General features: G+C 33.4%; 4 protein-coding genes and 1 long non-coding RNA gene across 7 annotated transcripts; all 5 read left to right on the forward strand.

Annotated features, from left to right (window-relative positions):
* On the forward strand, positions 12,563 to 21,843 carry LOC109717366 (chromatin modification-related protein eaf-1-like). Its single transcript, XM_020243115.1, has 3 exons — positions 12,563 to 12,837; positions 15,365 to 15,640; positions 20,456 to 21,843. Exons 1-3 carry the CDS (start codon positions 12,697 to 12,699, stop codon positions 21,542 to 21,544), a joined length of 1,506 nt encoding a protein of 501 aa, XP_020098704.1. The 5' UTR covers positions 12,563 to 12,696; the 3' UTR covers positions 21,545 to 21,843.
* Positions 22,967 to 29,185, forward strand: LOC109717792 (cytochrome P450 71A1-like). 2 transcript variants are annotated; one of them, XM_020243713.1, is made up of 4 exons: positions 22,967 to 23,117; positions 24,763 to 25,184; positions 26,228 to 26,740; positions 28,493 to 29,185. In XM_020243713.1, the coding sequence occupies exons 1-4, from the start codon at positions 23,105 to 23,107 to the stop codon at positions 29,102 to 29,104; spliced, it is 1,560 nt and encodes a 519-aa protein (XP_020099302.1). In that variant the 5' UTR covers positions 22,967 to 23,104; the 3' UTR covers positions 29,105 to 29,185. The 2 variants fall into 2 exon arrangements, with proteins under 2 accessions (XP_020099302.1, XP_020099303.1); XM_020243714.1 differs by lacking the exon at positions 22,967 to 23,117 and having other exon boundaries at positions 24,735 to 25,184.
* LOC109717329 (cytochrome P450 71A1-like) lies at positions 33,183 to 39,999 on the forward strand. The gene is made up of 3 exons (XM_020243058.1): positions 33,183 to 33,699; positions 37,929 to 38,444; positions 39,013 to 39,999. Exons 1-3 carry the CDS (start codon positions 33,265 to 33,267, stop codon positions 39,538 to 39,540), a joined length of 1,479 nt encoding a protein of 492 aa, XP_020098647.1. The 5' UTR covers positions 33,183 to 33,264; the 3' UTR covers positions 39,541 to 39,999.
* LOC109717331 lies at positions 40,972 to 43,532 on the forward strand. Of its 2 annotated transcripts, XR_002218162.1 has the most exons (3): positions 40,972 to 42,206; positions 42,291 to 42,385; positions 43,306 to 43,532. It is a non-coding gene; the product is annotated as an uncharacterized LOC109717331 (long non-coding RNA). The 2 variants fall into 2 exon arrangements; XR_002218161.1 differs by having other exon boundaries at positions 40,972 to 42,385.
* On the forward strand, positions 48,307 to 50,397 carry LOC109717330 (cytochrome P450 71A1-like). The gene is made up of 3 exons (XM_020243059.1): positions 48,307 to 48,492; positions 48,699 to 49,205; positions 49,776 to 50,397. Exons 2-3 carry the CDS (start codon positions 49,065 to 49,067, stop codon positions 50,385 to 50,387), a joined length of 753 nt encoding a protein of 250 aa, XP_020098648.1. The 5' UTR covers positions 48,307 to 48,492; positions 48,699 to 49,064; the 3' UTR covers positions 50,388 to 50,397.

Here is a 72,089-nt window from a genome sequence, read left to right on the forward strand (position 1 = left end):
TTAGTTTTTTAGCCTTTGGATTGAGAAATGTGTGGTTAGGATGATGTGTGCCCCCTAGCGTTGAGTGGGTGGTTGGTTGAATAGTATAATCTAACGGATAAAAATAATAAAAGGGTTAAATCTAACGGTAGAAAACTCGATAGCACCAAACCTTTAGTGCTATCGATAGTATTCCAACCGGACTCTATATATATATATATATGAGTAATGTTTCTATACTTGTTATTTTTCGATACCGTTCATTCATTTTTATTCAACAGCTCAGATTTAATTTTTTAAAAATTGTGACCCGCAATAGTAGGTCATTTTGAGAAAGGTACCGATTACCAGGTACCCCAAAAAAAAAATATTTTGATCTTTTAATACATGAATAATTTAGTAATTAATTTTACCTTCATTATAAAATATAACATGAAACATTTATATATATTATATATAACGTAAAATAAATTCAGGTCCCAGTCGTTTCAGGTTCGGATCAAATACAATCAATATTCATACCCGAATTTAAATCCATCGGATTTTTATTTTTGATATCCATATTCAAAACTATATCCATGTAGCATAGGTAAATCCATTGCATTTGCTTTCAAGTTTGGATTTGGATTCAAATAAAATTATAGGTATCTGTATCCATTGACATTCGCAATCCACAGATAATTTGTTATTTCATATCCGTAATTCACAGATATTTCATTAAAACATATTACAACATATTAAAATACATTGAATTTAAATTTCTTTTACCTACATTCAAAATTTTTTAAAGTTTGTGATAAAAAATTAATATCTAAACTAGAGGAATTTAAAAGTTTCTTAAATAAATTAAATATGTTTTGTTTCATTTTAATTATACTTTGACATACTGCAACATTATCTTTCTTATGATCAGTAATCTGATACTAATTAATCATTTTTTAATCCAATATTTATCATCTGTTTTGATTCATTTGTATAGAGTTGTTTAAAATTTTCCTTTGTTTTCTCTAAATTTTTATGCGTTTGCTAAAGGTGCACAACGCGGGCACATTTGCTACTCTACCAATAAATGCGTGCTTTTTTTTAGTGAAGATAAGAAATGCAGGAAACCAGATATTTATGCATCCAACACTACAACATAATTAAGTTATAAGGATATATATTTGGGACATTTTTGTGTGTCCTATTTATGTCAAAACTTTTTAAAAAAATCTATTAAGGCCTAAATATAAACCTCAATCAAACCAAAAGTAAGAGGTTACTCTACTCAACCCACCCTACCCAGCCCATTTAGCCCAATTGCAAACAGAAAAGAAAAAAAAAAAATCGATCACCATCTCCCCCTTCTCCTCTTACTCAATTCACTGAAACCTTAGACGAAGAGCTCTTCGCTTTCCTTCTCTTTCGCCATCGCAGCCAACGAGTTAGAGTTCCGACGGCTGCTAAATGCTTAAATAAGTGTTGGTAAATTAACAACATTCTTTTTAGATTATACCGACACTCTTAAACTGTCACTATATACCTAGCGACCCCACATATAACAACACTTTTTAAAAGTATCAGTAATTTAGCCAGCAGTACTTTTTTGACCTGTACCGATATTTAAAAGTGTCGCTATATATCGTTTTTGTTGTAGTGCAAAGAAGATCTTAAGTCCGTGACAGAACAGGGGGATCGTCAACCTAGCTCAAGATGGAATGGCAACATAAATAGTACTCGTAGCTCGCAATTGCTTGTACAAATTAATGTATACATGCACGTGATCTCTATAGCTAATGACCCTTTTTAGGCTAATATTGTATCTAAATCTTTGCTTAACTGGATTTCAACTGTATGAAAAAAAAAAAAAACAAACAAAATGGCAACAAGTTAATTATAATTGCATCCTTAGGCTTGGTTGTTCATTGACAAAATATAATTAAGAACCAAATTAGCCTAGAAGAGCTAGCTAGAGAAGTAAACAAGTGAAGAGCATGCACTATGGATAATGATGGAATAATAGCTTGACGTGCACTTTGCTTAATATGGCGCCGCAGTGAGACATGGCATGCAGGAAAAGGAAATGAAGATTAAGGGATACATTAGTGGCCACTAGGATGGAGATTCTTTGGAGCAATTATTGATCCATTGCACTTAGGCATGTTTGGTTCGTCCATTTTTCATGCTTGAAATCGGAATCGGAATAGACGAATCCGTTTGTCCGTATTTGGTATGCAAGATTTCATTCCGATTTCGATTTCCGGGTGATCCGGGTGAATGAGAATCTCCTAATTACCCTTTTTTTCAATCCAGCTTAGAAGATCATATTGAAAATTGAATTCGAGCGGAATGATTTGTTCGAATTAAATTTAACTTTTTTAAGCTTATTTTTTAAACATAAGTTTAAGTTTATAAATTATATTTATAAATTTTAGTTTTAATTTGAATTTAAATTAAAAATTAAAATTCAATCAAATATTTCGAACCTAATTCATAAATTTAAATTTAATTTAAAATCTAAAGTTTTAATTAAATTTTATTTAAAATTTAAATTTAAAAAAATTATGGATTCAAATTGAATTTTAAATTATAATTTTAAGTTTGGATTTGAATAAATCGAAATTTACTTTTATATTTTGAATTATCCTTTCAATTGCAAATTTTAATTTTTTTTAGAAAATATATTTAAAATTTTGACATCATCTTAAAATTTTAACGTAAATTTTTAATATTTAATTTTCAGTTTGAATTTAAACTAATATATTATAAGGATAAAATTGACATATTAATTTGATTACGTTTCTGATATCTATCTGAACCAAACACCGACAATGAAAAGATTCATTTCGATTCCAATTCAGGTGGTGAACCAAACAGAATGAGGTAATAAATTATTCCGATTCTAATTTCAGTTTATTCTTATTTTGATTTCGATACCGATTTCAATTTCGAACCAAACACACTAAGTAATCTTATACATCGCAGCTACAAAACCCTATGATAGAGTCCTCAAAATAAGCATTTAATTTGTTGGTTCTATTCTATAATATTCAGAGGACCTGGATATCAAGTGTTATAAATTTGGATACATTTTTTTTTTTGCAAATCAAATAATGTCACAGGAGTAGTTTGGAATTATAATGTCTAAACAGATATATTTTCATGTTTTCAATGGCCCCACAAATTTGAAACATAAAGATTTTTTCTCCAATACTATAAAACGACGACAATGAAAATCATGCCATCATTATTTCCTAGCACTGGAGAGGAAAGCCCAAAAAATGCTTTCAATCTTCTTTTAGCTTTACAAACTATGCAAATTAGTGCTTTTGGTAAAAAAAAAAAAAAAAAAAAAAAAACATTTTGTCAATACAGTCACTCACGCGCATTTTTGGTCATCAAACTATAAAGGCACATGATGCTATAATCCTCAAACTTTAAAGAGTTATTTGATTGCATATAGTTGCAGCTGTACTGTAGCTATAACTGCATATAAGTACAAATTCGGTATTTAGTTTGATATATTTAACTTCAACTATTACAGTAAAAATTACGCCCAAATTGACTACAGTTCCAACTGTAACAGTTGAAGAAAGTAACTTTAAGCAAAAAGTAAGCTTTCCTTCTTAAATATTCTTTCAATAAAAAATAAAAAAAATTCTACTTTGGAGGCAATATTACCACCATATATATAAAATGATAAAATTTTAAAATTCATTTCTCAACTGCATACAACCAAACAAATTATTTATAGTTGCAGCGCTTTCTATTACATCATATCAAATATGATACATGTAGTTGCAACTGCTGCAGTACCAACTGCATGCATTTTCAAGTACACTGCATTTGTAATTACATTTAATCAAACTGTCCCTAAATCATTGTGATTTTTAACTCAAACTATGAAGCACGTATTTTAGTCCTTAAACTTTAATTAGTTGTAATTTTTTATTCAAATTATGAGTTACATGATTTTTTTAGTTCTCAAACTTTCTAAATTGTGACAACATCCTCCTTGATGATGTAATAATAATTAAAATACAAATTTATTTAGATATTAGTAATTCGTTAATATTTATTTTAAAAAAATTGAAAAATTCCAGAACTAATATGTCACATATTCTTTAGTTTGAGTAAAAAATTGTAACTAATTAAAGTTTAATAAGAGCTACAGTGTCACACAGCTCATAATTCAAGTCAGAAATTACAACGAATTAAAGTTTGAAAACTAAATTGTCATACGTGGGAACACTGAGTGTAGCCCACTTAAAAGGCTAGGTCTCTATAAATACAGATAGAAGTGTGATACTCTCAAGTACACACATATTCACCTGCTCAAATAGCACAGCAACTATGGCGATTCGCGTCGAATTGCTGCTCATTTTGACGATCGTAACATTCGAGCTCGTCGCGACGGAAGCCCGCGTAAGAGCCCGTGAAATGGCGTCCTGCGAACATTCGACCGACGGAGCGGGCGGCGGCGGCAGAGTCCAGGCACTGCAGGCCCGGCTACGGACGGATGAACGGCGAGGGAGGAGGAATCTGATGAATTATGACAGTAAGAGGGAAGTCCCAGGTGGGCCTGACCCTGGACATCATCGTTAGTTCACAGCATGTATGTAAGATTTAGAGGTTAAGGGGCTGTTTGGTCTCTCGAAAAAGTATGAAAAAAATTTAAAAAAAAAATTATGTTTCATCTTAAAAAAAAAAAAAAAAAAGTTTTTGTCCTTTTGGTTTAGGAAAAACAACTTTTTTGAAAATTTTCTTTTCAGATTTTATGAAAAACTAATATTTTTATTTTTCTAAAAAAAATGAAAAATATTAATTTGCCGAGCAATTTGGAAAACAAATTTTCGAAAAAACTAATTTTTTTGAAACCAAAAGGATGGAAAAATAAAAAAGAGATTTTTCATGGTAATGCTTTTCTCGAAAAAAAAAAATTCCATACTTTTCCGACAAACCAGACACCCCCTTAAGTATTGTGTGATTTTGATTAATTATATGAGACTTACCTGCACTGCACTTTGTATTATTTGTACTTTTTAGATAACTTCTGAAATATAGGTCTTTTTGATTTAGATATCCAACCTTTCAAATTTTAATTTTATTATCTGACCTTTTAATTTATTTGATTTGAGTAAATCAATGGCACTTTGAATTCAAATTTTGAATGGGTTGATTATCCTCACAGGATTAGTTAGTACACTCCATGCGATTCTCACAACTATAAATTCTGTAAAATAAATAATGAACTTAAATTTTGAAGTCAAAGAATCGTTGTAATAACTCAAATCAAACAAATTGAAAGATTGGACAGCAAAACTAAAATTTTAAAAGTTCGGATAGCTGATTCAAAATTGTCTATAAGTCAGATAAGTTTTGTAAGTTCTTACTTTTTGAAAAATTTTTTAAAAAAAAGAAAGCAACTAAATTTTCTTTTGGTTACACGCCTTGCATCTTTTGCCTTGGGTTTTAAATGACAAATTGATGGTTTATTATGCATGAGCATTTACTATGTACCCTGAAAATCAGTACACCTTAGCTAGTTAACTGGGGCATGAATCTTTATAACGAAACAGAAGTGGTGATGATGTTTGAGATTAGCTTTATAAATTTCAGATGACCTATCTACAACAGGCATATAAGGTAGTCAGGGTCTTGTACAATTAGTTCTCATTTTTCTTCAAAAAGATAGTTATTTTTGTGATTAATTGGTCGTGCCTATTAAATATAAAAATATTTAAACACCGTTCTCTAACAGCTTAAGCTTTTAGAGTACAAGAGTACAACGGTTGTTTCACATGGTATCAGAGCAGGAGGTCCTGAGTTCGAGTTACGCCAGACTCCTAACATATTAATTTTCCTTCCATTTAATTCAAGCCCACGTCATGGGCCGATTAAAAAGTCTCGAAACACCGTTCTCTAACAGCTTAAGCTTTTATAGTAGGTTGTTTCACAGTGCCACACCTATGTTATGATCGTTAGACACATCACTGCAGGAGCATGTTATTTATTTAGGTTTAAAGCAGAATATAAGTTAAAAAATTTGAGGTCATGTGGTTTTCGAGTAGGATTGTCATTAATCAGACTGAGAAGTGTAAATGGGCTAAACCATGTTGTTTACTTGAACTCAGTTGAAAAAAAAAGAAAAAAAGAAAAGATAGATATTTCATGACAGATTTTGTCAGGCTTGGTCCGGCCCGGTCTAGTCTGGCCTGTAAAAAAACTGGGCCGATCAAGCTGGCCAATTTGGATAAATAGGATAAATTATTGTCTACATTCTATGTATGGAGTTGAGCTCATGTATTTTTAAAATCACGGAACTATTTATGCTTGTGACTTTTTAGTTATTGGATCTTAACGGTGTGTCCCATTAAATTTTCTTTACTAATGCAGTATGAATTTTAAAGCGATTTGATAGCTAAAAAATTATAGGTACGTTGAACTTCTATGCTTTTAATAGTGAAGGAGCTCAACTCCCTGGGCGTGTTTGGTTCGAAATCCGAATCGGAATCAGAATCAGAATCGAAATAAGCTGAAATCGGAATCGGAATAACTCATAATCTAATTCTATTTGGTTCATCACCTGAATCGGAATCGGAATAAATCATTACTATTATTGGTGTTTGGTTCAAGTAGATATTAAAAATATAATTAAATTAATATACTAACTTTATCTTTATAATATATTAATTTAAATTCAAATTGAAAATTAAATATTAAAAATTTACATCAAAATTTTGAAATAATGTCAAAATTTTAAATTTATTTTTTTTAAAAAAATTAAACTTTGAAGTTGAGTGGATAGTTCAAAATATAAAACTAAATTTCGATTTATTCAAATTTAAACTTAAAATTATAATTTTAATTTTAATTTGAATCCATAAATTTAATTTAAGTTTTAAATAAAATTTGAATAAAACTTTATATAAATTAAAATGTAATTTAAAGTCAAATTCATATGTTAGATTCGAAATACTTGATTAAATTTTAATTTTTAATTCAAGTTCAAATTAAAATTAAAATTTATAAATTTAATTTATAAATTTAAACTCATGTTTTAATTAAAAAAAGTTGAAAAAATAAATCTAATCCGAATAAATATCCATTCCGTTCGGATTCAACTTCCAATCTGGTCTCCTTGGCCGGATTGGAAAAAGAGGTGATTGAGGGATTCCCATTCCACTCAGAAATCGGAATCGGAATGGAACTCCCGCTTACCAAACACCCACAAACAGATTCGCTCATTCCGATTCTGATTCTAGGGTAAAACAGAAACGAACCAAACATGCCCCATATGTATGCATTACATACACTGCACCTCTAAAACCCTATGATGAGTAACTCTCATTATATGTATATTTTATAGCATTTAGAAGACCTGGATATCAAAAATAATAATTTAGGCATCGATTTTATATTGATATGTTGATTATTGGGAGTACTTTACAGGAATTTTTTATAAAATTATTTTGTGAAAATTTAAAATTTGCAAAATGACCCTGTCAAAATTTTATTTAGAAAACTAAACCTCCTTTCGCCACGTCAGAGCCATAGCAGAATTTCTTTTAAAGACGGTAAATCGTTCCCCGCTTTCTCCTATTTCTTTTAAAGGTGGTGAATCGTTCCCCGCTTTCCGCTTTCTTTTTTTTTTTAAAGACAGTAAATCGTTCGCCGCATTCATTAAAATTGTGCGTGGATTATATAAGAAATAGATAAAAGTGAGATTGTTAGGATTATATGCGAATCATTAGAATTTTTATTTGATTATTAGGATTATATGGATAGATTATTAAGATTTTCAGGCTGTTAAGATTATATGAAATTATATGGATAAATTATTATGATTTAAAGGTTGTTAAGATTATATGTGATTTGTTAAAATTTTTATGTGGTTGTTAGAATTATATATGGGATATAGAAAGAAACAGTAAGTGAAAGGCGGTGAATCACCGCCTTTAAAAGAAATGGGAGAAAGCAGGAAACGATTCGCCGCCTTTAAAAGAAATGGAAGAAAGCGGGGAACGATTTACTGCCTTTAAAAGAAATTCTGACATGGCACCGACGTGGCGAAAGGAGAATTAGTTTTCCAAATAAAATTTTGAGAGGGTTATTTCGTAAATTTTAAAATTCTAGAGGGTTGTTTTATAAAAAAGTCCTACTTTACATGTTGAAAAAAAAACTAGAAGAAATTGCATAGATAATTCTACGGCGTAGTGATGTTGCATATTAATTAACACCCTTTAAATGATGCATGAATGTTTTGTTTGGTGTATCCTTATAATTCATTTAAAAAGTTTGAAAATTTAGTAGATAAGTAGTGAGATCAAATATTTAGAATTGGATATTATATTCAGCTATTTAAGTTATTTTTTCAGAAACGATAAGTCATCTCGTAAATGATATATAACTATCTTATCAAATTCTGAATATCAAAATTTTTGAAGAAGCAAAAATCAAACTTTTTTTACAATCATATTAGAAAATTCTTATGCTGAATGAATCATCTTATGATAACTTATCCAAACTACCAAACAGTACCTAAGTACATGTTTGGTATTCACAATTGGATTGGAAGAATAACACACAAGGATTGAATAGGATTGGGAGTAGGATTGGATTGAACAAATGATAATCCAATCTAATACTTGATGCGTTTGGAATAGCATATAAATTGGATTATTTAATAAAAATTCAAATTTATAACTAAAATCGAATTCGTAATTTAATTTTTAATTTGAATTGAGATACTTAAATTCAAAATCAAAATTTTCGTAGAAGTTAAAAAGTCAAAATCTGAAATTAAACTTGAATTCAAATAATTTTAATTTTGTTTGATTTATCACTCTATTTGGAGTGGGTTGGGACGAGAGCGAATATTTTGCAGATCGGGATAGATCATACGAAGGAAATAGCATATCAGCAAAAATTCAAGATAAATATTTTTTTTATTTGTAGTTCTCACTTATCATCTCACTCGGAATGGATCGGAATGAAAAGCACTAGCAATCCAAAACCATTTGCATCCCTATCTACTAAGAATGTCAATAGGTACAAATACCAAAATTTTATTCGAACCCGAATCAAACCGGGACAAGTTTATTTGATACTAAATGGATATGATTTTAGAGAGACGGATATAAAGAACGAAAACCAGACGGATTTGGATCAAATATGGATTTTGTCCCTACCGGACCCAAACTCAAGCCCAAATTGATTTTACATTATTATAGAGTGGAGTCCAGCTATTATACTATCGATAGCACCAAGCGCCCGTGCTATCGAGTTTTTCGTTGTTAGATCTATCTCTTTGACCATTTTCACCCGTTAGATCATACTATTCAATCAACCGCTTACTCAATCCTATGAGATCACTATCATTCTAATCGCACATTCCTTCATTTAAAGGCCGAAAATCTAATAGCACGAATGACTTCGTCCTATTAATACTATAGCGTATATGAATGTTCAATGTTATAATTTTACTTTGTATTTTAAACTTTGAAATTTTAATATAACATGTTCTGAAGTATAATAAAGATAAAAAATTATTTCAATTCAAATTTTTAGGTTTAGATTCTGATTTCGAATTATTGATCAGATTTGAGTTTGGCTATAAATTTTTAAAACCTACCCGAATTTAAATTGGGATTCGGATTTCGGATTCTGATTATGAAAAATCCGCAATCGGATCCATCGACATCCCTACTACCTGCACCTACCTAGAAAGTAAAGAAAAAGCTTCTGTACTCTCGGTCGATCTTATCCCCCACCGACCCACGAGAGAAATAAAGAAAGTCTCCGAAGATCTGCGAACTCAAACTCCCTACAACCACCAATGTCTATTTTTTCTCCAACCCGGTCTCGTGTCACTTCTTCATTGGCTAATCATAAAATTTTCAACCCACTCAAAATACGCCACGTAACCAAAGTTGGCACGTCGTACAAACCGACGTGCATAATATCCGACCACTTTTCTGTCCCACGTTATCATCGCTTTCAACTGTTCCTCTGCACGGCTTTACATCAACAGTAACTGCTGTTGAAATTTAGTGAATTTACTATTTTACCCTCCCAACAACTAGAATTTCTGCACGAGTATGATGACGTCATATGTCTATTTCCATAAATTCGTACGAAGCCACAATTTATTGGGACGAACCCGCGAGCCGTTGGACCGAGGTTTGGTTTCGTGACTTTGCCTCGGAGTCGTCACGTTTTTTCTTATTGTGCTAAATTCATTGGATAGTCCCTGTACTATTCTCATATTGCTGAACAGCCGTTGCAAACAAATATTTTTAAAATTACACTTTTTTACGATTTAAGTTTATAATTATTTATAAAATTTTAAATTCTAATTATTTATAAATATTTTTTTCTAAATAAAAATTGAATAATATTATATGGCCATTGGCCATTGGCCCGAGATTTTGTTTCATCAGTTTGCCTCCAAGTCATCAAGCTTTTTATTAGTGTGAAAAATGCATTAGATAGTCCTTTTACTATGCACGTATTGCGGCGCAGTTTTTTTTTTTTTATTCATATTTTTATTGTGTGAATTGCATTAGATAGCCCTTCTATTATTGAATTGCGCACGAGTATCTTAACAATTTTATTTTAAAAAAAATAAAAAAACTTTTAAAAAATATTATTCTAATTATAAATATTTATAGAAAAAATTTTGCAGGTCATCCGTATATCTACCCATCTATTTCTGGGTGTGTATGGATAAAAATGTGGGCTCTCGAAAAATTTATAGATAAATTTTATCCGTGCTCCGCATGATCCTCAGGTATAATGACCGGTTCGCGAGTTGCGCGACCCGCCTGCTGATCGCGCATCTTGCTCATTTATTAGGTCTAAATGTTTTTTTTTTTAATTTCATTTTCATAATAGTTTAAATTTTAATTATAAATAATATAATAATTATTTTAAATAAAGATTATAACATGCCAACAATTGGACTTCCCATTTAGAAAAAAAAAAACAAGTTGTGATTTCAACTTTCATATATTATTATATAAATAGATAAAGATTAAAAAGCCTATTTTTTTATATATATTACATTTTAGTTCTTGAGGATCAAAAAATAAACTACTTTTACCTTACAAAATAACCAGTTTATCTCTTGTTAGTGCAACTCATTTATTTCGGTTCATAATTATTACTTCACATACGGTAAAATATTATTTTTTTATTCGTAATAAAAATTAAGAGCATCTAAATTGTGAAATATGAAAAAAATATTATTATTATTAAAATATTAAAGTAAATAATATAGAGACGCGGCAATTGCGCAGCAGTTTGGTAGTGTCCATAGATTTTACTCTTTTCCTTAGGCAAAACTAGGGGTGGCTAATCAGCTCGCTGTTCGGAGCCAGCTCCGTGTTCGGTGGCTTGATATGAGCTTGAGATCGAATCGTTTGTTTAGTAAACGAGCCGAACATGAGCCGAATTTTTCGCTCGTTTATTAAACGAGCCGAACACAAGCTGGGGTCAGCTCACTCGTTATTTAGCTCGATAACAGCTCGAATACATATATTTTATATTTATATAATTTATTTAATATATATTTATATATAAATAAATAATTATATATATAATATATATATTTATTATTTAATTTTTAGCAAAATAAAAATATAAGGAGCTTAATTATATAAAAAAACATTTATATATAAAGTTTCAACTAGTAGATCAAAATTTAATGGATAAGATTTTATAAATTTATTTTTTATATATATTCAATCTAATCTTTTTAACTTATTATTCGTTGGCCAGGTCGTGAGCCAACTCGTGTTCGGCTCGTTTATTAACGAACCGAACACGAACTGAATTTTTTGGCTCGATACTTTAACGAATCAGCTCGTGTTCGGCTCATTTATTAAACGAGCGAACACGAGCCGACCCTAGTTCGCTCGTGTTCGGCTTGTTTACACCCTTAGCAAAACTGTATAAAAGTTGCATCAAGGCCCACTTTTTACTATTTATGAAATAGGCCCTCTTATAATTTTTTCATTTGAGAAACTTAGTTTGTACAATAAAAATTTTGGTAAATTCAAAAGCTAATTTATTTTTTAATAATTAACTATTCAATTCTATAAAGTAATCTAGACTTTTGATAAGATTATTGATTAATTTGATCAAAATTTTTTTATTTTTTGCTAAAATTTTAATTTTTGTTTAGAAAAAATAAAGTTGTGCTCATGTTTAAATTTATTTGACCAAAATTACTTAGTTTTTATTTAAATTTGAAAGTTTAGGCGGTCACAATCCAAAAAGTTAAAAAGTTAATTTAATTTCTTATTTCTAAAGAGTTAACAACTACTGTTGCACCGAGTTTATTTGCTTTTTTGGGGATTAAAAGAAAACTTTTTTAGAAGTACTAGGACTATTAATGTTGGAATTAATTAAAAGTACGAGAACCAGAATAAAACGTGGCTGAGTTCAGGGACTAATGGTTCAATTTACCAAGGAAAATAGTTTGTGGGAATTTCTGAACGTGCTATAGTTGAGGGGCTACACAGACATTTTGTTCGTTTTTATTTTATAATAATAATATAATAATATAATAATATAATAATAATAATGTATGATGTCCAGCATCCGAAGTAACTTTCGGTCTCCTCCTCATCTTCTTCCTCCGGCCAACGAGAAAGTGAAAAAGGGGGAAAAAAAAGAAAAGAAGCGAAAAGGAGAGATCAAAACCCTAACCCTAGTTCTCCGATCGATTTCGCCATGGCGTCGAGTGGATCCTCAGGGCGAGCCCCATCGGGCTCCCGATCCTTCGACTTCGGCTCCGACGACGTGCTCGGCGCCTACGACGACTACGCGAGCAACGATCCCTCCAACGGGAAGCGATTGGATCCCTCGGGAAAGGTATCGCCTCCTCTCTCTCCTCTTCGATCCTTTTGATTCGTTTGTTTACTGAGTTTACTGCCGGTTTAAATTCGATCCTTTGTGCCAGGTTGGGGTTTAGATCGCTTGAGATGATTGTTCTGATCTCAGATTAGGGATTTGGTCGGTTTTTTGATGAATTTGGGATTCGTCATGTCCGTACTAGTCGTAATTGGATTTTTTTTTCAGAATTAGCAATAATGATCTCATTTAATGCATAGTACATCTAGGATTCATTGTATCTTTAGCGGAAAAAGAAAATTTACGATGGGGAAATTGTGATTTGGAAAAGATTTTTGCACTTTTGGCGCTCTGGGAATGATATTTCAGTATTAGAGTGTCATTAGTCTTCAACATGCTTTAAGGCTCTGTATTCAGTTTTACTGATTTCCGTTTGAACGTATTGCATGCCATGGTCAGCTATCGTTCTTTGAGATACTTTTGGTACCACACTATTATTTAATTTGGTGTTTCATCTACCATTCGGTGAAGGAACCATTTATGACCTAAAGTGTTTATATTAGCTTCCTTTTGCGTAAGTATATATATATATATATATATATATATATATATATATATGTCGCAAATCTTTAACATTTTCATTTAGGAAATGGATATTGTTAGATTATACTACAAAGTTGAGAATTCAATTTATGGGAAGACATGAAATACCTCCATGAAAATCGGTAAAAAATCATTTATTTCCTCATTCTTTAAGCCTCAATCACTCCCTTAGATTTCCCAGAGGATTACTCGAATTAATTGCAAAAGTACCTTTTTACCTCTTTGTGATCTAACTCCAAATTGCTTTTTAGCCATCAACACCGAATCCTCCAGTAGAATAGCCGGACCCCACCAGAAACTCTCTCCTCTTCTATTTTTGTGCCTTTGCTTTCTTTGGTTCACATTTTGGGTGCAAATGAGTAACAATTAGAGAGATGAAGAGAGAAAGAAGAAATGAAGGGTGTAAATGTTTTATATTCTTAATGGAATATTGACAAAAGGGACAAAAGGGACCTAAAAAAAGTGATTATTGTTCAATATTCAAGCAGCTATTTTTTTGTTTTCTTAAAAACTCAAAGGTGCAGTGCTATTCAACCAATTTGTTTGGAAATACGATGCATTTAAGCCTTTTTTGGGTGGCTAGAAAATGTTTTGACTTCTTACCAGGAAATACCTTTGTTTCTAGGCTAAAATTAGGCAAACCTCATGCAGTGTGAGTTTCAAGTTTAAATTTAGACAATCCCTTTGTCTCGGTTCCTCATATTGCTTGCCCATCCAGGCACTTTATGATAAGATGCTTCCAAATCAATTGGACAGTGGATACATAAAACAATAGAACTTAACACATTATGCAAATTGTAATGCCATGCTCTGAGTTGAGGTTTTCTTTTTTCCTTCCTTTGAGGTTCAGAGAATATGTCCAAGTTCAGCCAGAACTATATATATATCTGCAAACCCTTGCTTGGTAAACCAAACAAAAGCCCGAGTTTCATTTATGCCTGATAATCTTACCAAACCATGACATATCCTTCTTGTTGTTTTTAACAAATGGATTTTCACAATTAACTAAATCGTTACTTCTTAAATCTTTTAAGAAACTTTTAAAAACTATTTAAATGTTATGTTTATGCTTGCAGGACCTTTTATGCATATAAATGGCAGAATGTGCATGCTCCTGCCTGTTTTGTGGGCCAATGTACCCCTTTTTTTCAATAATATGCTGCGGGTGCATGCATATTTTGTTCTCTAGGTTTTATAGATATGCATTTTACACTCTAGTTTGTGTACTTGCTCTATCTTGTGTGTATACTGTTTATGTTGTCACTTGTCAGACAGTTTGCACTATATGGGATTAAAATATATTTGGCTTTTTTGCTTTAACTATGAATTAGATGCATAAGAAAAATCCCCAAATCTTAGATTATTTTTACATCTGAAAGATTATTTTTACGTCTGAAAGACCTTTTTCTATGGGCTGCTGTGGGTAACATGAGCACAATTTGCAATGGATAAGGTAGACTATCTACTAACTAGCCTTGTGACTTTTATGCAAGTTTGTGGCAAGGTTTACAGTTGATTGCAAAAACTTTACCAACTTCTATGGTATCTTCTTATCTGTGAGTTTCGCTTGAGCATATTGTTAAGAAAAGAACAATACTTGGATGATCTTGATGATACGAGATGTTGCTCTAAATAGGCTCGAAGCCAGGGCAGTGGTGGCATTGATCTGATAATGGACTGCATAAGAACTGAATTTTCAAACTGTGCCTGTCCTTGAACATTAAAACAAGGCTTGGCCAAAGCCAGTTCAAACTTGTCTTGCTTAATTTGATTACAGCTGCAATCTCTCTCCCATATTTTTCTTTCTTTTCTAATTTTTTTTATTTTTTATATTTATTTTAATTTATGTTAATTATCTTGAATTAAATCATGCACTAAACAAGTGGTTAATCTCACATATGCTTGAGTATATGTTTAGCTCAGCCTTGTTTCAATTCTTCTGCAGGATCTCCATGATAGCAGAATGGGGAGACCATTGGTAAATATATACGAACATGAAAATTACTCCAAGGAGGAGATAATATCTGCTGTTGAGAAGTGCATGAAGAAGTATGCTGATAATCTGCTCCGATCTCTTGAGGGAATTGGAGGGCGCCTGTCGCAGCTGGAGATTCACTGCTATAAGCTTGAGAGATCAATAGGTGAACTTCGAAATGATTTTAGTAGGGATCAGAGTGAAACAGATCTGAAGTACAAGTCTCTAGAGAAGCATCTTCAAGAAGTAAGTTTATTCCTGATTTAATAGTAACATAGTTATCATTCTTTTGAATGCTAGAGGATCCTTGTTAAAAAAAATTTTCCTGCATGACAAAAGAAATGTGCATTTTGTTACTTTTCTTTGTTTCTTGTGAACTTCTTGAATTCTTTTGAATTTAAAATGGGCCTATGAAACATCTCTATCAGAAGATTAACCTTTTAGGATAATTTACTTGTTCTTTTATTCAGATAAAGACATCAGGATTGTCAGTAAGAAGCATTCCCAGTGTTATGATGATGGAAAACATTGTATTAGTTAAGAGTTAAAGATATTCGTTAATGCAAAAACTAATTTCTGCCGATATTTAGTGCATATATTTTCTCACATTGTAACCCTATCTTTTATGTGTTATTTGGTCAAGAATTTGTTCTATTTGTCATGTTAGAGTTCTTCATGCGATTTGGAAAAAATAAATGAATAAATAAATAAATAAAAGAACGTTTAGACTGTATGCTATTGTATGAAAAAGTAAAAGGTTAAATGTTTGAAGCATGTGCACTTTACGAGTATGAAACAAATCAGATTCTATGTAAGTTCTCCTCTGGGGTAGCTGATGTATTTAGTTTTGAAGTGTGCCGGTATTTGACAAGGTATCCGTTGGCATGTTGGATGTTCATTCTCCTTCTGGTCAATAGCTGTGAAGGATATCTTGTTATTTTTGTATATTTCTCTTACGCTGTGCTTGCTTTGGAGATACATTCTGCATGCTGGCTTATTTTATCATTCAACTCTAGATTATGACTTGATGAAGTTTTGAAAGGATAATATTTGTGAGGAATCCTAGCTAATAAGAATTCTATTTAATTAAAACTGGTGGTCCGGAGCTGTTTATATATGACATTCCCCACAAAATGGATTTTAAGGGCTGATCCATAGGATTTACTTCAGTGAAAAACAATAAATAGCGTCCCTTATCTTGGTTGCAAGACATCTCTTTTCTTCTATCCTTCTTCCAACTTCTTTAATTATCTTCGAAATTACATCTTGTCTCTTTATTTTTCTTCCATTATGCTGGAAATTGTAACTTTCAGCAGAATTTCCTACAGTGAAACTACAATCTGCAAACTTTCTTCATTCATTTTGGCAGTGCTATATTAATGCAGAAAATGTACTTTCTGCTATTCAATATCCTTTTAGACCCGCTTCACATGATGACATTGTGATATAATATGTACAGCAAGGACCGATAGAAAAAGTGATTCAAAGTGTAAATGGCTTTGGAGTAGGCCCTTTCTGTGTAAGAAAATAGTCTGTTTTTCAGATGATATGCAAAGTTTGTAGATTAAATCAGTTTGCCAGTCTTTTTCTCGATTTTTGGTTTCATCTGATTTCTTGTTTTGGGTCCTTTCAGCACTATTGGCTTATTGGCAATTCACTATACTAACAGCGAGCTAAACCTATTTGTTTGAATAAGAATTAACAATGTCAAGTTTTCATTCTTTAGGGAGAGAATAGGGTACTATCCTATCACATGTCTATTTTTTAGTTTTTTCCATGTGCTATCAGTTTAGTTAGGTTTGGACTCTTGCTGATACGGTTGTATCATTTACACATGAATTCTAGTAGTCTTCTATGAAGCTCTGTTCTTTCGTGCAGATTTCTATGCAGAAAATAGACTTATTTTATATGATTATACAGTGCATTTGTCAACTCAACATCACTCTATTTCTTAATGTCTTTGATATCTTTCCTCTACTGAATATATTTTAGTGGTAGATCATGGTAAATACAATCTTGAATGTCCCCTTCTCTATCTTGATCGTCTCCTCCTTTTAACTTCAAGTGATGTTTTGTATGCCATGAAATAATCGTGTAGTTACTTATCACTGTTTTCGAATAACATCTTGTTTGCAATTGTTGATCCTGATTTGGATAAAGAATTAAAGATCAGCAGACATATTACAGCGTGCATAGGAATCCCTGCACATTTTGGTCGTTATGCAGATAACCTTTGCTCTGTTTGCTCTGGTAGTACATTTACATCATGGTGGGTTTGCATATCTTATCAAGTGAAAAACATTGCTAGTATTATTGGTTGGCTGTAGCATTTAAAGGAGCTAATGGAGAACCAGCAAATTTCACTCGGATTATATTATTGAAAATATATATATCGAGATCAATAACTCTGATCTTAAATTGGAGAACCCGATGTTCTATTTTAGGAGATCTTTCGACTTTGACCGTTTATTGTATACTCACTTGCTGGACTATATATTTTAAAAAATTGCAAAATTCAGTTTCTAGGTATTTCAAATGTGTTAGATCATGTTTAAGCATATAGATCATCGATTTAGACGCTTTATCATCGAAACAACTTCTGAGTACGAAAGCTTTCCGTACTTTAGCATTACTCTCTCTCTCCGGTCTCTTCTGCTCTGCTCTCTCTCTCTGGTAATATATAGTATATATATATATATAAGCGTGAGATATGTTTAAAATGCACGAAACATTCGTGGCGTATTATAAGTTTTTAGCCTTTGGATCGACTCTTTTGGTCATTGTTGTGATTATTTGTAGGGCCCACCATTGTGCATGATTCAGTGGCTGCTAGGGTTTATCAATGGCCAAAATGAGGCTATAGCACCAATACCTTGGTGCTTCTAAGAGCACTCCAGCTGGACTATATATTTGTATTTATACATGTGTGTGTGTGTGTGTGTGTGTTTGTGTGTGTGTAGGCTAGAGCTACTATCCTCTTATGAGTATAAGCCTCTTTGTACTCATGAGTTTTCGGCCATTGGATGAAGATATGTGCGGTTAGAATGATAGTGATCCCCGGTTAGGATGATGGTGGTCTCTTAGGGTTGAGTTAGTTGGTTGAATAGTATAATCTAATGTGTGGAAATAATCAAATGAGTAGATCTAACGGCCAAAAACTTACAAGTACAAAGAGGCTTGTACTCATAAAAGTATAGTAGCTGGTCTCTCTCTCTCTCTCTCTCTCTCTCTATATATATATATATATATATATATAATTCACAGGGATTGAACACTTGATTGCAGCCGATACAAGCTGAAGATAGTACGATAACTATGTTATGACTCTGGGCTTTTAGTATATTGTTTTTCTGCTAATCATTTTGTACAAGTATAAATGCATTGAACTATTAAAAGCTTTTCGCTTTGTTGTTGTAAAATAATCATATTCTGTGTGCTTGTGTAACTAAAAGAACTTCCAGCTATGTCTTTCATTGAAGGTTTCCTTCCTTGGTATGCTTGTAAAGGCCAATAGCCTTATTAGTTCCAGTATCAAGATTTATAGGCCTACAAGCCAAAAATTATACTTAGACGAAAATTATGAGCTTGATCTAGTTCTTTAGAAATTACTAATTTATGTTCTGTAAAGAAGTTTGTGTCATCTTTACTGACTAAACTTTTCTTTCCCTCATTTAGATTTTTAAGGGATGTGAATTAACATCTCTTGATTCTATACCTTTGGATACCAGGTTCACAGGTCCATCCAGATCCTGAGGGACAAGCAAGAAATTGCTGAAACCCAGAAGGAACTAGCCAAACTCCAACTCGCACACAAGGAATCTGCTCAAAAGACTGAAGAGGCCATTGCACCACCATCAGCATCTGAGCCGAAGAAGCAGCATGACGACAAGCCAGAAGCATCAAACCAACATCTAGCCCTCGTGCTATCTCGCCAGGCAACTGTACCCCACTCACTCCCACCGAGAGCTTCCGATCCAATCCAACCCTACAAGGAACCGACTTTACAGCAGACCATACCCGCTCATTTGGGCCCGCAACAGGATCGTTATATTCTCAACCAAGCGAGTGCTTACTACCCGCAGAGCCAACCGATGCAACCTGAGCTACAATACATTCAAACCAGGCCGCCACAAACTCAAGATATTCCGGTCCCACTGCCACCTCAGCAGCCTTCCCAAGTAATTAGTCAGGCTCAAACACAGACTTTCCCTCAATATCACCAGCAGCAATGGCCTCAGCCGCCCTCTCAGCAATTTCCCCCGCAGGTGATGCAGCCTCAACAACCTAACCCTAATCAGTTACCCCCACAGGTGGTACAGCAGCACCAATCTGCACCACAGACTNACAACTTTAAATTTTAAATTTTATATATAAATTTTAAATTTTAAATTTTAAATCTAATTTATATATATCTAATTTTATTTATAAATCTATATTTATTTACTATATATAATTTTTATATTTAATTTTTTAATGCTTAAAATTTTAAATTAGATTTAAAAATTAAAATATTAAAAATATTATTTAAAATATGTTAAAAATTACGTAAATTTTCCGCCGCGAAGCGCGGGCCTACACTAGTATATATAATTCACAGGGATTGAAAACTTGATTGCAGCCGATACAAGCTGAAGATAGTACGATAACTATGTTATGACTCTGGGCTTTTAGTATATTGTTTTTCTGCTAATCATTTTGTACAAGTATAAATGCATTGAACTATTAAAAGCTTTTCGCTTTGTTGTTGTAAAATAATCATATTCTGTGTGCTTGTGTAACTAAAAGAACTTCCAGCTATGTCTTTCATTGAAGGTTTCCTTCCGTGGTATGCTTGTAAAGGCCAATAGCCTTATTAGTTCCAGTATCAAGATTTATAGGCCTACAAGCCAAAAACTATACTTAGACGAAAATTATGAGCTTGATCTAGTTCTTTAGAAATTACTAATTTATGTTCTGTAAAGAAGTTTGTGTCATCTTTACTGACTAAACTTTTCTTTCCCTCATTTAGATTTTTAAGGGATGTGAATTAACATCTCTTGATTCTATACCTTTGGATACCAGGTTCACAGGTCCATCCAGATCCTGAGGGACAAGCAAGAAATTGCTGAAACCCAGAAGGAACTAGCCAAACTCCAACTCGCACACAAGGAATCTGCTCAAAAGACTGAAGAGGCCATTGCACCACCATCAGCATCTGAGCCAAAGAAGCAGCATGACGACAAGCCAGAAGCATCAAACCAACATCTAGCCCTCGTGCTATCTCGCCAGGCAACTGTACCCCACTCACTCCCACCGAGAGCTTCCGATCCAATCCAACCCTACAAGGAACCGACTTTACAGCAGACCATACCCGCTCATTTGGGCCCGCAACAGGATCGTTATATTCTCAACCAAGCGAGTGCTTACTACCCGCAGAGCCAACCGATGCAACCTGAGCTACAATACATTCAAACCAGGCCGCCACAAACTCAAGATATTCCGGTCCCACTGCCACCTCAGCAGCCTTCCCAAGTAATTAGTCAGGCTCAAACACAGACTTTCCCTCAATATCACCAGCAGCAATGGCCTCAGCCGCCCTCTCAGCAATTTCCCCCGCAGGTGATGCAGCCTCAACAACCTAACCCTAATCAGTTACCCCCACAGGTGGTACAGCAGCACCAATCTGCACCACAGACTCAAATCAGACCTCAAACTCCGCCATCCTATCCACCTTACCAGACTCACCAACCGGCAAACCCTAATCCAGAGACTTTCTCTGGAAGTATGGCTATGCCTGTTTCGTACGCCGCAATCCCACAGCAACGGCCACAGCCCCCTCCATCGAGCCAGGGCTCCTTTGGACCACCTATGAGCAAAACTGGTTACATGGGTCCCGCACCTTACACACCTCAGGTGAGTGCACAAGGTTTTAACTCTGCATATAGTTATTCCGCGAACAATGTTCCAGCTGTGCAGACTCAGCAGTTAATGCGAAACCACCCATACGGAGAGTTTATTGAGAAAGCTGTGGTTATGGGGTATTCAAGAGAGCAGGTGGCGAGCGTGGTGCAGAGGATGGCAGACAGTGGGCAGCCGATAGACTTCAATGCCGTGCTCGATAGGCTCAATGGAGGAGGTGGTGCAGCCTCCCAGCGAGTCTGGTCGGGTTAATACAGGGCTTCGTGGTGATTTTGTTCCCTTATGAAGTTCAAGCTCTCATTTATCCATGCTTTTTTTATCAGCTGATGAATGTTTTCGAATAATTAAGTGGGTTTGTGGTTGTAAGTAATTTACTTTGTTTATAGAACTGAAGGTCCTCACTATGCGATCACATGAACTTTTGTTTTCTGGTAAGTTCATGATGAATGTGACTCTATGAGGTATAATTGTATTCTGCATCCCGTTTGCCTGCTATTTTATTTCAGTGGATGCTTGTATTATCGAGCAGTGATGTTGACAAAGTTATATTACTACTATTGGCGGAGAGAGATATATAGGCTTTGTTGGAGGTCAGAGTACGTTATTCAATGGTAACTTATTTCGTATAAAAATTTTCTTGTCTGATTAAGAGTTAGTTTGATTTTTTACTTTTTAAAAAGTTTTAGTATATATGATTTGGTAGGATAATATAGTTTATCTTAGAAGTGATTTATTGTACCGTAAAAATGATTTGAAGGTCCAGGTTTACTAGGCAAATCAAGAGGATATAGGATATATCAAATAAGATGTTTTTGTGTCTAATAAGGCTATAGTGAAATTTACTTACTGTTTAGTGATTGAACCAGTATGGGACGGCGCCTTGCAACGTGTAAACAATATTTTAGTCAATTAAAATATATAATTATTAAATTAAATTTTATTATAAATACTAGTGAAGGATCCGTGAGTTGCGGCAGGACTATTCCGTAAAAGCAAATAAATAGATAAAATAAAATAAAAAATAATGAAAAAAAGTCAAGAAATTAAAAAAAAATTATGATTTATTATTTTTACAGTTTTGTCTCTATTCTTCTTTTATCTATCTTATAATTTTATTTTTAATTTTTCTTTGTTTTGTTGTTTAATTTCTTTCCTTATGTTTTATATATTTTTAATAATTTATTTATTCAGCTTAATTAAAATTTATATTTAATACAAATAATCTAAACTATTTAAAAATTATTTACATATTTTAAATTTTTTAAAATAAATAAAAAATTAGATTGAATTTAAAAAACTTATAAATTTTCTTCTTTCATATAAAAGAGAACAAAATTTAAGAGAAGAGAGTAAAAAAAAAAAGAAATCCCCCTCCTCTCTCCCCCGGCTGGGCCCCACCCACGCGCGCCACGCCGCGCCCCGCACGCCCCACTCCTGCCCGCGCCCGTCCCCGCCTGCACTTCTGCCTCCGCCCTCACTGCCACCTGTATAGTAATTCGCTGTCACCTGTATAACAACTGAGGATTCATATATTTATATATCACTGCCACGTGTATAGCAATCGGAAATTCATATATTTATATATATGGATATAAATATGATTAATGTTAAATTTTGATATTTATATTAACATTCTATCAAGTCCAGTGTCAACATTCGATATGGCTCTCGCCCTACGGTTATTGTTGCTGCACATATAATATCTCCTCTTCCACAATTTGTATCCACAAATCACAAGTGATAGTGTATATTAATCTCCCCTCCTTCGCCTGCAACTGCGTACACAAGCAAAAGCCGTAGACGAAAGTAATCATGCCTCCACTAACTCAGCTCTTNCGCACCCACGCCCGCCCGAGCCCGCTCGCGCCGCTAGCTCGCACCCGCGCCCGCGCCGTCCGCTCACGACCGCCCTCGCGCCCCTCTCGCCCGCCGACAAGTGTTGTGCCAGGAATTCTTCGGTTCTCAATTCATAAGTTTATAAATTTCAATTTAAAGTTTTTTTATTTGAATATTAACCCTGTATTGAATGGTGGATTTATAGGAGTCCAACAAGGTTGAATGAGGAGCTTCTCTTTTTTTTCCGTACGTATTTTTTCCCTATGTATCAAGGGTCGGTGCTTGCTGCAAATACACTATAATCAGATATATGATAAATGTTAAAAAGAGTGAAGTGATATTCATTTTTTTTATTTGGTTTGCTATAAATTAACTTGATGATAACAAAATCAATTATATATAAAAAAATTAAAAATTAATAAAAAAATACACGTGTAATTTTTTTTTTCAAACTTTTGTATGGTAATGTAAATATTTTCAGTCAAACAAATGGAAAAATGAAAAAACTTCGGCTCTGAAGTCATTAACTTTTCATGAAATAAATAATAGTAAAAAATATCGTGAATTTTAGTTTAATAAAAGAATTAAAGATATCAAAAGTAATATTTATCTAAACTGTAGTTCAACTGCATGCTATTTTGAAAATAATTTACAAACGAGGGGTGAAGCTAGTTTCATGTATTTCTTAGACCGGTTTCACGCGTAATCTTCTGGACCGGGTTTACCTCTTTTTAAACGAGGTTTCCGAGGAGGACCAAGCTGTTTTTAACTTTTCTTTATGTACTTCTAGACCGGTTCCACGGGCCATTCCCTCGACTGGGCTTAGCTTCTTTTTCGTGTCGAGTTTAATTTGATTGGCTCAGTCTATTGGACCTGGTCTAGGAATAGTTTGCTCTTTTGAGTAAAATATAAAAATTTAGAAAAAAACACAGTGACAAAATAAAGAATACGCTAAACTACAGAAGAGCAAAATGCAACTTTTTTGAACCACGGATGCCAATGTGAAAATAAGCTAAACTGCAAGAGAATAAAGTAATTTTTTTTGAATTAGGGAATTAAAAAGTGAAAATCAGCTAAACATAGTGGGCAATTTTAAGTTAACTCTTTTTAAATTAATGAGCAATGCTTAAGAATTGTAATCTGACCGCCCCTTTCATTCAAGAGCCTTTTTGTTTCCTGTACTCATCATATTATTTTTTATTTTACAATCCAAAAGGGATTAGCAGATATTACAACCCTTTTGGGCTTTGGGTAGTGTGGGCTTAGCGCGCATTTCTCTAAATTAACAGGGTGCCACAGGATTTTCTCTAATAGTGATAATAAATTTTTTTTTTCCTTTGATTTTTATAGTAGTTTTTCTTTTTAAAGATTTTTATTCTTTTTAATAGCACTTTATAGATCTTGAACAATTGTTAGTATATTTAATTATGGAGAAAAATGAATGGACAAAGATTGTTTACCTAACGCTTTTGAATAATTAGTTACCTAACGCTTTTGAACAATTATATTAGCATCCTATCGAGCCCACAGTTAGTGTCCACAAATCACAAGCGGTAGTGTAGATTAATATCCCCTCATTCACCTACAACTCCACAAGCTAAAGCCGCAAACGTAAATAATCATGCCTCCACTAGCTCAGCTCTTCCAGTTACTGCTCCACCAAAACTCAATGCACGTCGCCTCCTTTTTCCTCTCAATCTTAATCATCTCCTTCTCCGTTTTCTGGTGGAATCGTAAAAAAGCCGCTGCAGCAGCTTCAGAGAAGAATTTTAAACAGATTCCGTCGCCGCCGAGGCTTCCGCTCATCGGCAACCTGCACCAGCTGGGCGCGCTCCCGCACCGCTCCCTCCGCGCGCTCGCCGCGAAGCACGGGCCTGTCATGCTCCTCCACCTGGGCCGCGTCCCTGCCGTCGTCATCTCCTCGGCCCCCGCGGCCCAGCAGGCCATGAAAACCAACGACCTCGCCTTCGCCAGCCGCCCCGAGGCCCGCATACCAAACGCTCTCTTGTACGGTGGCGATGTCGCCTTCTCACCCTACGGCGAGTACTGGAGACAGGTGAAATAACCGTTATTTTATAAAAATTTAAATTATTTTTAAAATAATAATATATAAAATTTATCCTAACTATAAATTATTTTGGCACATAATTTTTTATTTTATTTGATTTAAACAATGTAACCGTTCCTTAGATAAAAAATATATGTAAACTAATTGTTTACTCTAATAAATAAAGAGTTACGTAAAATATATTAATTAAATTTGTAAATATAAACCCCGAATTCAAATGAAGTTAAAAAGTCGCTAATTAGCTTAAAGTAAATAAATTAAAAGGTCGGACAATAAAATTAAAATTTTTTAAGATTAGATTGTCTGATCATTCAACAATAGTGTGAATTTCGCGCTAAAATAAGTTTTAATACTGTTAGAATTTACTAAGGTCTTTTTTTGCATAAAAAAATGACCCAGTTTGCGTTTTTACAAAATCAGACCATTTTTTTCTTTTTTTTTAATTAACGAGAATAAAAATATTATACTTTTTAAATATATATTGCACTATTTAATAAATGCAATAAAAACATATATTTGATTATATATTATACTATTTTATAATATATTATATTATTTTTATCATTTATTACACTAACTGAGAAAGAATAAAATTTTTTTAAAAAAAAAAGAAGAAGAAGAGAGACATTGACTTCTCCTTTCTCTTTCTTCTCCTTCCTCTCCTCCGTCCTCCAACTCCGGCGCCCTGCCGCCTGCTATCTCGAACTGCACCGCTACCCACGCCCTTATCTCTGCGATCCATGCCTCACTCGAGCCCTCGCCGTAGCCATCGCCATTGGCCACAGCAAAGATGCAGGCAAGGTAAGAGGAGGAGTGCAACGACGACGACGTGCAGATGGTGGAGGAGGGAAACGAGAAAAAAAGAAAAAAGAAAAAAAAGATAAGAGAGATCAGAGAATAGAGATAATTTTGTTAGTTTCTCAAAAATCCGATCTTAATTAATATGCAAAATCAATAAATGCAGCCCGATTTATTCTTTTCAACTTTGAGCTGTCCGATAACTGCATGTGTTTTCATATTTCCAACTGCAGGTGCGGCGCATCTGCGTCCTGCACCTGCTCAGCCTCAAGCGCGTGCAGTCCTTCCGCTACGTCAGACAAGAAGAGGCCGCGCTGCTGGTCGACAAGATCCGCGCCGCTGCTGCCGTCGCCGCCTCCTCCGGAGCAGTCGACGTCAGCCTGCTCGTCGTCAATCTCACAAACGACGTCATCTGCCGGGTGGCGTTCGGTCGCAAGTACTCCGCCGAGGGCGGCGGCGCCGCGAAGATCCAAGCGACGTTAGCGGAGTTGACGGCGCTGCTGGGGACGGTGGAGATCGGAGAGTTCGTTCCCTGGTTAGGATGGATCGATCGGCTGAGAGGGTTGGATCGGAGGGTGAGGGATAACTCGAGAGAATGGGATGCGATGCTGGAGCGAGTGCTGGAGGATCACTGCAGTGGGAACGAGGAAGGTGATGACCTCGTCGACGTGTTGCTATCTATAAACGACAAGGATGAGAACCTTGGCATTGCTCTTACTCGGAGTAATATGAAAGCTCTTCTATTGGTAAGCAAATTAACTTCATTTGGTTAATTAATTTGGCCTCTCAAATGGTAATTAAAATGATAATATAATTAGTTGCGTAAAATACCTGCTTTTCTCTAAACATTGAATTAGCCAGGTAGCTATGTTTTTAATATTAGGGATAATTGCCTAGGTACCTTTAAAACTTCTCAAATATTTATTTATTTCTATTTGTTTTCAAATATACCTTTATATATTTTTTTCTTATTCAAAAATATCGTTACTGTATCATCTCAGGTTAAACATGATATTGTGGCTAAAAAATAGCAAAAATATCTTGGTGATAATAAAATATTTCTTTTGCACTTAAATTAAAGACAAATAAGAAAAATTGGTAACGATAGAAATATATATTTAAAATCACTACAACAGAATTAGGTTATAGGGATACATGTTTGGGACACTTTTGAGTAAGTGTCCTATTTATCCTAAAACTTAAAAAAAATATCTACTAATGCCTAAATATAAAGCCCGATACAACCAAAAATAAAAGATTACTCTACTCAACCCACCACACCCAGTCCATTTGGCCCAATTACAAACAGAAAAGAAAAAAAAAAAGAAAAATTAATTACCATATTTTTTTCTCTCTTCACTCAATCCACTGAAATTCTAAACGAAGAGTCTTTCCTGTTGTCCTCCTCCGCCACCGCAGCCAACGAGATAGAGTTTCGGCGGTTGCTAAATGCTTAAATAAGTGTTGATAAATTAGCAGCACTCTTTTAGATTATAGCAACACTCTTTAACTGTCACTATATACCTAGCGACCCCACATATAGCAACACTTTTTAAAAGTGTCGGTAATTTTAGCGAGCAGCACTTTTTTGACATGTACCTACATTTAAAAGTGTCGCTATAGACCGTTTTTGTTGTAGTGAATGGTAAAATGGGAATTTTATAGAAATAAGGATTATTCCCATGGGATTGCGTGCGGTGAAAAAGTACGATGGGAAAATATTCTAATTGTTTTCGTACATAATATTACGTTTCGTATATTGTGATGGGTCGGTTATGATATATTTTCTGCGGTCCCATAAAAGAACGCAGAAGTATATTTCTATATATTTTTATTTTTTTCCTGCTTCAGATAGACCTCAATACCAAACTAAACCTAACATAATTTAACTGTAGAAATATATTTGAAAGACTTTGAAATTTTGAAAGAATATTTTTAATATTAGCCATTTAAGAGAGTTAAATAAAAAAGTTAGAAACTTTTTATGAAGCACTTACCCCTTAATATTTTATATTTATATTTAATATTCTTTGTAATTTTAAACTTGGATTCTTCTGCTTTGATATTATATAAAATTATTTCTTTTCTCTAATAATTTTTTTTCTTTCCATAAAGAAAATAGGAGAGAAAAGAAAAGTAAAAAAAATAAAATAAAAATTTTCTCTCATGTTCTTTGGATTAAGAGAAAAGAAGAGGAAAATTTTTCTATCAATCCTTTTTGAGAGAGAATAGAAATATGCCGTGATTGAAGGTAATATTTTGTCAATTTCTCTTTATTTTTCGTATTTTCACTTATCGACTTTCGTTCCAAATAACACAAAATAATTTTCTGTTTTATTTTTCTTTTCTAGTCTCCTTTCGCTCCATTCAAATAGAGTGAGCTTAAATTTTCAGTTCAAAATCAATATTTTTAAATATCTAATATTCTACTAGTTGTGCTTTTATTGTACTTTCTGATAGTTGAATCTCAAGCATTTTTTTTGTCTTTATGCTTGTAGGACATGTTTGCAGCTGGCACAGAAACCACATTCACAACAATAGATTGGGTAATGGCGGAGCTGATCAAGCACCCAAAAGTAATGGAAAGAGCACAGGAGGAGATAAGACGAGTAGTCGGATCGAGTCCGAAGGTCGAAGAGGAGCTCTTAGAAGGAATGTACTATCTCAAGAATGTGATCAAGGAGACCCTGAGGCTACACGCTCCAGCACCGTTACTTGTGCCGCGAGAGACGATTGAAGATACTCAACTAGAGGGCTTCAACATTCCCGCCAAGACAAGGGTTATAATCAACGCTTGGGCTATCGGAAGGGACCCTAAGTTGTGGGAGAGGGCGGAGGAGTTTTGGCCCGAGAGGTTTACGAACAGCCCTATTGATTTCAGAGGACAGTACTTCGAATTCATACCGTTTGGTTCGGGAAGGAGAGGTTGTCCGGGGATCAATTTCGCTGTATCCGTCGTCGAGTTAGTTCTTGCGAATTTGTTGTACCATTTCGACTGGGAGTTGCCTCATGGTATGAAAACGGAGTTATTGGACATGAGTGAGTCGAGCGGATTGACAGTGCATAGGAAGCAAAATCTTATTCTTGTGCCAAAACTACGAAAATTTTAAGTTGTTTTAATGTGTAGCTAAACTCATCCCCTTCGATATTTTCAAAGAAAAAAAAAAAATCGTAAGGCACTTTTAAGCTAACTTGTTTGTACTATAAAATAACAGTAGTAATCGTCATGGGAGAAGCGTTAGATTGATGCTTCTTCACTGATGGTTTGGACTAACATTCTATAGTATTGAATCAAGAGGGGAGCTACTAAGCATTTCCAGAGTCCGGACTTCCCAAATTCCCTCAATATTTAAGGGGCTGTTTATGACCATCACATTTCCATATTAGGCCTTGATCGGTTCGTGCGTAAAACGAGAGATGCAAAAATAGAAGAAGTGAATCCTTTTTGGAATTTTTGCGAGAGAGAGAAAAATGAATGAACAGATTGTTTTTAAGATGGGCTTTTTTTGCAAATGGCCTTCTAAAAAAATTGTATTTTAAAATTAGTCCCAACAAATTTATAATTATAAAAATGACCATACTCCTGCCACGCAGGCGCTACGCAAGCGCCACGTAGGCGGGCTGGAGGTTGGTTGGCAAGTTGAATGAGATGAATCATTCATCGTGTTCAAACACGGTGAATGATTCACCGTGTTTCATGTTTATATTCCTTTTCTTCTCTTTTAGGGATATCAACAGGTCAGGTTTGGATCGGGTTTTCAAAAATCTGAAACCGAATCCGAAAATCAAATTAAAACCTGAACCCGAATCCGAACTTGGCGGATTTTAAAAATCCATATCCATATCCATATATTAAAGTTATATGGGTATGGATTTTTAAAATTCGTTGGGTTCGGATTCGTATTCGGATTTTAATTTGATTTTCGGATTCGAGTTCGGGTTTTTAAAAACCCGCTCCAAACCCGACCCGTTGACATCTCTAAAAGAAGAAAAGGAATATAAATATAAAACACGGTGAGTCATTCATCGTGTTCAACTTGCCATCCAAGCTGGGCCCACGGGGCGCTTGCGTGGTACCTGCGTGGCAGGAGAAGGACCATTTTTGCAAATTAAAATTTGATGGGACTATTTTTTTAAAAAAAAATTGTCGGGGGCTAAATGCAAAAAATACCCTTTTAAGATTGATTGTTTATCTATTAACTTACACTTTTGAATTAGGGAAGATTGCTTGTATATTTCTAAAAAAATTTCTGAGTTTTTTTATTTACCCATTTTAAAAAAATAATATAAAAATTAATTTTTAAACATTCCAAATTATTTTAAATATACTAGATTTAAATTCTACTATTAGTGAAATATTAGGAATATTCGTTATCTTTGTAAAATTATTATTTTGTCCTTTTTAATATTTTTTTCTACCATTATCAATTTTTCTTTTTTATCTTTAAATTATGGGCAAAAAAATATTTTAAATTTTTGCCTTTTCAAATATAACCTTTTACCGTCATCAATTTTTCTTATTTGTTCTTAAGTTACAGATAAAAAATATATTTTTTGATTTATTTTTAACACATGTAGAAATTTAATCCGGATTTAACTCCAGATAATTCAACTGGTATTAACAATGGGTTATTTTAGCACATGTACAATTATACATTTGTAAGCTGTTGTCTTATTTCGTGTTGCACCTTCACTGAGGAGTTTCTTAATAAGTTCTTATTGGGATAGCTTGGTTTTAAATATCTATTCCAATTTAAAGTTCTTTCATTGGAATATCAACACTGTATTGAATAGTGGATTTAGAGGAGCCCAACAAGGTTGAATGAGGAGCTTCTCATTTTAAATTTTTTCCGTTATGATAAGTGTGAGAAAGAGTGAAGTGATATTCATCGTTTTTATTTAATTGGTTCGCTGTAAATTAAGTTTATTGATAACAAAATTAATCTCATACCAAAAAAATTAAAAATTAATAAAAATACACGTGTAATTTTGTTTTCAAACTTTTGTATGTTAATGTAAATAATATTTTTTGGTCAAGCAAATAGAAAAATGAAAAACCTTTAGCTCTAAAGCCATTAACTTTTCATGAAATAAATAATAGTATTGATGCCAAAATTAAAACTAACATGCCGACCTAACCCACGTACGTATGAGTCAATAAGAACACGTGATACATCAGGAGTCGGCAATAAGATGCCCGAAGGTTTTAGACGGGAATGGTTGAGAAGTGGGGCATAAGAAGTGAGCGTAACTTTCACGGTAGGGCGTAACTTTCATGAGTAGTGGGCATAACTTTTACGATCATGGTTATAACTATTCCCCCCACCACTTTCAACCAACCAATAATGTGGGTTGATATTACTATAAATAGTAATTTCGAAATCTGCAATAAGGGTCTTTCTCTCCCCTGAACGAGAAGACCACCGCATTTTCATATTTTTTCTTTTCTGCATTTACTGCTTTCCTATGAGTAGTTTTTAAGATAGATTTTTAGAGTCTGTATGCCCCACGGGCACACTCTGTTATAAACTATATTTTCAGAGTCTGTATGTCCTTTGGGTACACTCTGTTTTATTAATATATAAAGGTATTCGGCTCTTTCAGCCGACTACACTTTGTATTTTCATCCATTCGGCTCTTCAGCCGACCCTAGTTTCTGTGCATTCTATACATTCGGCTCATCCAGCCGAACCGATTCTATAGAAGAGATTTCGAATCCGGCTGATCCGATCCCTCATCAGCCGAATCGTTTGAACAATCGAAGGGCGCAAACTTCGAGGGTCATTATCCGAAGCCGTTTTTACCCCGACATGCTCCCTGAGGAGGACCTTTGACCACGTCGAGGGTCGGAAAAAATTCGGCTACCAACAAATAGTAAAAAATATCGTGAATTTTAGCTTAATAAAAGTATTAAAGATATCAAAAATAATATTTATCTAAACTGTAGTTCAACTGCATGCTAATTTGAAAATAATTTAAAAACAAGGGGTAAAGCTGGGTTCATGTATTTCTTAGACCGGTTTCACGTGTAATCTCCTGGACCGGGTTTAGCTCTTTTTAAACGAGGTTTCCGAGGAGGACAAAGCTGTTCTTAACTTTTTCTTATGTGCTTCTAGACCGGTTCCACGCGCCATTCCCTCGACTAGGCTTAGCTTCTTTTCGTATCAAGTTTAATTTGATTGGCTCAGTCTATTGGACCTGGTCTAGGAATAGTTTGCTCTTTTGAGTAAAATATCAAGCATCGTATAGTAGCGTACTAGTTACGGAACCCGCGCGTTGGACGCTTGATTACGTTTGAATACGACTATTTTTTTATTTAAATATTTCAAATTGCCCACGTATATGGTTTCCCTCATTTTTATTTTATCATTTTATTATAAAAATTTTACTTTATATTTTGTAATTTAAATACTGTTTTATGAAAATAATTTTGTATGAAATAGGATCGTAAAGTAAAAAAAAAAAAAAAAAAAAAAAAAAGAGTGGCAAAATAAAGAATACGTTAAACTACAGAAGAGAAAAATGTAATTTTTTTGAACCACAGATGCTAATGTGAAAATAAGCTAAATTGAAAGGGAATAAAGTAAAATTTTTTGAATCAGGGATTAAAAAGTGAAAATCAGCCAAACATCGATGGGACAATTTGAAGTTTATTTTTTTAAAATTAATGAGCAATGCTAAGGCTGCGACTCATTTTGAATTGTAATATGTGACCGCCCCTTTCATTCAAGATCCTTTTTCTTTTTTTTTTCTCTACTCATCATATTATTTTTTATTTTAAAATTCAAAAGGGATTAGCAGATATTACAACCCTTTTGGGCTATGGGTAGTCGACTTAGCATTAATTTCTCTAAATTAACAGGGTCCCACAGGATCTCCTTAATATTGATAATAATATTTTTTTTTTTTCCTTTGATTTTTATAATAGTTTTTCTTTCTAAAGAGTTTTATTCTTTTTTAATAGCACTTCATAGATCTTGAACAAGTGTTAGTATGTTTAGTTATAGAGAAAAATGAATGGACAAAGATCGATTGTTTACCTATCGCTTTTGAATTCAATAAGTATATGTTGATATTTATGTTAGCATCCTATCGAAGCTCCGTGTCAAAATTCGATCTGACTCTCACCCGTATAGGCTGTTATCGTTGCCCCACAAATAATATCTCCTCTTCCACAGTTTGTGTCCACAAATCACAAGTGGTAGTGTAGATTAATATCCCCTCATTCACCTTACAACTCCACAAGCTAAAGCCACAAACGGAAATAATCATGCCTCCACTAACTCAGCTCTTCCAGTTACTGCTCCACCAAAACTCAATGCACGTCGCCTCCTTTTTCCTCTCAATCTTAATCATCACCTTCTCCGTTTTCTCGTGGAATCGTAAAAAAGCCGCTGCGGCAGCTTCAGAGAAGAATTTTAAACAGATTCCGTCGCCGCTGAGGCTTCCGCTCATCGGCAACCTGCACCAGCTGGGCAAGCTCCCACACCGCTCCCTCCGCGCGCTCGCTGGGAAGCACGGGCCCGTCATGCTCCTCCGCCTGGGCCGCGTTCCCACCGTCGTCGTCTCCTCGGCCCCGGCGGCCCAGCAGGTCATGAAGGCCAAAGACCTCACCTTCGCCAGCCGCCCCCCGGCCCGCATATCAAACGCTCTCTTGTACAGCAGCGACATCGCCGTCTCACCCTACGGCGAGTACTGGAGGAAGGTGATACCGTTGTTCTATGAAAGTTTGAATTATTTTTAAAGTAATAATATATAAAATTTATCGGAACTATAAATCATTTTGGTACACAACTTTTTATTAATTTTATTTGATTTAAATAATATAATGGTTCTTTAGATGAAAAAATATTTGTAAGCTAATTATTTGCTTTAATAAATAAATAGTTTTATAAATAAATAGTCACGTAAATTATATAAAATATATTAACTAAATCTGTAAATATAAATGCCGAATTCAAATGAAATAAATTAAAAGATTGGACAGTAAAATCAAAATTTTAAGATTAAATTTTCGGATCATTCACCAAAGGTGCGAATATTCGCTCTAAAATAATTTTACTACTATTAGAATTTACTAAGGCCTTTTTTATATAAAAAATTTGCTGATTTTGCGTTTTTATAAAATTTGCCGATTTTTTCAATTTTGGAGAGTTGGGTCGGAATTTTAGAAATCTGACCAAATTGTCCCTCTCTTCTAACTCCTTCCTCTTTCTGGTCTATCTTTCTTCTTGGTCGTAATGCCATCTTCCCCGATGCCGTCGACAATTCTTTCCTCTGCTTCCTCATTCTCTACAGCAATCCACCTCTTTCTCTCGGACCTCTTCCTTCCTTTTCTTCTATTTTCTTTTTATTAATTAAAAGGAATAAAAATATTATATTTTTTAAATATATATTACACTTTTTGATAAATGCAATGGACCGTCTATTTAATTATATGTTGTACTATTTTATAGTATATTATATATATTTACGATTTGTTATATTAATTAATCAATGTATATTTTATTCTCTCTAACGAAAAAAGAATAAAAAATGAAACAAGAAGAAAAAAGATATTGACGTCTCTTTTCGCTTCCTTCTCCTCCTTCCTCTCCCTCTCTCCTCCACCTTCGATACCCTGCCGCCGCTATCGCCAACTGCACTGTCACGCTCCGAATTGCACGTTTTTCCGGGCATGCCAACAGACCCGCCGTATACATAGGAATTACCCCTATATACGAAGCGATAGCTATACCTATAAACAAAACTAAGCTACAATCTCAAGTATAGAGCTGCTAAGCAAAACTAATATATATAAAACAACATGACCAAGCACATACAAAAGCTACGAACCAGCACCTAACATCTCGCTCCAGCGAGTAACTAAACAAAGAGTATGTACATGTACAACACTCATAACTACCTCTGAAGGGGTACTCCGCTAGCATGGCGACTGAGACTGGTAGGGATTTAGCTCGCAACTCCCTTACCACGATCAGTATCAACAACAGCAGCAACCGCAGACGAAAGCTCTGTAAAAGGGGCCAACAACTGGGTGTGAGAATTACTGCAAAAAGAAGTAGATCTCAGTGGGTATTGCTACCGATCTCAACGGCTCACCCACTAAGTCTACAGAAAATATGCTCAATGATAGTAAAGAAAGCTGGAAAAACTCTACAGCTATATGCCACTATACTATCGCTAACCAACACTAGCTATCTGTATATATATATATGCAAGATGCAATTTCTGACCCAATCTCACTGAGGACTGTGAACACACCCGTCCTGCCTGTCGAAGCTACACCAACCACCACCACACTAGGTTGTTGGTGGAGAGCAAGTCCAACCAGGACACTACAACAATAACGCAAAAGCATTAAGCCCGACTCCGGAGTGACACTCGTGGGCACTGCCCAACCGAGTATGCAAGCGTATCTCTGCCGAGCTCAATCAGGCTCTCACAGATTATAATCAAAACAAATGGGTCTAACTGGTTTACAACCAAAACTCACGTGCCCTTGGCATAATCTGATACAAATACAGAAATCTGGGTCCACTGTCAACCGCGACGGCACCCAACAGTCCAAAACAGTCTACACATTACTATAAAATAAGTTCGGCATCCCAGCACGAGCGTAAACTTATCCTACACTAATTTGAGTATCCATCGCATACTAACAGCGATGATACAATAGAACCACAGCTCCTAAAGCTAAATATGATAATTTTTAGAAATGATAGTGTAGGTTCTAAATGTTTTCTCCTAAGTCAATTCCAAGTCCAACATGTAAAATTAAACTACTAACTTAACTCCAAATTCAGATATAAACACTAATCCATGAATTCGAGTACTAGCAAGAAAAATAGACGGATGATACATGTCGACAAATACTAAAAGTTAGAATATATTCCCACGATTTCGGTAAACTTCAACCCACCTTAAAATGCTTATCCAACAACGGCTATCCAGCTAGAGTACCGATACCAGCCCGATGCTGTACCGGTACTTAGCATCAATTATCACAACCCGAGAGCAGTAGTTCGAAAATTACACTGGGGTACCGGTACTCCCCTGTGTGGTATCGGTACTCAATACTGAAAACCCTCACTTTGCATATTTCAATGTCAAAATTTTGTTCTCGCGTCGTGCTGAGTCCATTTTGCGTCCACTTCGTGCCAAAACGATTCGGATTTGTCCCGACACTCTTCAGATATGTCGACAAATCTCAGATGCTGAAATCTCACGGCAACTAAACACCTGTGTTACTACATGCACTGCCACCAACGCCCAAATCTCTACAATCCATGCGTTGACCGAGTCGTCACCGCCGCCATCAGCAATAGCAGAGATGTAGGCGAGGTAGGAGGAGAGCAACAACGACGAGCAGGTGGTGGAGGGAGAGGAGGAAAAAAAAAAAAAGAAAAGAAAGAAGAGAGAGATAGAGAGAGGAATATGGATATTTTTGTTTATTTTTTAAAAATTCGGCCCAAAATCAAAACATGCAGTAGCCCTATTTTGCAAAAATGCAAAATTAGTGAAATTTTTGTGCAAAAAGCCATACACTTAAATAAACTGGATATTTTATAAAATTATTAAAATAATTATTTTATAAAACTACTTTTTATCATCATCGAAATTAAAAGTGCAAAATATACGAGACTTCATAAATTAAATTATATTAGGTTCCGTGTTTGGTGACGGAGAGAATGTATAATTATGTATAATCAGAAAGCATAATAAAAAAAATTATTTCCTTTCTTTTTATTAAAGATAGTATGCTATGTATAAATAATAATTTACTTACGATGTAACTTTTACGATCTTACAAAAAAACAGAAAATTATATTTTACTCCCAATATTGGAGAGGCTTAGAGACTATCCAAATATTTTACTCTAATCAAGCAATCTTTAATATATACTTTCTATGCAACACATCTTCTCTAGCTTAGTGTCACGGACAAAATGTTTCCTGTTGACTTCTCCTTGACAGTGGCCCAAATCTGCTAGCGAAACGGGTTGAAAATGGGTTGAATCGGGTTGTCAAAGAGACCCAAACCCAATCCGCTATGGAGAGATGAAGGGTTTTGTAACCTCTCCCATTAATGATGAAAACTCAAGGGTTATGAAACTCTCATGAGTTATGGGGTGATTTTTGAGCTTATGACTCATTATGAGGGTGAGTTAATGTGTCTCATAATGAGAGAGTTAGCGTGTGTCTAGGTTCATTGTATTTAGAAGCTTATAAGTAGTGGGGTTTTGTTAAGGCCAAAACATACAAGAGGAAGTGTGTATGTGAGTTGTAATTCTCATTTTCTAAGTAGTGTAGTACTTAGTTTTTTGAGAGAATCTCTGCTTCTTTCTCTTTGTCATTCTATTTGTATATTTAGTCGTAGGACGCGAAGATTCGGACTAGCAACAGGGACGAAGGCTTGCCCATTTTCGAGTAGGAAGGCGGGCGCCGCACGGACTTTGCGAACAGAACCGTTAAGGCCGTGACAGTAGGCTCCTGAGTTTTCAATTAGGGTCCTTTTTGTTCAACGAAAACCGTGAAAAATAAAATTCGATGGAAAAAATTTTTATATATTGTCGTGTTTAGTTTGTAAGAAAAATAAAATAGTTTTCATCAACAGTCATTTGATTGAAGGAAAAAAAAAATCACATTATTTTAGCTCAGTAGAAAAAAAAAATAAATGAAAAAAATTTTATGCAGCTTAAGTTTTCGCTTTCCATCGAGAAACAGCGAAAAATCAAAACTTTAATTTTTTTTCTCAATCTATTTTATGTTGAACCAAATAATCAAAAAAGACATTTGTCATGTAGAAAATAATATTTCAATTTGTTTTACGCAGAATCAAGTGTCCCCTTAGGTTAAAGACATGAGATTGAATTACTTCTTTTCAACTTTGAGCTATAGATAACTGCATGTGTTTTCATATTTCCAACTGCAGGTGCCGCGCATCTGCGTCCTGCACCTGCTCAGCCTCAAGCGCGTGCAGTCCTTCCGCTACGTCAGAGAAGAAGAGGCCGCGCTGCTGGTCGACAAGATCCGCGCCACTGTCGCTGCCGCCGCCACCACCTCCAGCACAGTCGACGTCAGCCAGCTCGTCGTCAATCTCACAAACGACGTCACCTGCCGGGTGGCGTTCGGTCGCAAGTACTCGGCGGAGGGCGGCGGCGCCGCGAAGATCCAAGCGACGTTAGCGGAGTTCGCGGCGCTGCTGGGGACGGTGGAGATCGGAGAGTTCGTTCCCTGGTTAGGATGGATCGATCGGCTGAGAGGATTGGATCGGAGGGTGAGGAATAACTCGAGAGAATTGGATGCGATGCTGGAGCGAGTGTTGGAGGATCACTGCAGTGGGAACGAGGAAGGTGATGATCTCGTCGACGTGTTGCTGTCTATAAACGACAAGGATGAGAACGTTGGGATTGCTCTTACTCGGAGTAATATAAAAGCTCTTCTATTGGTAAGCAAATTAACTTCATTTGGTTAATTTCGCCTTTCAAATGATAATTAAAATGCTAATATTGCGTAGAATATCTGCTTTTCTCTAAACACTGAATTAGCCAGAGAGCTATGCTTTTAATATTAGGGATAATTGCCTAGGTACCTTTAAAACTTCTCAAATATTTATTTATTTCTATTTGTTTTCAAATATACCTTTATATATTTTTTCGTTATTCAAAAATATCATTGATGTTAGTGCCAATAAGTCACCTCGGATTAAACATGAGTACCATAGTTAAAAAAAACAGTGAAATTTTTTTTGATGATGGTAGAAGAATATATTCTGTACATTTTTCTTTATTTTTCTCATTTTTACTGGTCAAGTTTCGATCCAAATAACACAAAATAATTTTCTGTTTAATTTTCTTTTCTAGTCTCCTTTAGCTCCGTTCAAATGGAGCGTAAAAGTATAAAGTTTTAGTGTAATTAAAATCAATATTTTTAAACATCTAATGTTCAACTAGTTGTGCTTTTGTTGTACTTTCTGATAGTTGAATCTCAAGCATTTCTTGTCTCTATGCTTGCAGGACATGTTTGCAGCCGGCACAGACACCTCATTCACAACAATAGATTGGATAATGGCGGAGCTGATCAAGCACCCAAAAATAATGGAAAGAGCGCAGGAGGAGGTAAGACGGGTAGTCGGATCGAGTCCGAATGTCGAAGAGGAGCTCTTAGAAGGAATGTACTATCTCAAGGATGTGGTCAAGGAGACGCTAAGGCTACACGCTCCAATACCGTTACTTGTGCCACGAGAGACGATTGAAGATACTCAACTGGAGGGTTTCGACATTCCTGCCAAAACAAGGGTTATAATCAATGCTTGGGCTATCGGAAGGGATCCTAAGTTGTGGGAGAGAGCTGAGGAGTTTTGGCCCGAGAGGTTTACTAACAGCCCTATCGATTTCAGAGGACAGTACTTTGAATTCATACCGTTTGGTTCGGGAAGGAGAGGTTGTCCCGGGATCAATTTTGCTATGTCCGTCATCGAGCTAGTTCTTGCGAATTTGTTGTACCATTTCGACTGGGAGTTGCCTCATGGTATGAAAAGGTAGTTATTGGACATGAGTGAGTCGAGCGGATTGACAGCGCATAGGAAGCAAAATCTTATTCTTGTGCCAAAACTACGAAAATTTTAAGTTGTTTTAACGTGTAGCTAAACTCATCCCCTTCGATATTTTCAAAAAAAATTCTTAAGGCACTTTTAAGCTAACTTGTTTGTACTGTGAAATAACAATAGTAATCGTCATCAGAGAAGCATTAGATTGATGCTTCTTCACTGATGGTTTGGACTAACATTCTATAGTATTGATTCAAGAGAGGAGCTCCTAAGCATTTCCAGAGCCCGGACTTCCCGAATTTCCTCAATATTTAAGGGGCTGTTTATGACCATCATATTTCCATATTAGGCCTTGATCGGTTCGTGTGTAAAATGAGAGATGCAAAAATAGAAGAAGTGAATCCTCTTTGGGATTTTTGTGAGAGAGAAATATGAATGGACAGGTTGTTTTTAAGATTGATTGTTTACCTATTAAATTACACTTTTGAATTAGGTAGGATTATTTATATATTTCTGAAAATTTTTTGAATTTCTTATTTATCCATCTTAAAAGAATAATATTGAAAACATTTTGTTAACATTTCAAATTATTTTAAATATGCTCCTAGAGTTAAATTCTATTATTAGTGAAATATTAGGATTATTTGTTATCTCTAAAATTATTATTCGCCCTTTTAAATATATTCTTCTATTGTTTTCAATTTTTTCTTATTTATCTTTAAGTTATGAACAAATGAAATATTTTAATTTTTTACCTTTTCAAATATACTCTTATACCGTCAGCAACTTTTTTAATTTGCTCTTAAGTTAAGGGTGAAAAACATATTTTAACTTATTTTTAGCTCATGTAGAAATTTAATTCAGATTTAACTCGAGATAATTTAATGGATATTAACAATGGATTATTTTTAAATAACGGAGAAATATACGAGCGTTGTATTTAAAATAAAAAAAAAGATAAAACTGTATAAGATATTTCAAAAATTCTGAGAGCAATATTAGATTTTATCCCTTGAATTAAATGAGCTATAGTGTGTTGATAAATATATCATGTCCTGAGCTTAAGGCTATGTTTGTTTGGATGGAAGTGGGGTGAAAATGGAGAGAAGGGAAGTCGTTTTCGTGTTAAACGACCACTTCCGTTGTTTGGCTCGCCATAAAAAAATTACGGTCGAAATTCGAGTTAACCTCAAACAGCATAATTGACTTCTCCCCATCGTGGGTCGAAGTCAATTACGGTGAAGAGAGGTAAAAATAAAATAAAATAAAATAATATAATAGATAAAGCTAATTATATTTAAATATATTTAATTATGTTACTAATTATTTTTTTATTCAGTTAATATATCTAAAATATGATAAAAATTGATTAGTTAAGTTTTAATATTTTTTTTTTTTAGTTTGTACATTTAAAATATGATAAAAATTGATTGTAATTATTAATATTTTTTTACTTTATAATTTTATTATTGTATTACTATTATTTATGTAGAAAAAAATAATTTAGTTGTTTTAAATTAAATTTTAATTATATTGTAGTGTTTCTAAGCTTTGGATAGAATTGACTTCAGTATTAGTGACTGGTCCACACATCTGGAGAGTGTCGGACTAAGTCGGAGTCGTTTCTAGCGAAATGGATGCAGAAATGGACTCGGCGCACTCAAATAAGCAAAACTGGAGTTTTGCCAGATTCGAGCGCCCAGAACTGGCTTTGGGTCACCCAGAAGTTGAGTGTAGAACTGAGCAGAACTGGAAATCAATTCGGATCCATGTTTCGGGCGCCCGGATGTGGGTCCGAAAAGTTCACCTCGTGAGTATCGTTGCGCTGACACGTGGTTGGTAGGAGGTGAGGTCCGCCGGAGCCGGATACGGGCGCAGCACACCGCGGGTGGAGGAGCCGAGGGGGGTTTTTGTGCAGCCAGGAGGATTCGGACGCCCAGAATCAGGTTTTGGGCGCCCGAAAGTGGAGATTTCTGCAGGAGTACTAGCTTTGCAGCAATTGTTCCTGAGGCTTTTTGGACCGCCTCAACACCCTATAAATAGATAGAGTGCGCCCCCTTGCTGCTCTTTTCCTCCCTTCTTCACAGAGAAGACCACTTTAGCATTCCAACCCCTCCAAATCACTCAATTTGTATCAAAGGTCCACAAATTCAGCTTGAGGAGTGCTGATTCTGCAGTTTTCCAGCGACGACCTTCGGTGTTTTGGCTCGTGTGCGACGTAGGAAGGTCAGATTGGGGTGAAACTTGGTTTGCTGGATTCTAGACTTCCAGAGGAATCCATGAAACCCAGAATTTCAGATTTTGGTTGAGGTTAGCTTGGTCGATTCTATGTTTTTCTGGACTATTGGTGACTTTGAGCTGAAAATCTGATTTTTGGGTTTTTCTTGGTGCTATCTTTGGAGGCAGGGTGTTTTTGGACCTGAGACACTTACTCCATCCTACTCCACTAGATTTGAGACCCTCCTCACCAAATTTGGATGTGATTAGGTGAGTTTTGACATTGGAGTTTGGTTAATTAAGCTTAAGTGCTGAAATTAGCATTGTCATTGATGCAACTTGGTTATCTTGGGTTCAAATCTTGGGAGAAGGGTAGTCTTGAACCTGGAAAACTTTCTACATCCAATTCACTGCTGAGGGAATCTTGCTACTGCTGATTTGAAGGTAATCTAGTGAAATTAGCATTGTATTTGAGCTAATTCAAGCGTAAGTGCTGAATTATTGGATTTTTATGGATTTCGACGCTAGATCCCTTAAGTAGTCCAGTTGCTGATTTGGTGTGATTTCGGCTGAGTCTCCCAGCAGTTTTGTGACCTCCTTGCTGCCAGGAAAGAGCATTTGAGGTGGGTTTATCATTGGTTTTGCTCCTAAGTATATGTATAGTAAACATGTATAGTTTTGACTTCGGAATATCATGTTGTAGCTCAAATTCATCGATTGGTATAATGTATGAAATCTGAATTTGGAGCATGAATAGTAATTAGTTGAATATACATGTTGGATTTGGAACTTGACTTAAGAGAAAACCAGCAATTCAATCTGTCATATGATTCTACTACCTGATTTAGCTCTAGGAGTCGTGGTTTGATTGTATCAGTGCTGTTTCAGCGCGGTGGATACCCGGAATAGTTTAGAATGCATTTACGCTCGTGCTGGGACGCCAAGCTTATTTTTACAGTAGAGTTTAGGCTGTTTCGAGTTGTCGGGTGCCGTCGGGGTGGATGGTGGACCCAGATTGATGTTTTTGGTATCAGATTGTGCCGAGGGCACGTGGGTTTGGTTTCTAGACCTGTTTTGACCCTAGCTACTTGACTTTGGCTTGTTAGAGTCTGATTGTGCTCGACAGAGATACGCTTGCATACTCAATTGGGTAGCGCCCATGAGTGCCACTCCGGAGTCGGGCTTAGTGCGTTTGCGTTGGTGTCGTTCGTGCAGGTTGGACTTGCTCTCCATGCACTGGTTAGTGTGGAGGTAGCTGTATAGTCGCGACCGAGCGGGATGGGTGTGTTCACAGTCCCAGGGACGAGTATGACTACAGTCCTTATTTGAGATTGGGTCTTAGTTGACACTGTTCTACAGATGGTTAGATTTAGAGCATGATAGTATAGTGGCATATAGCTGTAGATTTGTTTCAACTTTCTTTATTATTCCTGCTGATCCCTGTAGACTTAGTGGGTGGACCGATGAGTTGAGGGCGGTACCCACTGAGGACTACTTGTTTTTATAGTAGTTCTCACGCCCAGTTGTTACTACTGTTTTGCAGAGCCGTTGCATTCGGCTGCTGCTGTTGTTGCTGATCTTAATCGTGGCAAGGGCGTCGCGAATTAGAGCCATTCCAGTCGAGTTGCAGAGCTAAAGGAGCACAAGCTACAGATAATTGTAGTTTTTGGATCTTTACATACAGTTGTTATATCTCGCCAGAGCGAGTGTTTGTATACCTGTATGACATGTATGTATTGAACCACAGTTTACATATTTAGTTTATTTTTTCTTGCTGCTCTATACTACTGTTCGTAGTATTGTATGATTACAGGTATTTCTACTTTTTTGCTTCGTATACAGGAAAAATATCTATGTATACGGCGGGTCTGTTAGCGAGCCCGGGAAAACGAGTAATTCGGGACGTGACATATATAAAAATATGTTTATTAAAATATTTATTATTTATATATAAATTATAGTTTTATATTATATACTTCCTACTAAACAAATTAATATCAGAACTGATCGAACTTCACTTTCATAACTACGAAACAAATAGTGAAAAAAAAGTAATTTTTACCAAACTCCAGTTCAACCCAAAGTCCACTTCAACCTAAAGTCCAATTTCGGTGAAACAAACATGTCGTGCATTTGCTTTCATAGTAATGTCACTATGCAAAAAACTATTTGGCTGCGCGAAAAATCCTGAGAAACTATTTTTTGATAAAATAATTTATCGTGAAAAATATTTATTTCGTAGTTCTTGTTTTTCAGTCAACATTTTAGAAACTAAAATGAGATTTTTCTATAAATTTTGAATAATAATTTTTTTCAAAGACCACTTCTTCAGAAAATCAAATAGACAAATTAAAATTACTTTGTTAAGTGAGACTTTTTTGGGAAAGCTAAACCCCGCTTAATAAAAAGTTATTCAATAGGGACAATTGTGTATTGATTGATATTAACCTAATCTGCACAAAAAATAAAAGCCAAGAAATCATACCTTACATCTATCAATCCACAAGTCGTTTTAAGATTTTTCCTTGTTTCATGTTGTTGTTACATTTTATTAATTAAACTATTGATTTTTTACTTAAGCTGTCATGGTGATGTTACATGTGAATTAACTATTCATTTAACCTATGCTTTTTAAACTTAAAGCTAAAGGGTTGTGTTGGGAGCCGAATTTTTCTGTCCTCGGGATACGCGTCGGGATGATGAGCGGCTGTGAATGATGACCCTCGAAGTCTGCGCCCTTTGATCTATCAAGCGATTCGGTCGATGAGGGATCCAATCAACTGGGTCCGTAAACTCTATTCTCTCTTCTGTTCGGCCAGATGAACCGAATGCACAGGAGAAGCCAGAATTTTGACCAAGAAATGAGCCAAATGGTTAATACAGCACAGGAACTTGTTGACCTGAAGAGTCGAACACTGCCTTTTATTGAAGTTGAACGGAGAAAGTACTGAAAAAAGGGGTTTAGTCTACAGCGGAGTGATGCCCAAAGGGTAGACGACTCCAGGATGCTAAGTTACAGGAACTACTCCTAGGAAAAGCGGTAAATGTAGGAAAGAAGGATGCAGAAAAATAAGAGTAGTCTTTTGTTCGCAGGGGCGAAGACCTATTTTCAGGGTATCATCGACATATTTATCCTATCGCCCCTGATACAGTTATTGCACGATCAGCCACTATTTCCTAGTATTTCGGACCCATTTTGGCCGATCAAAATCGCCGACAACTGCACGCAATTGTTATAACTCCCTGCTGGCGTGGCCGGTCATATTTTTCTTCATACTTCCGACTCACATCAAGACTGTGACTACTACCTAGGCCCGGTGTGCCAACTGTCCGCGTAAGATCGGCTCTACAGGTTGCAACATATGTATTTAACTCCTTTTATGCTCTATTAAATGAAAACTAACCTACGCCTTTATATACTTGTAACTCCTTTGCTTTGAGCCTATATATAAAGGCTTCTCTATTCACTTGTACACAACTCAACAAACAATAAAATTATTTTAATTATTCTTGAGAGAGAGAAGGTCAAAAAAAGGTGTCTGATGGAGCTTTGGGCTCATCTACTTGTGCAGAGTTAGTGAAGCTACACGACAAGGATCGAGCCGTTGTATCCTGGAGGGGACAAGTCAGTGCTCTGCTGCATCGATTCAAAGGCTTTGCCAACCGTAGAGGGCTTGAATCTCCTTAAAGAGAGCGAGATATTCGTGCCTTAGCTTGATCAACTCGTTAACACTTTTTAAATTATTTTGTAACTAACCTCTATTTTTTGAATATTTACACCAACACATGTATTACCAGCTTGAAATACTAGTGGCAATGATAAATCAAATTAAGTAACAATAAAATAGCAGCCACACATATAGCAATCACATTTTTTTTCTTAAAAAGCTTTCATTGAAGTAGCTTGATGAGACATAATACATCCCGTATCTAAATTTTAAATATCTACTAGTTAAGGAACCCGTGCTACGCAACGAGTTTATTTATCTTCTTTATAAATAATTAATAAATAATTAAATATATTTTTTATGAAGTAATAATAATATATTTTAGTTAATTAAATAAAGAAGTTTAAAAATATTTTCACATGCGATCAATTATATCAGATATGCAAGTTTTGATTACAAACAATAATGCTGATCTTAACACTCGTTCGGTGTAAATTCATAAGTTTATATTTTAATTATAATAAAATTTTAAAATATATAATTATTTATGCCTAATTTTTAAATATTTTAGATTGTAGGTATTAAATATTATTTTTAATTTTATAATTATTTAGATATAAATAATCTATTTTTATAAAAAACACTACAATTAATTTTTTTTAAAATATATTTAATTACAACAATTACATAAAATATACTAACTAAATATATATAGTTAAACAACACATTCAAAAATCATTAATAATAAATTAAAATTAAAATTTTAAATTAAAATTAAATTTTATTTTTTTGTATGTGGCCAATAACAATCTAAAAGAAGTAGAGTTAGAAACGTAAACAAACAGGGTATTTTTCGTAACGCAATCTCTCCGCAATCCGAAACGAAGCCTTAATGTTATTAATTATTAGCTAATTTATTCCCACTTTTATTATCATTAAAAAATAAATTGTATTTTAAAATTAATTATAAGAGGCAAAAAAATTTCAAAAAATTCCAACAAAATCCTAAGTTGGCGAGTAGGCCCCACAGGAAAAAGGAAAAGCGCAAAAAAAAAAGAAAAAACGCCGCGCGGACTCGCGGCCGCGCCGGCNTCGAGATGCTGATGTAAAAGGATTTGATTAAACATTTAGTATAATTCACCAAAACAGAGTAATTCATGAGTACAATGATAATTATGATTACTAAAGAAAATTGACAAAAATTTGTCACATCATTTATGATGATAAATTATACAAAGGGAAAACTTCAAAAACCCCCTTGTAGTTTTGTAGTTTATCAATTTGCCCCCCTGTGGTTTCTTCTTTCTCTTTTTCTTATCAATTTTATTATTTTATTTTTCTTAAATCAGTGATAAAGTTAAAATTAAAGGGTACTAAAATGAATATTTGATAAATTTAGATGGGTATCTAAAGTTTTTTGTATATAATTTAATGAAATATTAACAAAAAAGCTACCAAAAAGATAAAAACGAAACCACAGGGGGACAATTTGATATATTTTAAACCACAGGGGGGCAAAGTGAGAAACTAGGAAACCACAGGAGGGATTTTTGAAGTTTTCCCATAAATAAATAGTTACGTAAAATATATCAACTAAATCTGTAAATATAAACGACGAATTCAAATGAAGTTAAAAAATCGCTAATTTGCAAGTAAATAAATTAGAAGGGTGGACAATAAAATTAAGTTTTAATACTATTAGCCCTTGTTTGGTTGGGGTTTAAGGAGTAGAATAACCCCTTAACCCCCATTTTATCCGTTAGCTAATCCCACCTCAAATAAATTATTTCGGGTTAGCTAACCCCACCTAACCCCACCAAACTCCAACCAAACACTATTTTCTATTCATAATAACTCACTATCTTTCTTATTACGCCTACTCCAACCAATCATTATCCTTCTTTATCAATTATTATCTTCTTATCCCACATACTTCAACAAAACACTATTTTTTATTATTCTAGACTAACTCCAACCCCCAGCCAAACACAAAAAAATTTTAACCCCACTTTAACCCCGAACTTAACTCTATCCCTGGAACAACTATTTTTCCCTTAACCCCGAACCATACGGAGGCTTAGAATTTACTAAGATCTTTTTTGCATTAAAAAATTACCCACTTTGCGTTTTGTAAAAATCAGACCATTTTTACTTCTACTTTTTTAATTAACGAGAATAAAAATATTACACTTTTTAAATATATATTACACTATTTAATAAATGCAATAGAACATACATTTGATTATATATTGTACTATTTTATAGTATATTATATTATTTTTATAATTTATTGCACTAATGGAGAAAGAATAAAAATTAAAAAAAAGAAGAAGAAGAAGAAGAAGAGAGACATTGACGTTTCCTTTCTCTTTTTTCTAGAGATGTCAACGGGTCGGATTCGGGACGAATTTTCAAGAACCCGAATCCGAACCCGACTCCAAACCCGAGATCCGAATTCGAATCTAAATCCGACGGATTTTAAAAATCTATATCCAAATCCGAACCCGACTAAAAATTCGAAAACGCCGAACCCGAACCGAACTCGAAAATTTGAACACCGAAATAATATTTTTTTTTCAATATTCAAAATATATGATATTAAATCTAAATTTTAAAATCAAATTCAAAATAACATCAAATTTATATATATATATAATATATATATATATATATATATATATATATATATTAATATATATATATATAAATAAGCAAAATAAATTCGGCTTCGGGTCGGATTTAGGTTCGGATAGGATACAGTCAAAATCCATATTTGAATTCATATCTGTCGGATTTCTATTTTTAATATTCATACCCAAATCCATATCTATTTAGCATCGGATATATCTGTTTCATTCGGGTTCGGATTCGAATAAAATTTCGGGTATCCATACCTATTGGCATCCCTACTTTCTTCTCCTTCCTCTCCCTCCGTCCGCCAACTCCGGCACCTTGCCGCCTGCTATCTCAAACTGCACCGCTACCCACGCCCTTATCTCTGCAATCCGTGCCTTACTCGAGCCCTCACCGTCGCCATCGGCAACAGCAAAGATGCAGGCGAGGTAAGAGGAGGAATGCAACGACGACGTGCAGATGGTGGAGGGAAAGGAGAAAAAAAATAATAATAATAATAAGAGAGAGAATAGAGATATTTTTGTTAGTTTCTCAAAAATTCAGTCTAATATGCAAAATCAATAAATGCAGCCTCATTTACTTCTTTTCAACTTTGAGCTGTTAGATAACTGTGTTTTAATATTTCCAACGGCAGGTGCGGCGCATATGCGTCCTGCACCTGTTCAGCCTCAAGCGCGTGCAGTCCTTCCGCTACGTCAGAGAAGAAGAGGCCGCGCTGCTGGTCGACAAGATCCGCGCCGCTGCCGTCGCCGCCTCCGGTGCAGTCGACGTCAGCCAGCTCGTCGTCAATCTCACAAACGACGTCATCTGCCGGGTGGCGTTCGGTCGCAAGTACTCCGCCGAGGGCGGCGGGGCCGCGAAGATCCAAACGACGTTAGTGGAGTTCGCGGCGCTGCTGGGGACGGTGGAGATCGGAGAGTTCGTTCCCTGGTTAGGATGGATCGATCGGCTGAGAGGGTTGGATCGGAGGGTGAGGAATAACTCGAGAGAATTGGATGCGATGCTGGAGCGAGTGCTGGAGGATCACTGCAGTGGGAACGAGGAAGGTGATGATCTCGTCGACGTGTTGCTGTCTATAAACGACAAGGATGAGAACGTTGGGATTGCTCTTACTCGGAGTAATATAAAAGCTCTTCTATTGGTAAGCAAATTAACTTCATTTGGTTAATTTCGTCTTTCAAATGATAATTAAAATGCTAATATTGCGTAGAATATCTGCTTTTCTCTAAACACTGAATTAGCCATAGAGCTATGCTTTTAATATTAGGGATAATTGCCTAGGTACCTTTAAAACTTCTCAAATATTTATTTATTTCTATTTGTTTTCAAATATACCTTTATATATTTTTTAGTTATTCAAAAATATCATTGATGTTAGTGCCAATAAGTCACCTCAGATTAAACATGAGTACCATAGTTAAAAAAACAGTGAAAATTCTTTTGGTGATGGTAGAAGGGTATATTTTGTATATTTTTCTTTATTTTTCTCATTTTCACTGGTCACGTTTCGATCCAAATAACACAAAATAATTTTCTATTTTAATTTTCTTTTCTAGTCTTCTTTAGCTCCATTCAAATGGAGCGTAAAAGCAATAAATTTTTAGTGTAATTAAAATCAATATTTTTAAATATCTAATATTCAACTAGTTGTGCTTTTATCGTACTTTCCGAGAGTTGAATCTCACACATTTCCTTGTCTTTATGCTTGCAGGACATGTTTGCAGCCGGCACAGACACCACATTCACAACAATAGATTGGGTAATGGCAGAGCTGATCAAGAATCCAAAAGTAATGGAAAGAGCGCAGGAGGAGATAAGAGGGGTAGTCGGAACGAGTCCGAATGTCGAAGAGGAGCTCTTAGAAGGAATGTACTATCTCAAGGATGTGATCAAGGAGACACTGAGGCTACATGCTCCAATACCATTACTTGTGCCGCGAGAGACGATTGAAGATACTCAACTGGAGGGCTTCAACATTCCTGTCAAGACAAGGGTTATAATCAACGCTTGGGCTATCGGAAGGAACCCTAAGTTGTGGGAGAGAGCGGATGAGTTTTTGCCCGAGAGGTTTTCAAACAACCCTATCAATTTTAGAGGACAGTACTTCGAATTCATACCGTTTGGTTCAGGAAGGAGAGGTTGTCCTGCAATCAATTTCGGTGTGTCCGTCATCGAGCTAGTTCTCGCGAATTTGTTGTACCATTTCGACTGGGAGTTGCCTCATGGTATGAAAAGGGAGTTATTGGACATGAGTGAATCAAGCGGATTGATAGCGCATAGGAAGCAAAATCTTATTCTTGTACCAAAACTACGAAAATTTTAAGTTGTTTTAACAAGTAGCCAAACTCATCCCCTTCGATATTTTCAAAAAAAAAATCTGAAGGCACTCTCAAGCTAACTTGTTTATACTATAAAATAACAGTAGTAATCGTCGTCGAAGAAGCATTAGATTGATACTTCTTCACTGATAGTTTTGGACTAACATTCTATAGTATTGAATCAATAGGGGAGCTCCTAAGCATTTCCGGACTTTCCGAATTCCCTCAATATTTAAGGGGTTGTTTATAACGATCGCATTTCCATATTAGGCTAGGGGTGTAAACGAGCTAAACACGAGCGAGCTGGGTCGGCTCGTGTTCGGCTCGTTTATTACAGCGGCTCGTTTAATAAACGATCCGAACACGAGCTGGCTCGTTAAAGTATCGAGTCGAAAAATTCAGCTTGTGTTCGGCTCGTTTATTAACGAGTCGAACACCAGCTGGCTCACAAGCTGGACAACGAACAATAAATTAAAAAAGATTAGATTAAATATATATAAAAAATAAATTTATAAAATCTTATCCATTAGACTTTGATCTAATAGTTGAAACTTTACAATATAAATAAATCTTTATTATAAATTAAGCTCGTATTTATATTTTATTTGCTAAAATTTAAATAATAAAAATATATATATATATAATTAATTTATTATTATATAAAAATATAATTAAAGAAAATTATATAAAATAAAAATATTATTATTAATAGGCGTTATCGAGCGAACAGAGCGAGCTGTCCCCTAGCTCGTATTCGGCTCGTTATTAAGACGACTGCTAAAAAATCACTGTTTCGGCTCGTTTACTAAACGACGGACCGATCTCGAGCTCATGTCGAGTCGAACACGAGCTGGCTCGCGAAACAGCGAGCTAGATTGCCACCCTTATATTAGGCCTTTATCGGTTGGTGTGTAAAATGAGAGATGCAAAAATAGAAGAAGTGAACCTTTTTTGGGATTTTTGCGGGAGAGAAAAATGAATGGACGGGTTGTATTTAAAGATTTATTATTTACCTATTAATTTACACTTTTGAATTAGGGGCGATTGCTTATAAATTTCTGGAAAATTTCGAGTTTCTTATCACCCCTCTTAAAAGAATGATATTAAAATTATTTTATTAACATTTCAAATTATTTTAAATATGCTCCTAGAGTTAAATTTTATTTTTAGTGAAATATTAGGAATATTAGTTATTTCTAAAATTATTATTTTGCCCTTTTAAATATACTATTCTATCGTTATCAATTTTTCTTATTTATCTTTAAGCTATGGGTAAAAGAAATATTTTGATTTTTTACTTTTTCAAATATACCATTCTATCGTCATCAATTTTTCTTATTTGGTCTTAAGTGAAGGGTAAAAAAAATATTTTGACTTATTTTCAGCTCATATAGAAATTTAATTCAGATTTAACTCGAAATAATTTAACCGGTATTAACAACGGATTATTTTTAAATAACCGAGAAATATTCGAGCGTTGTATTTAAAATAAAAAAAAAGATAAGAATGTATAAGAAATTTCAAAAGTTTCGAGAGTAATATTAGATATTATCCCTTGAATTAAATGAGTGTGTGTTGATAAATATATCATATCCTGAGCTTAAATCGGGGTGCATTTGCTTTCATATTAATGTCACAATGCAAAGAACTATTCGGCTCCTCCAAAAATCCTGCGAAACTATGTTTTGATAAAATAATTTATCGTGAAAAATACGCATTTCGTAGTTCTTGTTTTTGGTCAACATTTTAAAAACTAAAATGAGATTTTTCTATAAAATTTGAATAATAATTTTTTTCAAAGACCACTTCTGCACAAAATCAAATAGACAAATTAAAATTACGTTCTTTTAGTGAGACTTTTTTGGAAAAACTAAACACCCCGCTTAATAAAAAGTTATTCAATATGGACAATTGTGTATTGATTGATTTTGACCTAATCTGCACAAAAAATAAAAGCCAAGAAATCGTACCTTGCATCTATGAATCCACAAGTTGTTTAAAGATTTTTGTTTGTTTCATGTATTACCATCTTTAAAAACCGATGGCAATGATAAATCAGATTAAGTGACGATAAAATAGCAATCACACGTATAGAAATCACACTTTTTTTAAAAAAAGTTTTTATNAAAAATAAAATTTTTTTGCTACAAATTAAAATTTGATGAAGGCATATTATATAGGCAACAACAATAATTGCATTCAACGTAAAATGAATCTTCGGATTCAACAAATACAGGTATTCAATGAATCTACGGGAGCATGGAGAATGAATCCGAACCAATTTTACGAACGGAGGGCGATCAATAGCAGGAACGAAGCGTCGCTAAAGAAAACAGCGCAACGGGAAGAATGGATCGACAATGAACCCGGCCGGCCTACGGCTCGAGGGTTACGGTTAGGGTTAGGGTCGTTTCACCTCGATGGCGAGCTCGAACCGGGGATCGACTCCGTTGCCCGGGCCGGGTTCGTCCTCGTCGTCGCTTGCGAAGAGGCCTGTAGCGGCGGAGAACGCCACCAAGGTGGCCGCGCCCGCGGCGGAGCAGGCCAAGAAGAGGGTCGCGCTCGGGAACATCACTAACCAGTGCAATGTGGGGAGGGGCGCGCCTCGGATCGCCGGATCGGCGAAAGGGACCAATGTGGGTAAATTTTTTGGTGCATTCTTTGTTGATCCCCCGTGCATTTCTTTTACGATCTGTTTGCGTTTGAAAGATGGTGGTAAGGAGTACTCATCGGGAGGCGGAGCGGCATCTAGGGGGCAGCAAATAATTTATTTGTGTTGAAGAGGCGGAGCGGCATCTAGGGGGCAGCAAATAATTTATTTGTGTTGAAGATGGAATGAGATTAATTGAACGGTTTGGAAGATGAAGGGTTGAAGAAGAGTCGGAGCGGCATCTTGGCGGCGGTTGAAGATGGAATGACATTAATTGAACCGTTTGGAAGATGAAAGGTTGAAGATGGAATGGAATTAATCGAACCGTTTGGAAGATGAAGGGTTGAAGATGGAATGAGATTAATCAAACCGTTTGGAAGATGAATCGATACTTTGAACCGACTAATTGGGAACTTAAATGAGATGGGGTTGAGAAAAAAACATTGCCATATGCCGCCACGTGGACAAAAAACTTGAGGTTTCATGGGAGTTTATAGATTTTTATCTTTAGAAGTGCATTAATGATATTTTCTACATCAGGGGGACATATGTGATATAATGGCCTCCAAAAGGGGTATTGGTGAAATTATCCCTTGATTTAATGTGTACAAAAGAAGAACAAACAAATCGTACCTTGCAATTATGGATCACAGGTTGCTTTACCATTTTTGCTTTTTTGATGTAACGTATCAACTATCAACAAGCTTGAAAAACCGGTAATAATGACAAATTAGATTAAGAGACAATAAAAAAGCAATCACACATTGTTAGATACTTACGTTAAAAGAAGATTCTTTGCAAGTTTTGCTCTCACTTGTACAGAGTATGAGAAAGCGCCGTGTCACGGACATAACTTTTTCTTCGTAAAAACCCGTGTGGCGTCCCCTTTCTGCTCGAAGATGGACAAGCCTTTTCCATATCCTAACACGGACAAGTCTCCCAAACTTAAAGTCCTAACGATTTACTCGTGACAGCCAGGTCTAAATCCAGTGACGGATCCAAAAAAATTTTTAATAGAGTAATTGTATAAAAAAGAATATATATATATATATATATATATATATATATTAAAAAAAAATAAACTAGTTGTTNGAAATCGTACCTTGCATCTATGAATCCACAAGTTGTTTAAAGATTTTTGTTTGTTTCATGTATTACCATCTTTAAAAACCGATGGCAATGATAAATCAGATTAAGTGACGATAAAATAGCAATCACACGTATAGAAATCACACTTTTTTTAAAAAAAGTTTTTATTGAGGTAGCTCGATGAGACATATAATATATTCCGTATCTGAATTTTACATATCTATTCCAATTTAAAGTTTATTTATTTGAATATTAACACTGTATTGAATGGTGGATTTAGAGGAGTCCAACAAGGTTGAATGAGGAGCTTCTCATCTTTTTTTCCGTACGCATTTTTTCCGTACGTATCCAGGGTCGGTGCTTGCTGTAAATACACTATAATTAGATATATAATAAGTTTTAAAAAGAGTGAAGTGATATTCATTTTTTTTTATTTGGTTCGCTATAAATTGAGTTGACTGATAACAAAATTAATTATATATAAAAAATAAATTAAAAATTAATAAAAAAAATACGAGTGTAATTTTTTTTTTCAAACTTTTGTATCATAATGTAAATATTTTCAGTCAAACAAATTAAAAAATAAAAAAACTTCGGCTCTGAGGCCATTAACTTTTCATGAAATAAATAATAATAAAAAATATCGTGAATTTTAGTTTAATAAAAGAATTAAAGGATATTGAAAATGCATTTAATTATAGATAAAAATGAATGGACATGTTGTATTTAAGATCAATTGCTAACCTATCGCTTTTGAATTCAATGAGTGTGTTTTGATATATCTGTCGTATTCTAAGCTTAAATGAGGGTGCTTTTATACTAATATATCACTATCTAAAAGGGTCTATTTGGAACTATTTGGCACGATAAATTATGAAAAACTTTTTTTTTTTTGAAAAAAAATTATCATGAAAAATACTCATTTCATAGTTATTATTTTTTGGATAAAAATTTAAAAAAACTAAAATGAGACTTTCCCATAAAATCCAATAAAAAAAATTAAGAGATTCAAATGGATGAAAATTACTTTTTTAACAAAAAGAAAAAGTGAGACTTTTTTTTAGAAATGATCCAATAGGGACATGATGGTAGCTTGGAATATCTGAGTATGCAATTTCCTGTGGACAATTGTAAACTATTGATGTTAACACCTATTGATTTTGATTTAAGGGGTAATTTCATAGCTACACTTGTAAATTTTAAAAATATTATAAATATCCCTCAAAATTTTGAAATATCATCAATACTCTCTCAAACCTTATAAATTATCACGAGTAACCATGTCATCATCCTCTATTTGCATCTATTAACTTTCATAAGATAAAATAATGACATTTGTGCCCCTAATTATTGGTGAGTAAAAGTATATGAAGAACCCTCACCTATAGGTCTATTTTAAAATAAACCTTTTCAACTTTTTTTTTTATTAAGACCCCTTAAGTTTTCAATTTTTTTATTAGAGTTTTTACACATAGTAAAATATTTTAATCGAGATATCTCATTTATAAATTTTCTAATTTTCTTTAAATTTGGCTAATAAAAATCACATAATTGTAAAAAAAATTTAAAATTGAGAAGGTGTAAATAAAAAAATTTAAAATTGAAAAGGATCATTCGAATGGCCTATAGGTGAAAAGAGCTTTACACATTTTTTATTTTATATGAATATCACGTGAAACATATTTTACTATCAAGAATTTTGGCTATCTATTTTTTTGAGTGTAATGTAAGTAAATTATTATATTTAAATAGAATTAAATAATAATTAACTTTTTAGGTAACATTAAATATTAATATTGACAGTTATATGTCATGATAAACTATGTAATTTCATAGCAAAAAATAGAAAAGTGGCATGAGTATTATATTTAGTTAACTATAAATATTTTATTAAAAGTTTTAAAAAGTAAAGCTGAGTTAATATACAGTTCAAAACTTAGAACCAATCATCTAAATAACTTTAAATTTCTATACTTTATTAAATTAATATTAGGGGCAAAAATAATACTTAAAAAATAATGAATGATATTTTTCATAGATTTTTTACCTGAAGAGCATTCATTAGTACTAGTGTAGTGACCCGCGCGATGCAGCGGGTAGAAATATTTTAGTAAATAAATATAAACGTAAAGAAGAAACAAAAAATATAACTATATTGATTAGATATAACAATAAAAAAAATATATTAGAGACTTTTATAATGAAATTACAACTTACCAAAACATAATAAAAGAAATCGTCTTATTATTCTTTTACTGTGTAATACCTTAAACAATGGATTGATGTTTAGAATTAGTATTCTAAACAAACTAAAAACATATATAATTTTTTTTGCAATATATATATATATATATATATATATATATATATATATATATATATATATATATATATATATATATATATATATATATAAGCATTATATATATATGAAACAAAAAAAATTATATATGTTTTTAGTTTGTTTAGAATACTAATTCTAAACATCAATCCATTGTTTAAGGTATTACACAGTAAAAAAATAATAAGACGATTTCTTTTATTATGTTTTGGTAAGTTGTAATTTCATTATAAAAGTCTCTAATATATTTTTTTTATTGTTATATCTAATCAATATAGTTATATTTTTTGTTTCTTCTTTACGTTTATATTTATTTACTAAAATATTTCTACCCGTCGCATCGCGCGGGTCACTACACTAGTTTATACATTGTTGCACTATTTCTCAAAATCATAAAGTGCANATTTATAATTAATTATTAATAATTAATTTTTTATTTATTTTTAAGTAATATTTTTATGTTAATTAATTACATAATATAATTTTAATTTTAAATTATAACATTTATTCCTCTTGTTCCAATCTAATCATCCAAACACTATTTACCTTATTTCTAGGAACAATCCAATTTTCATCCAAACGCAAAATTGGTCTAGTTCTGCTTATACCTGAACTTGTACCTATCTCTAGAACTAGCAGTTCTTATTTATACCCGAACTAAACGCAGCCTAAAGTGTGATGCTATGCAAAAAAGACTAACTAAAGGACCAAAGTATGCAAGTGAGCTTAACTAAATGGCCTTTCTTGCACCATTCTCACTTGGGTCAATGCACCCCAAGGAGAAAGAACTCGACTGGGGATGTCAACATCTCAAATTTTGGCAAATTTTTAGAAATCCGACTATCAAATTCAAAATTTGACTATATTTATATATGTATTCGAAATTTTATCTGTTTAATATCAGATAAATTCGCTCCGTTCGGATTTAGACTCAGATAAATTTTTCGATATTCATACCCATTGACATTCCTAAACTCAATCCACTAACGTCCTAATATATGGTCCTAATCTAACGGACTAAATTAGATAGATTTTAATTGTTGTGTTAAAACTTATTTCGTTTGGTTCCAAAGAAGTGCACCTTTATTGAAGAATTTATTAATGAGTTCCCGTTGAAATAGCTTGATGAGACATATGATTCATTTCGTATCTTAATTCAAAAATTTATTCTAATTTAAAAGTTTTTCATTCGAATATGAACATCGTATTGAATGGTGGATTTAAAGCAGGTCCAATAAGATTGACTGAGAATCTTCTACTCTGTTGTTGTATATACGCCATAATTAGATATACGTGTACTTGAAAATACAGCATTTGCATTGCCTGATTAGACAGTACGAGAATGCTCTCTTCAACTATTTAGTACAACGTTACTCTCTTCAACAATTGCATTTTCACTTCACCTGCATTCAACTTGGGCATGTAATTACAACTGCATCAGATCGAACTATCGTTTTAGGCTCGCCTACAGTTATAACTTTATTTTAATTTAAAATGCGAAAAGCTATTTAAAATCAATTTCTTTAATAAATTAATGAAAGCCTGCAATATGAACGCGAATAACCCGATCTCGGTTAATATGAAATATTTTACCAGACCCAGGCCCAACCAAAATTGGAATTTGTGTACCTGACCAAGCCCGATCCAAAATGACTAGATCACCGGGCCAAAAATAAAATAAAATTCTTGATATAGATCAGGTTGACGAAACAATCAAAAAATTGGACCTAGTTCGAGTTTTCGTTGGTCTCAAATTTTGGAGATTTAAATTTTTTTGTGCCAAACCGATTAGCTTTGCCTTTGAGTCATTAATCAAGTTTATGGTGAAACCAACAGATAACAACTTTTCCGGCATCAACTTGGTATTGTTGCGTTTTATAGTATTCAGGTCGGATTGGGTCACGTTGGAACTTCTACATTTAAATTTCCAAGAAAAGAGAAAAAAAAAAAAAGAAAGAAAAACATCAACCTCTACTCTGTTGCCATGCCTGCGAATGCAAAACGTGAGAAATCTATGTCCATATTTGCAAATTTGGTGTATAATGCAGAACCAGAGAACTCTAGAGTCCGGCCGGAATACTGCTAAAAGTATCAAGCACTTTGTGCTATTAAGTTATCCACCATTAGATATATTCTTTGATCAATTCCACCCCTTAGATCATACTATTCTATCAACTACACACTAAACTTTAGGAAATCACTACCATTTCAATTCTATAATTGTTCGTCTAAGTATTAAAATTTAGTAGTAAAAAGACTCAAATACTATTAAAAGTATCCAAATTCAGAACTCTATGTCCAAATCTTCCCATTTTGGGTTCTATTGGATTTTCTAATCGGGCCAGTTTGCGATAAACAACCCACCATTAATTAATAAAGTAATAAATTTGAAGCTTGGCCCGGCCCATTTAGACTTTAGAGTTTGTTTAATTCTGCTTCTGTCTTTTAATTTAATTAATAAAAATAATTTAAGCTAATAGAATCAAAATATGAGAAAGTTTCAATTAAAAGAAAAAAAAATAGTTGAAAATGGTCTATTTCCAATTAAGTGGCCTATTGTTGAGAGTTCCCTCTACATTTATACCATTTAAAAATTGGTGTAGAGTTATTGTAGTTTTATGAACATAAAGATCTTCGTGCAAGTAAGTTGATTTTGATGATTGAATTTTTAGCACAAACAAAATCTCTATGTATAAAATAATTAAAACATTTAAAAAGCAAGTCCATGATTTTTGAGAATTATTATTACGTATGCGGACATAAAACGAATTATTAAAATCGAATCTACTTTCAAAAATAGAGGATAGGATTGTGTGATTGAAATCATAGTTGTTGATCTCAATCTATATAATAAATACAAGTTTTTATTAAAATTTTAAATAATTTTAATTGTTCTATACTCTTGAACGAAATAACATTTTACATCGATTATTAAAATTATCAATTTTAGGAATTTTTCATCATAAAGTAGATAATGCTAAAAAAAAATTATGAAATTTAATTTTTAAATAATTAAAATGTTCGAAATTTTGTTTAGCAATATGAATTGTCAATTCAAAATTTATATAATTGAAAATGGCTTATAAATATAAAAGCGGTCATACTTATAAGTTAATAACATTCGAACTCTAAAATTGGACATATAATACTTCACGTCTGTTTGGTTAGATATATTTATAAATATAATATATTTAGCGTTGCATATAGTTGAAAATGCTATGGTTGCTTTTTGCATTCTACTTTTTTGTTAATATATAGTTACTATTTTTTATTTGGGTTGCTTGTAGTCACCATGTGCATTTAAAGACATATTATTTTTCTAGGAATGGTAAGATCATATTCAAACAATTTTACTTTTTATTTAAAAGATAAGAGTGATGGGTAAGACTATCCCCTTAGTATAATAATTCACTACATTTCCAATTACGTTTAATTTGGATGTATTGAAATGCTAAAAATAGGCTTTTGTCAACATTTAACTGCAACTATAATAAACAAAATAATTTCGTTTTTACTAGTTATAATTATACTTGTATTATAACTTAACTGTCCAAAACCAAATAGCCCCTTACCCATTTGTTTTGGTGTAAGTAGAGTGATGGAACTCAAGTTCCATCACTTCTGTTATTTGTTTTCATGTAAGTGAAAAATATAATGTAACTCAAATTATGTTAGAGCTCCACTTCACCTACTCTCGACTTCCTCCTCTAAAGTGCCGAACTCGACTTTCACTACACTCAACATCCTCTAAAAAATTTATTAAACAGTAAAACCTAAACTCTACTTCCTTTATAATGGGTTAGAATTACCTTATTTATAATAAATTAGGATTATCTTTAAATAATAATAAAAAAATTAATTATATAATAGATTAAATTTTATAGTGGTAAATTTACTACTATATTTAGGAGATAATGAGATCCACTTACTTACATCAAAATAAACAACGGAACTCAGAAAACTAATTTTACCAGCACCAAGTTACATCAAAATAAACAACAGAAGTGATTGAATTTAACTTTCAGGCGGTACGAGTTACGTCAAAACAAACAACAAAAAAATAATCACACTTCAGGAAAACTCAAACACCACTACACTTGACTTACGTTGAATCTATAAATACGTCAATCCAAACGCCCCCTTAATGAAACTCAACAACTGAACAAAGTAAACAAAAAAGTGCTACACATACACCTTACATATGGGGTATAAATTTTACACCCACCTATCAAAGGATTTAAAACCTCTTTTAGGTTTTTAACATTAAAAGAATTAATAAGACTAATAATAATAATATTTATTTTTAAGGACAATTGCTTATATATCGCTAAAAAGTTTTTGACTTTCTTATTTATCCTTTTTCGAAAGTTAGTATTAAAAATACTCTTTTAATGTTTCAAATCATTTCAAATATATCTCTAGAATTAAATTCTATCAATTAATTGTTAGAAACAGTGGCTATGAGATTTTTATTTTACCCTTATAAATATACATTTCTATCGTTACTAATTATTCTTATTCATCCTTAAATTTGAAACAAAAGAAGTATTTTAACTTTTCGTCTTTTTCAAATATAATTTTCTACCGTCATCAACTTTTTCTATTTGTCTCAAGTTATGGCAAAAAAAGATAGTTTGACTCATTTTATCTCTCTAGAAATTTAATTCGAGTTCAATCCGAGATAATTTAACGAGTACTAACAACGGAATTACTTTTAAAATAACAGATAAATATACCAAAGGTATAGTGAAACAAAAAATATAAAAAACATAAAATATTTTAAAATTTTTGAGAGATATACTAAATATTATCTGTAATTTTTAGATGAATAAGATGTAATATTTATATCCTATTATAGATAGATGTACAGATAATATTACTCCACTAAACCAAAAAAAAAAAAAAAAAAAAGGTCAGCTGTGAGAAGATATTCTTTCTTTAGAGATTGAAACAAACCAACGATCAAAAGTGGCTGAGATTATCTCAGTCACATAGGGTTGGTTGTTCTAGAAAACACAATTTATTAAATTAATGATGCATACTAATGATTTCCTCACTTTTTGTTTTTTTTATTATTTGATGGAAATAGATCACTTATAATAATAAACAAAAGTGGGGTGAAGGGATTCATTATTTGCTTCGTTACACAATATGCGCACCCAAAGAGATTCCTTACACGCTTAACTTAGCTTTAATGGCGTTACGCGGACAAGTTCACGTACTATGTACGCGAGAGGAAAACAAGCTTAATTAAGGCAACCTCAGTTCAAGCTATTTGCATGCACGCCGGCTGTATTCAGTTATATTTCATACACCACTTTTAATATTTGCCATTAAACAGGTTTTTAGAAAAAGTTTTCAAATACTCAGCCGCCGGTGGTTTCATACTTTTCTCATTTTAGTATTCTATAATTAAAGTGTATCATTTAATTTCTATTGGTTTAATTATTTATTTATTTATAGCGATTTTATTAATTTTTTTTTGTTACAATCAGTGATCAAATTAAACTAAAGGGTACTGAGTGATAGTGATAAATAAATTTTTTTATAGATTAACCTGTCACGTCATTATTAAAAAAAAAATACTTTTATTATATATTTTTTTTTTCATAAAAGTGATTTAATTAGTTTGTTATTACTGATGTGATTAAGTGTGATAAGTAGGCTTTCTCGCTATAGAGGGTGCCACATTTGCATGCGATAATTTCGCATAAATCTTCAGTTTGCAACGTTTGTATCACGGCCACAAAAGAGGTGGCGCCCACGAATATCTTTTAAACTGATCACGGTTACACCGGAGATCCCTTTTCCCAAATTGTATCGCCCCAGCTGGCGTAATGCTGTTCCTTTCTCGAATCCCTAATGGGCCCCACACCCCTCAACTCTAAAAACAAAAATATTATTTTTTATGAAAAATCTCTCAAATACCCCTGTTGGTTATGGTTTCATTTTTTTTCACCTTTAGTATCCTGTTCGAGTTTAAGTGTAGTCAAGTTAGAGTTACCCTGGTTTTACATCTTTTTCACTTTATACCATGGTGGTATTAAAATGTATCCATATCAAATGTATCAAGTTAGTACCCTTGTGGCGTCTCGCTTTATCAGTTTTTTAGTACCTATGGTTTTCACACTTTATCCCACTTCTCCTTCAATTACCTATGTTTAAAAACTGTTTATACGGTTGGCGGTACTACTTGAACTACAAAAAATAAAACCACATCGGTACAACTTGTGCAAAAATAGAATCACAGTCGTTTTAACCTAACTTAGTTATCATCTTCTTAACCACAGTCCTCAGCGGCGGCGGGGGGTCGGATACTAAAAGTGATTAAAGTGGGAAACCACGTGTGGAAACTAAACTTGATACACTTTAGAAGACTTTAGGATACTAAAATGAAAAAAGTGCGAGTTTTTTTTTTTTTTCTTTTTTGATGGGTGAAAAGGCGCTATAATTGGATACTACCCACTCAAATCCCAAAGTAAGATTCAAATTAACCCAAAAAAATAATTAATAAAAAAGGTCTGGAAAACAAAAGTTATAAAAAAATGAAAAGGATTCTCCTTTAAAATTCTAAACCCTTAAATAAAAAAATTTTCAGTGAAAAAGTTATATACTCTGGCTGTTGTTATGTAGTGGAAAAAAACAAAATTTCAGCAGACACTCAATACTTTTTTAATCTTGTTTATTCTAAGTTTTATATATATAGTTAATTTCATATACAGATTTGGTGTAAATATAGTAAATATAAATATATTTAACATAGTTTAACTTTAATATATTGTCTATACGAAGTTTTAATATTTTCAAATATGTCTCTGTTTTAGGATGTCGTTGAAAAAAATTATTAACTAGTTAAATACTTAACACCAGTTAGGGCTTAATGGAGCTGAATGACTCTTTACCCTCTTCAATTAACCGTTGAATTAATTTTTAAAGGATATTATTTGTGAAAGACTCAAAAAGGGATATGTATATAAATAAGTCTACGTGTAAGTCGCAAAAACAGCAGTATTATATTGAAAATATTAAATTTTGGTTGTACGGGAACAGGCTCAGTATAATTATGGTTAAACTTTATCAGGAATGATTTATACTTACAATTTCACTTATTTATAGAAATTTAGTTATGAAATTAACTCGTATACAGGTAACTAATTATCATTCAACATTATATTATAGTCTTATAATTATATTATAAGAAGTAAAGTAATATAATATTCATAATAAGTATATAATGAGTATAGGTATAATTTTAATATTCGGATTAAAATTAAAATATATATTTGAAAAATAAAATATTATCTTATATAATAATTTAGTATAGCCTGATTCCTATCCAATCCCAAATTATTCTCGTTTTTTCTTATTAGAAACACGCGCGAACACCCCACAAAAACCGACAACTTTATTTTCCCAAATCTCGTAAACTATTTGTAAGAACCATATGATTTTACGTCTGATCCAGAACAAGTATAAAAAATGCCAAAAGCTGAAGGATATTAATGGTTTAGTTTCAGCCGTTTAACGACAAACTCTAAATATACCTTAATTGCAAGCAGGGGTGTACGTCATTGAGCGGGCCCACAGTGGCCATGTCCCCCCATCTCTCAATTTTTTAAAAGACATAAAGGTTTTATAATAAAATCTATTATTGTAAATATCGAGAATTTATAGATTTTAGATCTTTAGGGGCTCAAATTAAATTTTTTTAATAAAATGCTCCTCAATTTTTTTTTTTCGTTTTTTTGTCATTTCCTTCAATTGTTTACGTCTTGTTCCTTTTTTAGTATATTCACCTGTTTTCGGCTGCTTATTGTTGTTAGATAATGTATTCAGTTTAAGATTGAAAATTTGACAAATTTTTTTTTTTACTTACTACGTCAGGTCAAGCTTTTTCTTACTCTCAAATTTAAATTTTGCCCTCTCGAATCTTAATTTCTGATTGTCCCAATTACAAGGAATCACGTATTCATTGAATTTTGGATTTTGAAAGATAAATTACGCCTTTTCTGCTGGTGTGGCAAAATTTTTGTCGCCTTAATGTTATACTTTTGCCTTCTCTTCAAAAACTGAGTAACTTTATTTTTTAATTAAAAGTTACTTGTATCTCCATTTCTGGAAAGTGAAAAAGGATCCCTAAGTGAAGTGATGATTTTATTTTTCTATTTGGTTCGCTATAAATTAAGATTGACCGATAAGTAATGCAGAATCAATCTTAATATAATAAGACAAAATTTAAAATTATTTATTAAAACAATACACTCGTCGTCGTCTATTTTTTTTACAGAATTTTGAAATGTTAATTTAATATTTTGATCAAGACAATAGAAAATAGAAAAAAGTCAGCTGATATATTAATTCTCATCAAATAACTAATACGTAACAAAAATCATGGTGAAATTGATTTTAGTTTAATAAAGAAGTTAAGTATCTGTAAAATAATATTTAATCTAAACGTAGTGCAATGCATAATTTACAAACTGATGGGAGGTCGGTTAAATGCTTGTTTCTATGTAGATTTTGGAGTAGACCGGTTCCACGGCGTATCTCACTGGACCGGGTTCAGTCTGCTACTCAAACGAGGATTTTCGCGGCGTCAAAGCTGACTGCTTGATTATTAAACTGCCTTTTTGTTTATGTACTTTTTTAGTAGACCGCATCCACGCGCCGGGGCTTAGCTTCTTTTTGTTATAGCAGTTTAATTTTTTGATTGGCGGTTACGGACCTAAGTCTATGCGGGAAAGGGTTTGTTTTCTTTATAAAATATCAAGGCAGGTGCTCCAATAGTCCAAATGCAAGTTGATACTGAGACATTTGTGACATACGCGACACGTTTTTGCAAATTTGAATTACGACTACTATTTCTTTTTTATTTAATTGAAATCTGCTAGATTATGGAAAATGTTCAAATTATCCCCCGCATGGTGTGCATTGTGGCCTTGTTTACCAATCATTTTCAACTTATATTATTACAATTAAAAAAAAATTATTTTACTCTTCCTGTAATCCTTATTTATTTTATTATAAAAAATTTTTATACTCAAATAGAAGATAAAATAAATTTTTTAACAAAAAAATACGAGGATGACAATAATAGAAAAGTACGGCTAAATTAAAGAGGGCGAGAACAGACTGGCAATTTTTTGAACACTCGATGGCCATAAACATAAACTAACCGCAAGTGAATAAATGTGAAAATTTTTTAAATCACCGGAATCACAATCAGTGAAAATCAGCTAAAATTAATATGTGGCAAATTGAAGTTTTTACTCTGTTTTAAATTAATCAGCAATGCTAGGACCTATAACCATTATGATGTATCTTCTTTTTATCGCGATTTACCTTTTTTTACTATCTTCCTTACCATAAAGGGTTATTGGTATTAGTAGAGATACAATCCCTTAATTTGGGGTTAGTAGCGGCTTGAGTTATTTGCTCTAAAATTTATAGAATAGCTACAGGATCTTTCGTTTACATAGATAATAATAATATTTTTTTTATTATTTTTATTAATAGGTTTTTTTTTTTAAAAAATCTTTTATTTGTTTTAAATAGCGAGTCCATTAGATCTCGCATGACGAGTGTTGAATATTGTTAAGATTGCTAGATTTGCTGAGCTCTAACTTTAATGTCAATTTTAATTAATTACATATGCTGATGTATCCATGTTGACCAAGAGCCAATGCTGGAACCAAAAAACATTGGCGTCACTGCACCACCCAATTCAGGAAAAGTTCTATTATAGTGAATGATTTAACTTGATATTACCCCAGATCAAAGTTATCAAATAAAATTAAAAATTTTATTTAAAAAATTATAGAATTAAATCTATATATATTATTGATATATATTATATATATATTTATATATAGATATATTTATACTTAAAAATTATATTCGATTATAATACTCATGGTTTGCTTAACCGTTAGCATTAAAAAAGTCATGTGCCTACTTGACTCTTTGATTAATTTCAATCCAATTCAGTTTCCTGCTACTCTGTATATCCTCAAGATGATTAAAGGGTGTGCATTTAAATTTAAAAAAATTTTTATAATTATTTACCATGTATTAGGCTGTCTGTAGTTGTGCCTTATTTTAGATATTAATTGTGAAATACTACTGACGAGACTCGCGGCTTCGCAGCGGCAAAGGAACTTAAAAACCTACCAATACAAAAATTAAAACAAGTAATCTTCAGTAAAAAACGCGAAAAATAAACTTATCACAAAAAAATTAACCTTAGATATACGAATAGATCATAAATATTATATATATATATATATTATATATAATATTATAATATATATCCATATATATATATATATATATATACTATAATATATTATAGGCAGGTGGCTGCTGTGCTCTCAGACACAGAGGCCTCCGTGCTTCCTGAGCCTGTTTTCAGAATGATGAGAACAAAATATATTTGAATCGACGATCGGCTCGCTTAGGGCTTGATCTAGGCATTTTTGAGTTTATTAGGAATAGACTTTCGTGTGGATTTTTCATATCATTGTACTAGTGATCTCGAGAAAAGGATTCAAATCAATAATTTTTAATGGTTTTGATATTCCTCGCTCCACCCCTTTTCAAGTTTCCAACCCCGGTGTATTAGACCGTAGTAGAAAGTATTTCAATCCGATGAAATTTTTTGATATTAATTTATTGTATGACTATAGTACAACACAAGCATCTATATTTCTCGATCGAAAATTAGTGGCTATATCTACATTTTATAGGATTTTATGATTTTCAGCCGGTTTAAAAATTATTGATTTTGAATCTTCGATTCTAGGTAAATGATATCGAAACAAATTGTCGCAGAAATTATTGCTTCTTTGACTTTAAATACGCTTAGCGATTAAGTTTAACGGAGCCGATCGTCGATTCGAAAACTCCATCTAATCAAAGGTCAGTGGGCACGGAAGAGGCCTCCGTCTCCTAAGAGCACATAGCAGCCCTGCCTATTATACTAAACAATAATATTATATATAGTTAGTATATATATATATATTATATTATATTATATATATCATATATATAATATAATAATTTTAATTTTTAATAATAATTAATAATAAGAATAATGTAATTAAGAAATAGTAATAAAAAAGGAATTGATTTTTCATTCTTCAAAGTGAAAACAAACTAATTGAAAATGATCTTTCTCGATATGAATATTATCATAATCTAATTCAAAATTGCAAAATAATAATGATAAATAATTTTATAGAGAAAAAGAAAATTATATTCAATGGAAACAGCAACTAAACATTGCATTGAGATGATTTCATGTAAAAGGACACTTAAGACAGCTCGAAAACTAAAAAAACAAAAAAATAACAAAAACGAAAGTAATTTTTTTAATAAAAATTTATATTCATAACATCTAATTATATTATATATATATATATTATATATATATTATATATTATATATTATATACGCGCGCTTTATCATTTGAACTTTTTATTAGTAACTCTAGGCGTTTTATCGGATCTCAGGATTGGTATTGAAAAATTAAAAATTAAATTCAATACAAGTTGTGCTAAATCACATGAAAGAATGGCACGATTATATTATTAAAATGCTGAAGAATTCTATTAGATAAAAATAAGTAGAGAATTGGTTAATCGTGTACTTAAAAAGGAAAGATGGTTAAGAGAGCAAATGCAATGAAGAAAGCCAGAGAGAAGAAAGCCACAACTTATGACGAAATAAACGGTGAAGAGAAATCGGTTGCATTGCCCAGAAATATAAATTGTTCATATAAAAAGAAACCTGTCGCATGGAGTAAGATAAATTTCATATGGGGAAAGAGAAACGGTCACATTGAAACAATAAAATATATATAAAATTATGGCGAAGTAGAACCGACTTGCATGACCGCAAAAATAAATTGTCATATGCGAAAAGAGAAACGTGCATGGAGAAGATAACTTCCATATGGGAAAAAGAAACGGTCACATTGGAAAGATAAAAATGTCTATGAAATAGAGAAACGGTTTAGGAATGAGGAGAGGGTCGTCTGTCAAGAAAGCAAAAGATAAATGTCATATGAAAAAAAGAAACGTGTTGAAGGAAGGAGGAGAGGTCGCATTCAGAAGCAAAAGATAAATAGTCGATATGAAAAAGAACGGCTTTGAAGGCAAGGAGGAAGGTCGGTTCAAAGAGAGCAATAAAGATATAAAAAAATTTAAAAAAGGAGGGACTTGCACATGTGATCATTTTTATTGGGATTTATTATAGAGTATATAGATTATAGATATTTGTTTGGAGAACACATAGTTTAGAAATTACAAATACAATAGTTATAACTATTTGTATTTTGTTGATTGGATAGAATAGAAAATATTGTCGGTATAAATAATTTATTTATTTGTAGTGGTGTGAATTATTTCTAAAATTTTATGATTTATATATATGGTAGCGAACAATTAGTTTAATGTACAATTTTGTTTAACAACGATGATTTGGAAAGTAAGCTTACCTTTTGTATAAAATATATCAAGCACAATTGCCTATAATTGGGTTTCTCTTATATAGTTTTCCACTGCGCAATTGAATTCTAAGACATCAACCAACAGATTTTGGATTTCATTTAGTGTACTGCTGCAGCTTGAACACATATGCAACCAAACAGTTTTTTTGGGCGTTATTTTTCAAATCTGTTCAACCATTTTCATGATAGTGAATTATTAGAATTTGAACTTAATCCTATATAAAGGTATAGTATAACTAAACCTCTTAATCTCGTTAGTACTATTTTTTATGGTGACAGAATCGGAGTATTAAAAGTTAAAGACATATTAGAATTTAGTAAAATTTTAAGATGGATGACTCTTCTGGAAGCAAGGCTCACAATTGATGTTCTTGTCAGGTGTATAGTTTTAATTATAACAGTCAAATTCAATTCCATTCACATGTAGCAGTTGAATTTTTACACATAATTATAATTGCAATGACGTGTTAAGTACGTGCAAAAGAAGCGTAACCTAACAAAACACATATTTGCTTTAGTGTACATACATCAACGGCCAGAAAATATTATCGAGCCAGTTAGGTATTCGTTTTGGTTTCGGATATAAATAAAAATAATTATTACAGAAATATATACAAGTATGGGGATAAAAAATACGTTGGCGTGAAATTGTGAATTGTTTCCGAGGATAGAAAAGTACATTTAGATCCCCAGTAATATGAAACAAGAAAAAATAGCCAGAATTTATATATAAAAATGAAATATTAAGTAAAAATAATTATCATCAGTTTATTCTTAATATTTAAAATTATTATTTTTTGAAATAAAAAAATTAGTATTTGGCCTATAAAGGGCGTGTCTGTGAATTCGGACAGATCGAAATGTAACACCCATTTCGAATATTTAAGCATCTGAGCTAACTCATTTCCCCCTTCTAATTATTTATAATCACATCGCAAATGATCGCCTGACAAGAAAACGGAAACGGGGTGCGAAACCAGTCGCATTCCTAATGGTAATATAAAACGGTGCGACACCAGCGACTCGAAACGGTGGGCGCCATTGCCAACGGAAAAGAATAACGTCAGGGGCCCTCGGTGCGCGCGTAGATGGAAACGGGGGGGGCCCGGCCTGGACTTATTGATGCATAGTATAATATAAAATAGTGAAGCGACCGGCGTTAGCGGCTGGGTAGATATTAGTTAGAAATACATTTTTCTTAATATTTCTTTAATTATGTGGAGGATAAAAATAATATTTATTAAGTTGTGCGTTTGCTTTTTAGCTATTACATAAATAAACAACTTTTTGTAGTTAATTTAGTATACATATACATATTGCAATTTAAAAGCTTACATTATCAGTTCAATAAATTGAATAGATATTTAATATATGCAACACCGAAAGCCGCAAATTAAAAATAATTAAAACAAAAGGTAAAAGGGAAGAGTTACATATTAATGCATAATTACTTCTCGATGCCGTTTTTATACCTCAGTTTTTAATACAAATTGAGGACTCATAGGATGTATTTTTTATGTTATTTTATTTTTTTGTAAATTCACTTTCGAAAGAACACAGTAACAAAAGAGGGCAAAAAAACTTTTTGTTGTCAATAAAAATCATTCTATACAGAATTTATATAAATGTCAATTTCCACTGGCCAAAATTAGCATATTCTGTCGGTGACTTTATAGCGACAGTATCTTGTAAAGTAAACATGTTCAATCACATTGATAACAAATATTAATAAATGATCAACAAATAATAAAGCAACTATCAAGAACCTTGCCATAGTTTCTCTCATTCCTTTGCCTCTTGTTAACGCATATAGATACAAAATTTCAACTGGCTAGCAGAATTCCGGATGAAATAAAAATGACGGTGCAGGCAACAAAGAAATAAAAGGCCCCTATTTTGATTAAACTTAATTGCCAATGGTATTTATCTTAACATACGCCCCATAATAAAATAAAAAACCATAGTTAATAGGCACAGATAAATACGTTACCGGTTACCTCAGAGAATCAAAAGGTCAATGCCTAACAATGAGCGCTTTCACACTCCAAGCCCCTCATTAGCAACGTCTTTTCTTGTCCCCTATCTCCAGCAACTAAGTTACAAACCAATTAAGTCATACATACTTGCAGTTGTAGTTATAGATGTATTTAACCATAACTAACCACGAAAAAGGGATACAACAACAATACCACTTCATAGTGCTCATTTTGGCAATTACTCTGTCTCAGAACCAATTCCCTTTTCTCCAGTTTATACTTGATTCCAAAAGAAACTTTAGCAAGCAATTCATCTAATTTCAACTATTTCACATTGATCTAGCTAATCTATATTAAAATCAGTATAAAAGAACAAAGAACTAAAAAATTGTAAAATGAATGACTGACACGGCATAGCAAACCTGAACAATATAATATTTTCAAATTCTCTTTGAAGAAGTACCAGGGAGGAAAACAATTCCCTGTAGACTGCGTCAAAATTAGACGAATTTTAGGAAATGACTCTGGGCAACCACAAAGGCTCACGGTTTAATATAATGACATTCAATACCATTTTTGACACTCAACATCAGTTTCCCCCACTCCCTTCTCTCTTAGTTGAAAATCAACGCTACCTGTAAAGAGTACCAATGGCTGTAACTGGTTGCCATCGTAGACATCATCATTCCTATGTCATTTAAACTATACTTATATGAATTCGACTAAAAACACAAACCATGAACGAGAAGAATTTGGACCGTTCCTGAAACCTTCATGGCCGATCGCTATCTCATCAACCTTTGAATCTTGAATCGCATAGCGATTATTCAACTATGTCATCATTACCCTACCCATAAACTTCTTCTACTGCCCCCCCAGTAGCTCCATCTTTGCCCTCTTTAGCATGCCCCCTCGAATGAGTTAACCCAAAAAATCTATTAAGAATTACACTAAACGACATATCTCATCAAACTAAAATGAATGCCGCAAACAAAACACAAACTTAATATAAGCAAATGCGAGAAGAGTGGCCAGTAAGTATATAGAAAGCTTGAATACGAAGTAAAAAAAGTACAAACGAAATAAGAAATATTAATCTACAGTACCTTTCCCAATTCTAAGATAGCAACATGCTTCTGTTTC

This window comes from Ananas comosus, linkage group 11 (genome assembly GCF_001540865.1).
Source record: "Ananas comosus cultivar F153 linkage group 11, ASM154086v1, whole genome shotgun sequence".
NCBI lineage: Eukaryota > Viridiplantae > Streptophyta > Magnoliopsida > Poales > Bromeliaceae > Ananas > Ananas comosus.

What these genes read in the sequence shown, in the direction of transcription:
- LOC109717792 (XM_020243713.1), top strand. An exon ending in ACGGCGAGTACTGGAGACAG is followed by an intron (nt 25,185 to 26,227) that starts GTGAAATAACCG and finishes TTCCAACTGCAG; the next exon opens with GTGCGGCGCATCTGCGTCCT. An exon ending in ATATGAAAGCTCTTCTATTG is followed by an intron (nt 26,741 to 28,492) that starts GTAAGCAAATTA and finishes TTATGCTTGTAG; the next exon opens with GACATGTTTGCAGCTGGCAC.
- LOC109717366 (XM_020243115.1), top strand. Translation starts at nt 12,697, where the DNA reads ATGGCGTCGAGTGGATCCTCAGGGCGAGCCCCATCGGGCTCCCGATCC. An exon ending in GATTGGATCCCTCGGGAAAG is followed by an intron (nt 12,838 to 15,364) that starts GTATCGCCTCCT and finishes ATTCTTCTGCAG; the next exon opens with GATCTCCATGATAGCAGAAT. An exon ending in TAGAGAAGCATCTTCAAGAA is followed by an intron (nt 15,641 to 20,455) that starts GTAAGTTTATTC and finishes TTTGGATACCAG; the next exon opens with GTTCACAGGTCCATCCAGAT.
- LOC109717330 (XM_020243059.1), top strand. Translation starts at nt 49,065, where the DNA reads ATGCTGGAGCGAGTGCTGGAGGATCACTGCAGTGGGAACGAGGAAGGT. An exon ending in ATATAAAAGCTCTTCTATTG is followed by an intron (nt 49,206 to 49,775) that starts GTAAGCAAATTA and finishes TTATGCTTGCAG; the next exon opens with GACATGTTTGCAGCCGGCAC.
- LOC109717329 (XM_020243058.1), top strand. Translation starts at nt 33,265, where the DNA reads ATGCCTCCACTAACTCAGCTCTTCCAGTTACTGCTCCACCAAAACTCA. An exon ending in ACGGCGAGTACTGGAGGAAG is followed by an intron (nt 33,700 to 37,928) that starts GTGATACCGTTG and finishes TTCCAACTGCAG; the next exon opens with GTGCCGCGCATCTGCGTCCT. An exon ending in ATATAAAAGCTCTTCTATTG is followed by an intron (nt 38,445 to 39,012) that starts GTAAGCAAATTA and finishes CTATGCTTGCAG; the next exon opens with GACATGTTTGCAGCCGGCAC.